The sequence below is a fragment of the Phacochoerus africanus genome, chromosome 9, assembly GCF_016906955.1.
Source record: "Phacochoerus africanus isolate WHEZ1 chromosome 9, ROS_Pafr_v1, whole genome shotgun sequence".
NCBI lineage: Eukaryota > Metazoa > Chordata > Mammalia > Artiodactyla > Suidae > Phacochoerus > Phacochoerus africanus.
This window is the reverse complement of record NC_062552.1, coordinates 5,623,618-5,695,706: the sequence shown is the minus strand read 5'-3', so window position 1 is coordinate 5,695,706 and position 72,089 is coordinate 5,623,618. Positions and strand designations below refer to the sequence as shown.

Genomic DNA, 72,089 nt, shown 5'->3' with positions numbered 1-72,089 from the left:
GGACATAGTTCCCTGGCTGTATTGCTTATCCATTCTAAACGTAATAGTTTGCAACGACCAACCCTAAAACCCCCGTTCATCCCACTTTCTCCCCATCCCCCCCATGGCAACCACAAGTCTGCTCTCCACGTCCATGATCGGTTTCTGTTCTATGCATAGGTTCATTTGTGCCACATTTTAGATTCCACATATAAGTGATATCATATGGTATTTGTCTTTCTCTTTCTGACTGACTTCACCTAGTATGAGAATCTCTAGTTGCATCCATGTTGAAGCAAATGCCATTATTTTGTCCATTTTTATGGCTGAGTAGTATTCCATTGTATATACATGTACCCTCTTAATCATTCATCTGCCAATGAACATTTAGGTTGTTTACATGTCTTGGCTATTTTGAATAGGGTGCAATGAACATACAGGTGCATGTATCTTTCAAATTGTAGTTTCGTCCAGATACATGCCCAGGAGTGGGATTTCTGGATCATATGGTAGTTCTATATTTAGTTTTCTGAGGAACCTCTATACTGTTTTCCTAGGGGTTGGACCAATTTACATTGCCATCAAAAGTATAGGAGGTTTCCCTTTTTTCCACACCCACTCCAGCATTTGTTATTTGTTGACCTGTTAATCATGGCCATTCTGACTGGTGCAAGGTAACTTTGATTTGCATTTCTCTAACAAGTACAGATATTGAGCATTTTTTCCTGTGCCTGCAGGCCAACCATATGTCTTCTTTGGAGAAATGTCTATTTAGGTCTTCAGCCCATTTTTAATTGGGTTGACATTTCTTGATATTCAAATTATATTTTGAAGCTCCATTTCTGTTTTAGGCTACATATTCAGTTTAACGTGAGTTAAGATAAAAAGACTCCGAAAAACAACGTAGAAATCTGTTTAACAGGGGTTGTGAAGTACTTGGGTAAATGGGAAAAATTTCAGGAAAAGTGTACAAATGTACTCTTATAAGAGGAAAAAGGTCTGAGAATCAAATGTCTAACATGGGAGGATAGCTGACACCACACAGTTGCTCAAATCATTAATTTGTGAGCAAAATAAATGCTTTTTATTTTGTTTTGTTTTAAGCCAAAGACTTTAGGGTAGTTTGTTGTATAGAAATACATAATTCTTTATACATCATCTATTTTCAAAGAAATTTGTTTATAATAAATGATATAAAGTGGACAATCTGGTCTTTGGAAGCTTTTCATACTGTTAGGAGGAAACAGAAGCAATGTAGGATTGTAAGCAGCATTAGGGCTAAGAGTTAATAGCTGCTAAATTTTACAATCTATAATCTACAAAGGCACTTCAGACTAGAGTTTGACTGTTTCACTGCTCCCGGACAGGGTCAGTAAATGCAGACTTTGTATAATGTACCAAGTTTGTAATTGTGTCATGACGTCATTTGCGTACTGTTTTCCACTTACGTGGGCAATAGTGTTGGAGCAGATTTTAGAAACAGTAATTAAGACAAATATTACTGCATAATTATATTCCAGGTTTGTTCACAATAAATTTAATTAGCATACTACAACTAAAGCAAAGAGCCATGAAAGTTTAAAAAATACTTTTTTCTTTTCTGTTTGAAAGGAGTCTGCAGACTAAAACTAGAATATTTAAAGGAATCTTTTTTGATTCTTTAAAAGGCACATTCTCATTTTCACACTGATTTATTTCTATAAAACAATGCTCTTGAGGGAGCAAATTATATGTTTCTCCTTAACACAGTATTTCTACTACTTTAGCAGGCATCAAAATAATCTGGAAGGCTTTTGCTAAAACATAGTCTATAGGTACCCAGCCACAGAGTTTCTAGGTCTTTAGGTCTGAGGAAAGGCCAGGTCTTGGGAGAGACAGCTTATTCTGCTCCATCCAAGGAGAGCTTAGGCAGCTGGACTGGGGTTGGAGAACACACCTCCAGGGGGCTCCAGCAAATCGGTGCTGCTGCCAGCTAGTTCAGCCAGAGGCCTTGATTTCTTTCCAGATGGGTCCCTCCGCAGGGCTTCTTGGGCCTCCACACAGCATGGCAGTTTGAGTCCAAGAGGAAGGATTTCAAGAGATAGGAAGAAAAAGCTGCTAGTCCCCTAAAGCCTTGGTCAGAAATCCCACTCCACCTGATTTCCACTGGTCAAAGTAACTATGGAGCCTGCCTGGTTTCGGGAAGAGACCAAAGACCCTACTTCTTGATGAGGGGAATATCAAAGTCTGGGGCCATCTTTAATGCACTCCAAATTGTTCATTCACTTAAAATTAGTGTAGCTTTTAAGCAAATTATATATTTTTAAATTTTCTTTTTCTTTTTATGGCCACAGCTGCAGCATATGGAAGTTCCTGGAGCTAGGGGTCAAATTGGAGCTGCAGCTTCTGGCCTACACCACAACCATGCCAACACCAGATCCCAGCCATATCCACGAAGTCTGCACCCATGCTGGTTCCTTAACCCACTAAGTGAGGCCAGGGATCAAACCCGAATCCTTATGGAGACTAAGTCAGGTTCTTAACCTGCTGGGCTACAATAGGAACTCCAAGTTAAGGGTATTTTGAGCCTTCTTAGGGTATACATTTTTCTTTTAGGCTCTTTATAAAAGTGTTCCAAATTTGGAAGTTAAATCAGAGTGAAAAGAAGAAAAAAATTAGAAAATCATATATACCCAAGAATTAAAAATACAGTTACAGCATCACCCTACTAAAACCATGAACAACAAATTCATGCTGGGTTACCTGGCAAACCTATATTTGCAAAAAGGCCTAACTGAAAAAAAAAAATGTATCATGGATCAAATTCTTGGCATTTTGCTGTCATAGTTAAAGTGTGGGATGTATAAACAGCTAATATCAGCTCAAAAAAAGGAAAATGTGTGTAATAATCAATACAGAAATACCTAAATTCCTATGTTTACTTAATTATGGGTGCTTATTTTGTTTTTGTTTTTTAACTGAATCACCCAGAAAAAAATGTCCTCAATTCTCTACTCCACCTGACCTTTGGTGTATAAACTAATTCAGGGAAATATATTAAAGGAATTCTAAGTGTTACCAAATAACTAGATATAGAGAAAGAATGGGACAGTAAGCAAGATCAATTTAAGGGAGTGATTCCTTCTTTAGTAGCATGTTGTTAAGTCTCCACGTGTTTGTGTTTTTTGCAGGTTTTTTCTTGTTGTTGATTTCCAGTGGTACTGTATTGTGGTCAGAAAAGATGCTTGATATGATTTCAATTTTCTTAAAGTTATCAAGGTTGGATTTGTAGCCCAGGATGTGGTCAATCTTAGAGAATGTTCCATGTGCACTTGAGAAGAATGTGTATTCTGTTGCTTTTGGGGGGAATGTCCGATAAATATCTATTAAGTCCATCTGGTCTAATGCTTCATTCAGGGCCTGTGTTTCCTTATTGATTTTCTGTCTGGATGATCTGTCCATTGCTGTAAGTGGGGTGTTAAAGTCCCCCACTATTATTGTATTATTGTTGATTTGTCCTTTTAAGGTTGTTAGCGGTTGCCTTATATATTGTGGTGAACCTATGTTGGGTGCATAGATATTTAAAATTGTTGTATCTTCTTCTTGGACTGATCCTTTGATCGTTAGGTAGTGACCTTCCTTGTCCCTTAAAATATTCTTCATTTTAAAGTCTATTTTGTCTGATATGAGTATTGCTACTCCAGCTTTCTTTCGATCCCCGTTTGCGTGAAATATTTTCTTCCATCCTCTCACTTTCAATTTGTATGTGTCCCTAGAAGTGAAGTGGGTCTCTTGAAGACAGCATATATATGGGTCTTGGTTTTGTATCCACTCAGCCAGTCTTTTGGTTGGGGTGTTCAGTCCTTTAACATTTAAGGTAATTATTGATATGTATGTTCTTATTGCCATTTTATTAATTACTTTGGATTTGTTTTTGTTGCTCTTTTTTCTTCCCTTCTCTTGTTCTCTCCTCTTGTGGTTTGATGACTATCTTTAGTGTTGTATTTGAGTTGATTTTTCTTATTTGTTTGTGTATCAATTGGAGATTTTTGGTTTGCAGTTATTCTGAAATTTTGTTTTGTTTTGTTTTGTTTTTGCTATTTCTTTGGGCTACTCCCGCGGCATATGGAGGTTCCCAGGCTAGGGGTCGAATCGGAGCTGTAGCCACAGGCCTACGCCAGAACCACAGCAACGCGGGATCCGAGCTGCCTCTGCAACCTACACCATAGCTCATGGCAACGCCAGATCTTTAACCCACTGAGCAAGGGCAGGGATCAAACCCGCAACCTCATGGTTCCTAGTAGGATTCGTTAACCACTGCACCACGACGGGAACTCCTATTCTGAAGTTTTGATATGAGTCTATATATATATATGAGATTGTTTTAAGTTGTTGGTCTCTTAATTGCAAGTGCATATCCAGTGTCCTGCATTTGTACCCTCCGCTTCTCACAATTTCTGATTTTGGTGGCATAATTGTGTGTGGATGATTTCATATCTTTACTGTATATATACCTTTACTGGTGAGCTTTGTCTTTTGTGGTATCTTATTTTCTGGTTGTGGCCTTTCCTTTTCTGTCTAGAGAAGTTCCTTCAGTATTTGTTGTAAAGCTGGTTTAGTGTTGCTGAATTCTCTTTTGCTTATCTGTGAAGCTTTTGATTTCTCCTTAAAATGTGAATGAGAGCCTGGCTGGGTAAGGTAATCTTGATAGGAGGTTTTTTCCTTTCATCACGTTAAATATATCATGCCACTCCCTTCTGGCCTACAGGGTTTCTGCTGAAAAATCTGCTGATAACCTTATCAGGGTTCCCTTGTATGTAATTTCTTTTCCCTAGCTGCTTTCAATATTTTCTCTTCATCTTTAATTTTGATTGGTTTGATTAATATGTGTCTCAGGGTATTCCTCCTTAGGTTTATTTTATATGGTACTTGTTGTGCTTCCTGGATTTGAGTGAGTGGTTCCTTTCCCATGTTAGGGAAATTTTCAGCCATTATGTCTTCAAATATTTTTTCTGTCCCCTTCTCTCTCTCTTCTCCTTCTAGCACCCCTATAATACAGATGTTGGTGCGTTTAATGTTGTCCCAGAGTTTTCCAAGACTCTCTTCATTTGTTTTCAATCTTTTTTCTCTTTTCTGTTCTGCATCTGTAATTTCCACTAATTTGTCCTCCACCTCACTTATTTGCTGTATTCTGCTGTTAGCTGCTTCTGTATTCTGCTGTTAGCTGCTTCTAATGAATTTTTTATTTCAGTTATTATATTTTGCATCTTGTTTAAGTTTTATATCTTGTATATCTTTGCTCAGTGTTTGCTGTAAATTATCAGTTTATTTCCAATGTCTTGCATCATCTTCAGCATCATCAGTCTAAAGTCTTTTTCCTGGAAGCTGAGGATCTCCTGACCATTTAGCTGATTTTCTGGGTTTTTTTCTTTCTCCCTCATCAGAGTTATAGTTCTCTGTCTTTTCATTTGTATAGGTTTTTGGTGTGGTGTCTTTTTTACAGGTAATAGAGTTGTAGCCTCTCTTACTTCTGATGTCTGCCCCCCTTGTGGCTGACGTCGGTATGGGGGCTTGCTGGAGGCTTCCTGATGGAAGGGATTGATGCCTGCCCATTGGTAGGTGGAGCTGATTCCTCTCCCTCTGGTGGGTGGGGCTTTGTCTCTGGGTGAGATTAGAGGGGGCTGTGTGCCTGGAGGGTCTTTAAGCTGCCACCCTGGATTGATCCCACCTGGACTGTTGTCTGGCCTGGGGCTTCTCAGAGCTGATGGGTGGGGCCAGATTTTTCCAAAATGGCCACCCCCAGAGACAGGCAGCTGATGAATATTCCCAAGAGCTTTGCTTCCAATGTCCCTCCCCCACAACAAGCCATATTCACCCTTGTTTTCCCAGGAGGTCCTCCAAGAACTGCAGTCAGGTTTGACCCAGTTTCCTATAGAGACTTAGTTTTGCACTGGAAAGTCTGTGTGTACCTTTTAAGAATGGGGTCTCTATTTCCCCAAGTTCTGTGGGGCTCCTGCACACAGCCCCACTGGCCTTCAATGCCAGATGCTCCAGGGGCTCTTCCTCCCAGTGCCAGATCCCCACATGTGGGAGTTTGATATGGGACTCAGAACTCTCACTCCTGTAGGTGAGTCTCTGCAAAACAGTTACTTTCTAGTCTGTGGGGCTTCCCACCCAAGAGGTATGGGGTTGCTTATATCACGTAATCACCCCTCCTACCTCTTGATGTGGCCTCCTCTTTGTCTTCTGGAGTAGGATATCTTTTTGAAAGTTTCTGGTCCATTTGGTTGAATATTGCTCAGTATTTGGTTGTAAATTTTGTTGCTTTTAGGAGAGAAGCTGAAGAGAAGTTCTAAGACAGTGATTCCTTCTTAATTTAAAAGAGACTTAAAAAAAACTCATATTAATAAAAGCAGTATCTAAGGTAAAATTAGAAGGGATTAAAAACATATATTAATATAAATAATCTTTGAGGTAAAAATATCATCCTCTGTTGCCATAGGCTTGCATTTAATTGTGTAGACCAATTAAGGAATAACACCCTTATATCAGAGGCAAAAGTTTACATCCTAGACAATAAGGAGAATCTTTTGGTTGTTTTGTTATTGATTTGCAAATCCATTGGTAAAACTCTGACTTCCAGCAGAGATTGACCATGAATTGGAAAGGAGTCATTAAATTTCACAAACTCACAGAGTCTAAGAGAAACCAATAATTTTAAGGAGTAAATGAATGAAGAGAAGACGCATTACTGGTAATTTTACTAGGTGGCATTTAAAAGATATGCATCATTTTAACCATTGCATTGTTGAGTGGTAATTAACTTAAAGTAAAAAGCTGATTTGAATTATCACAATATGCTTCAGATACAGTCAGCTGCTTCCCTCTTCTGGCCAAATGTAGAGGGAAATTTGATTTTTACTCTTGAATCTGAATAGAACTGTCTTCAAAATCAGCTCTAAGATTGGGTCTTACCCAATGACAATTTACTGTACTTCCTACTAGCATGATAAAAAGCAGTATAATGCAGAAACTATAGGTTAAAATATCTGGGAATTATTTTGTAGGAGAGGCCACTGAGCTTTTCATTTGTAAGATTTTTTGTGGTGTATAAGTAATTTAAATGTGTTTTCCAAACACCCTTCAGAATAAGAAACAATGGGTTTCATTGCTCTGAGGTCACTCGGGGTTAATATAGTTTGATTGTCAACTAAAATTATTCATAGACAGTGGAATGAGCATTGCTGGTTCTTACAAAGAAGAATGAGAAATTACAAAGATAAACTCTAGAGATTTCTACCACAGGTTCTAGAATGAAATGCTAATTCTCTTCATGATCTTGTTAAGCCTTGCAAGTATTATGAAGGGCAACTCCAAGATTAAATCATCAGATGTATAAACTCAACAATTTATTTTCCTTAATTGGGATAATTTAAATAATTTAAGTCTCCCTGTAGTCCTTATATTCTGGACCAAAAAAAAGCAAGAAAAAAATTTATTAATGAACATTTTAAGGGAAAATAAATTCTCAGAAAAAGGTATTCATAAAACATTCTCTGTCTAATCAATGAAATTATGTGGGCACATAATAACCACCTTATAAATAAATATATTGTATTCAAAATAATAAAGCCTAAAATAATTCTAGTAAAATTAAGATTTGTAGACATACATGCTTTGAAATATTGATAAGAAATATAAAGCAATTAAAGGAACAGAACAACCTGATTTGAGAATATATGAAGGCAAACAATAACTGAAATTCAAATACTTCTATTTCACATTTACTTTTTAAAATTAAAAAGCTCTCATAATAAGCAAATGAATGATTATAAAACAAAAAGGAAGCTGCACTGGTGTTCAAGGGAACATAATGAGAAATTAAATATATCTGTTACCCTCATTACATTTTATAAATTTTAATACTCAAGTTTTTTAAATACTCCTAAAAATGCGGGATGTCTCCATTTTTCTGAAGACTTAAGACGACTCGTGACAAAATAAGTGGCCACTAGATGAGAAGAGGATTTTGTGCAATTAGGAAAAAGGCAATGTTTTCTTTACCGTAATTGTACAAGACGCATTTAGAAAGATCATCATGAAAAATCACCACCATCACTGGGTACATCCCAGTGACCAGGACGTGAACGGTGGCCCCTGGGGTTCTGCAGCGTACGGCTTGCCTGATGGTATGCGGAAGCCCTGTGCCAACCATGCCCACATCCCCAAATGCATTAGCAAATCCTCTGTGCAGAATTTGCAAAGTCATGGTTGGAAACTTAGTTAAGTCTAAAACATTCCGGAACTGGGTTAAATTTGAACTGAGAGAGAGAGAGAGAGAGACATGTTTTCTTGGAAAAACCTGTGCCCTGTCCTTGCCCAAAGGAGAGAAATGAAGTTTGTTAGCTCTGCACTGGGGACCTGGGGAAAAAGCCCATCAGCAGGGCCATTTGAAGATTAGAAGGCATAGCAGGCTCATGTCTGAGGTAAATCTGAGAAATCTATTTTTATTTTTTTGCTTTTTAGGGCTGTACCCACACATATGGAAGTTCCCAGGCTAAGGGTCGAATCAGAGCTGCAGCTGCCAGCCTATACCATAGCCACAGCAACTCGGGATCTGAGCCACATCTGTCACCGACACCACAGCTCATGGCAACGCTGGATCCTTAACGCTCTGAACAAGGCCAAGAATTGAACCCGTGTCCTAGTATACCAGTTGGGTTCTTAACTTGCTGAGCCACAATGGGAACTCCCTAAACCTGAGAAATCTAAAGAGTGAGAATCAATGATGGGTTAACTACTCTGATGGAAGACAAAAGAAATTTTGTTCCCCTAGGAATAGTCTGGTCTCCCAGGATGTGTCTGGTCAAAGCATGCATTAAGATTTTTCCCATGGGAGTTCCCGTCGTGGCGCAGTGGTTAACGAATCCAACTAGGAACCATGAGGTTGCAGGTTCGATCCCTGCCCTTGCTCAGTGGGTTGACGATCCGGCGTTGCCATGAGCTGTGGTGTAGGCTGCAGACGCGGCTCGGATCCCGAGTTGCTGTGGCTCTGGCGTAGGCCAGTAGCTACAGCTCCGATTGGACCCCTAGCCTGGGAACCTCCATATGCTGTGGGAGCGGCCCAAAAAATAGCAAAAAGACAAAAAAAAAAAAAAGATTTTTCCCACGGACCAGATGAGGTCCACTCAAGATACACAGCCAGGCTAGGGGTGTCTTAGGTTCTTGCCTGAGTGAATCCTCCTGGAGGGGAGAAACCACAGCAGAAAGATCCTGGAGGTTCATATGGCCATTAAACAGAGACCAGCAATTTCACCCAAGACACTCAGACGAAAGGTAGCCAACCTCGGTGGTCACTGGATCAGAAAAGGACTTTGTGGAGGAAATAAAGGAGCTGCAGGTTAGAGATTTCCCACGAGGCAGGGGATGGAAAAAGGTCTCCTGTACAAAAGTCCCAAAAGAAAGAAGCAGTCAGCTTACACCTCTCCAGGCCCTACCACTAACTCATGAAAGGAATGGGAGGGAGCCCTTAAATTTAAAATGAGCTGGGACATCTGGATTTCAACACCGAACATGTTGAAAACTGGATGGATGCTTTTTTAAAAAGACTAGAATTGTGTTTTATTAAAGGAACACAACTTTTTTCCCCAGTGACTTAACAAAGGAACATTTATTTCTAGCCTGTACAAAGGTTGATACAGGTCACATGATGCTGGGTATTCTGCCTTCAGTGGAGATTATGGAATCCAAACTCCTTCCATCATGTGGCTCCATCATCTCTGGAGACCTTTGCTCTAGCCATGCAGCTGGAGAACAAATAGCATGAATAGTGGCAGAGTTTACTATTTAGGGCTCTCCAGAGAAAGAGAATCAAAGAGGATGTGTATAGATGTGTGGGATGGATAGACAGGTAAGTAGATAGATAGATAGATAGATAGATAGAGAGAGAGAGAGAGAAAAAAATATTCACTCAAGGAACTGGCTAACACAATGATTGAGGCTAGAAAAATAAAACTTTAAGGGTCCTTGTAAGACTCAAAATAAGGTCCAGAGACCAGCAACATTAGCAATTTTGTCATACAGACTATCCCAGACCTGCTACGTCTTAATCTTCATTTTAACAAAATCTCCCAGGTGATCTGTGTGACACTGAAGTTTAAGAAGTGCTATCAAAGCTGATTGTTAAATGATTCAGTTGCAGTTGCCAGTGGAATTAAATCTTTGCTACTAATTTCCATTTTTACTCTTATGACAAAACATTTATTCTTGGGGGAATTTATTAAGATCTTGCTTTCTGGCCTCATAAATTGTCAATTTTTATGAATGCCCAAATGACACAGAAACAGGCACATTTCCTTTTGTTGGTGACAAAGTTCCATATGTATTATCTTGTCAATAATATTTCCCTGATCCTCTATATATTTATTTGACTATATAGACTGGGAGAGGTAGTTAAAATCTCCAACTAAAATGTTTTTATCATTTCTTCCTTGTATTTCAATAGTTTGCTTTGTATCTTTTGATGACAGATTATTCAGCACATAAGCATTAATGTCACATTTATCATCAATGAATTGTTCGCTTTGGCAATATGTATGGGTTCTCTTTATTCCATGTAATTATCTGGCCTTTGTCTGATTTTAATGTTTCAAGCCCTAATTTCTTTTTTGTTTTGTTCCTTTTCATTGCCTGACTCAATTTGAGTCTTTGTGTTTTTAATGCATTCATTTTTGTTGTAGTAAATATCATATTTGGTCTTTTGTCTTCTTGTTCTTTTTTCTGATTTTCTGCTTCTTTGGCTATCTACTTGTTATTTTGTTTTCTACATGGACAGTACTTGTCTCCTTTTTTATTTGCTATTTCTTTTGAAAGGTTAGTCATTATTTTTAAGATTTTTCAAAGCATTTTAATTTATGCTTGTCTAATTATCTGAGTAACAAATGATGTATAAATCTGTTTGAATCCCCCATTTGAAAATTCTTCTCTCCACCTGTTTCAGTCTTTATAAATATTATGTCAGATTTTTAAGTCCAAGTTATCACTATAAAAATACTATGTTTTATGTTTACATTTATCTCTTAAAGACAAATTTTTACATTTTTATATTATCTTACATTTTTACAATCTTACACTATCTTAAATAGTTCTAAAATACATGAACTGGGTTTTCATACCATGATCACTCTGCTGATCTCTTAATTTTCATCACCTTTGGTTGGCAATTATATGTCTTCTAAGTCATGAATTACTTCGATATTTGAAATACGGTGGACCTGTGTAAAACATTCTAAGTTCACATGACAGCAGACATCTCATTAGCAACAATTAACGCTAAAATATCATGGAATAAAATGATATAAAGTGCTAAGGTTAAAAATAAAAACTGAAGCTCTAAAATTTACATTCACCTAAAACATCATTCAAGAGTGGTAGCCTACTTATCAGACACAACTTAGAATAGATTTACAAGGAGATCCTGCTGAATAGCATTGAGAACTTTGTCTAGATACTCATGTTGCAACAGAAGAAAGGGTGGGGGGAAAATATAATTGTAATGTATACATGTAAGGATAACCTGACCCCCTTGCTGTACAGTGGGAAAATAAAAATAAAAATAAAAATAAAGAGTGGTAGCCTAAAAAAGATATTTTAAAATATATCAAACTTTTAGACTCTGTCACTGTGGCAAAACACAGACAAAAAACACACAAAGATAGATAGATAATACATAGACAGATTTAAATAAAAGCACTAGTAATTGAAAGGTACTTGAAAAATAAAAGTTAACAGAAGAAAATTTAAACAGAAAGGGAAAAAGTGATGGTGCCAGAAGCAAGGAAGGGCTTCCACTTCTAATCTGGTTGACTAAAAAGAGGATCATTTACCTTCTGCCTTAAACTGCTAGAAAACCAGACAAAATGTGTGATAGTTTTTAAACACTGTATGACAGGGAAACACAGGAGGTAAATCTTAAAATTTTCCCAGCTTACTGCCTGAGGAAAATTTCCAAGCTGCAGCAAGGGGACGGTCTCCTTGCTGAGTTAAGGAGATTGTGCAAAGTTTAGGAAGAATAAGGCGGCTAGGATTGGGGATCTACTAGACAGATAAAGAGCTCCCTCTAGAGATCTGCAGAAGGATCCTTTAAAGATTTTGTCAGAGGATGCTATGCAAGACCAGAGAAAGGTTCACCTGAAAGACTATCCCCTGAAGCTCAAAGAGGGCTTGGACGAATTAATTTTCTCAGTAGCCAATGAGAGAGACATACTAATAGACAAGACATTAGGTAAAGTCCTAAAGAAGGTATTGCTTTAGGAGGTGGGCAAATTAACTCTAGACCAAAGATTTATCTAGACCAACCCTAAAAAACCTTGAGGGTAGGTTTGCTTAGAAATAGTAAAACTCTTCCAAAGTCACTTGATTTTATCCCAGAACAAATCCCAGTGATATTTTAATATGGAAGATTTTAAAAGATCAACATCAATGAACACAAAATTCTTATTGTCCAATATCCAATAAAAAATTATCAAGCATGCTTTCTGGTTCTGGAATCAAATATAATCAACACTTGTCCCTATTCTTCCAACTGGGTACAGCTCAAAGTAAAAACCTAAACATTATTTATAAAGCAAGCATAAGAAGATTCTGAAACAGAGAGAGAAGAAGGCAGACAAGCTTGGGACCTAAGGAACAACACACCAGAGAGTTCCCTAGGTTTTCCTTTTGCTTAATGTATTCATTAAGAAGCCAGCAAACCAAAGATGTCAAAAAAAAAAATGCAAACAAACAACAATAAAAGCTCCAAGAAAACCCTGCTCTTTTTCTCTAACCAAAGGATCAAGAAAGTTACAGCCTGGCAAAAATACCTTTGTATGACCACTACTCTATTCTAGCCAAACACAACAGGAAAAAAAAAAAATCAGTTTCATACCTACACCCAGCAAATGCTGGGTGCAAGCCAAGTCTTCCGTCTTCATTTGACTGCTATGAGGCTAGGTTGCTGTTAGACTTTCTGATTGAGAAGCCAAAATTTTCATCACTGGCCAGCTATAATAGGTCCTATTTCCCCATGATATCAGTAGAGGCCACCTGAAGAGTGCAATTATTTGAGAAAAATTATTTATATTCATTTCCTTCTTTAAAATGTTGTGAGTAAAAAAGAATGAGAGAAAAATATAAATGAGGTATTTCAATATGAATCTAACATTTTAATATCAATTATGGTCTAGGTCCATGATATCTACCTTTTCAGAGTTAGAAAATTCAACAAATATTCTTTATTTTTTAGGAGTTTCATGATTTTTAAAAATTAAATTCTATAAAAACCAATCTGTTTTAATTTTTAAGATGATAATGCATGTAATAAACAGGAAAATGTGACTCATAAACAAAAGAAGTAAAATCAATAAAATAAGACACAGAAATGACACAGATGACAGAATAGCATAAAATGAATTTAAAAGAGATACCACAAATATGCTCTATATGTAAAAGACGATAGAGTAATCCACAACATGAAAAAGAGAGAAATGAGGGAATATAAAAAAGACCCAAGTAGAACTTCTGGAGATGAGAAATACAGTAGCTAAAATGGAAAATTCTCCGAATGGGGTTAACAGCAGATAACACACTGGAGAAAAAATTTTACTGAATCTGAATACATAACAATAGCAACTATCCAAAGTAAAACATGGAGGGAAAAAGAATTAAATAAAATTACAAAAAAAAAAAAAAGGGAGTTCCCGTCGTGGCGCAGTGGTTAACGAATCCGACTAGGAACCACGAGGTTGTGGGTTCGGTCCCTGCCCTTGCTCAGTGAGTTAACGATCCGGCGTTGCCGTGAGCTGTGGTGTAGGTTGCAGACGCGGCTCGGATCTCACGTTGCTGTGGCTCTGGCATAGGCTGGCAGCTACAGCTCTGATTAGACCCCTAGCCTGGGAACCTCCGTATGCCACGGGAGCAGCCTAAGAAATGGCAAACAGACAAAAAAAAAAAAAAAAGAATTAAATAAAATTAACAGGGCATCAGTGATCTGTGGAACAATATCCAACAGTGTTACATTTGTGAAAATGGAATCCCAGAAGAGACAGGAAAGTAGACATTTTTGGAGAAAAAAATGAACAAAAAATTGCCAAATGTGATTAAAACTAAAAACCAACATATAGAGCACAAAGAGAAGAAAAGTGAAAAACAGTATGCCAAGATACATATATTCAAATTTCTGAAAACCAGTGACAAATTTTTTCTTAAGTTGGAGAAGTTACAGAAATACATACGTAGGTACATATTACATACATAGGAACTACTGAAAGAATGAAAATAAATTTCTTGTCAGAAATTATGCAAGAAAAAAGACAATGGAGAGCTATCTTTCAAAGTATTAAGAGAAAAACTATCCAGAATTCTATACATATTAAAAACAGTTTTCAAAATAAAGAAGAAACAAATAATTTTTAGACAAACAGAAGGTGTGTGAAATCATCACCAGCAGTACCATATTACAAGAAATGCTAAAGGAATTTCTTCAGGCAGATATATAATGAAACCACATGGAAATTTAGATCTAAACAAAGTGGTGAACAGTGGAAATGATAAATATGTGGCAAATACAAAAGACATTTTCTTATTTCTTTTAAATCTCCTTAAAATATAATTTATGGTTTAATGGAAAAAATAAAAATGAATTGTGAGATTTCTAATATGTAGAAATAATAATATAACAATAGTACAAAGGCCTATAGAGTATAAATGGAAGTGGAATTGCTGTAAGATACTTAGACTATATATAAAGTGATGTAATATATTTAAAGGTAGAATGGGATATATTAAAATGTGTACTGTAAACTCAAGGGCACACACACAGAGAAAAAAACAGGGTAATAAATCAATATTAGTGAGAAATGTAATCATAAAAATATACATATACTAATTCGAAAGAAGGCAAGTAAGAGAGGGAAATGAGCAAAAATACAGATCTATCAAATAGAAAGGATGCATTTTTACACCTAACAGAAACAATGATCAAAATAAATGTAAATGGTCTAAATATTCCATGTAAAAGATAGAGATTATCAGATTAGATTTTAAAACAAGCTCTATGCATATGATGTCTACAGGAAAGCCGCTTTAAATATAAAGAAATAGGTAACCAAAAACAAAACCAAAAGCTCAGGTTAACGTCCCTGACTGTCAATATCCATGTGACCTGTGTCAGAGGCTGACATCAGAAGAGTAATATCCCAAAGGAAATGGAAGCTTTGCATTTGTAATCCTCCCAGACCTTGCCTTCTGCATCTCTTCTCTCAGCTGATTTAATGTCTCCTTTCCCTTTAATAAACCATAACTGTGATAGCTTTCGGGGGCTATGTGAGTTCTAGCGATTATAAAACATTTCATTTACTTTGGGAACCCCCTCGAACTTGAAGTTGTGTTAGACTCAGCGGTATAGAGGACCGTACTCTCAAACCTCACAATTTAGCAACTCTAGGTAACAACTGAAAATAAAAATACAGACCAATATTCCTGATGAATATATATATACAAAAATGTTAGCAAATAGTCTAAACATACAGAGTCAATTGATTTCTCAGTAAAGGCACCAATGCAATTCAATGAGAAGAGAGGTTTCTTTTTTCAACATAAAGTGCTAGAATGATTGAAGACATTTGCATAAACAAATAAATGAATGCAGCATTAATCTCTTATAAGTTTACTCAAATTCTGCCATACAATCTAAATATAAAAGCTAAAACTATAGAAAATCTAAAGGAACACATGGGAGAAAATATTTGTGAGCTTAAACAAAACACTCATAGAATCAAAGAAAGCATAAACCTATAAAACTGATATATTAAACTTTATCAAAATTAAAGTCATCTGCTCTTCTAGAGACAATAAATGAAAAAACAAGCAAAGACTGGGAAAAAATACTTATAAACCGTATATTGACAGAGGACTTGTATCCAGAATATTTTAAAAAAAAAGTAATGCAACAATAAGAAAATGAACAATCCATTTCAAAATATAGGCAAAAAAAAAAAAAAGAACCTACATTCAGTGATATTTCACCAAAGCAAACATATGGATGGCAAATAAGCACAGAACAATGCTACTAATAATTACAGAAATGAAAATTGAATCAAAATTTAACACTACTACACATATACTAGAAAAGATAAAATTGAAAGTCTGACAATGCCAAGCATTATTGAGAACATTGAGCATCTGGAATTCTATTCATAATATTGTGTGAATGCAAAATGGTACAAATATTTCAGCAAGTTGTAATCTTTTTGCAGTGGTGACACCAAAGACAAGTGATCATGGATCACCATAACAAATGTAATAATAATGAAACAATTTGAAATCATGTGAGAATTACCAAAATATGACACAGAGACACAACATGTGGGAGAAAAATGATGCAAGTAGACTTGCTCAACACAGAATTGCCACAAAACTTCCATTTATAAAAAACACAATATCTGGGAAGGGCAATAAAGCAAACTGCCATAAAATGAGGTATTCCAGTATTCATACAGTGGAATATTACATAGCTGTGAAAATAAATTAGTGACACCTACTTACTTCAACATAGATGAATCTCAGAAACTTAACACTGAACAAAATAAACAAGTTGGGGATAATTATATGCAATCCATTTCCATTATATAATTGTCATAAACAGGTAAAACACTACATATTATTGAGGCGGACAGAAAAACTATAAAGACAAGCAAGGGAAAGATGAACACCCAAACTTTGATCCTGTTACCACTGGGAGGGAAAAGGTTGGGAGGAGAATGAAATCAAGGAGGATTATAACAAGAAGAATATCAAAGCAATATTTTATTTCTACCTGGATAATAGATTCATGAATGGCTGTTTTTATTTTTATTCTTTACATTGGACATAAATTTTCATGTATGCTTCTGTGTGCATAAGAAATTTCACAATAAAAATGTATTTTTTAAAACAGTAAGGAACCAAGAATAGCAAACACATTTTGAATAAGAAAAAGGAGAGACTTACCCAATTAGACATTTCAAATGTGATAAAATTATAGCAATTAAAACAGTGTAGGAATAGGATGGGAACAGAAAAAATGAAGGAATAGCACAGATTATCTAGGAATAAAACAGATCTAGATCTATCTTGTACATGTGTGGGAACTTTTTACATGATGGACGGGCATTGTAAATTTCTGGGGAAAGGACTTAATAATCAGAAGGTCAGCAATAAATAGACAAAAAGAATGGCTGGTTCTTATTCTAAATCACCCGAGTCTCATTCTACAGAAGTGGGAGAGGGAGTGGTGGCTCATTCCAACCCCACCCCCAGGTATACTGGAAGTAAGGACCTGGGCAGGGGCCCGACCTCTTGGTAACTCACCCCGCTCCTCAATAAAGTGGGGGTGATACATGACAGGACCTGTCACATAGCCCTGTGAAGACTAAGCAAAAGAATCGATTTCAAGGGCTAATGAAGTGCCTGTGCTGGCGTGAAAGCTGAGTAAAAGACTAGCTTCCAAAACCATTCAAGTTCCTGAAATTAAAGACTTTGTGTGATGAGGGGGAAACAAGGGCTTAAAAAATCATTATTTGTTACTTTTCTGTCCCCGTCAGCAGGCTTTGACTTTGAACTGCTCAAGAGTAGCCATTATGCCAATTCAAGCCCATACACTCGGCACCTGACACAGAACTCGCCACAGAATGGAGGCTGAATAAATACATATTGTCTTGCATTGATCTGAATTAAGAAGGGAAGGGAAGGTAGCACTGTTATAAAACCGGAGTCAATGTGGGTGCTGGAAAATGCCACAGCTTTTCACGACGGTGTGGAGTAAAATAAAGCAGTGTTTTAAAGGCCAAATTTAATAGATTCCCAAGGTTATGCTTCTGTGAAATTATACTACTGTGAAACAGGCATTAGAATCAGTCAATCCAAAATGTAAAATACCATGGAAGATAAGGTCATAAAACATAGTATACTTTAAATGAACAGTCCAATTAGCCAAACACTAAGGAGAGCTTAAATCACAATGAAACTTTATATGAGCAGAACAAGGAGCAACAGTTAAACCAATGAGTAAAAAGGATCAAAAAAAAAAAAAAAAGAGGAGTTCCCGTCGTGGTGCAGTGGTTAACGAATCCGACTAGGAACCATGAGGTTGCGGGTTCAGTCCCTGCCCTTGCTCAGTGGATCAAGGTTCCGGTGTTGCCGTGAGCTGTGGTGTAGGTCGCAAACGCGGCTCGGATCCCGTGTTGCTGTGGCTCTGGTGTAGGCCAATGGCTACAGCTCTGATTCGACCCCTAGCCTGGGAACCTCCATATGCCGCAGGAGCGGCCCAAGAAATGACAAAAAGACAAAAAAAAAAAGAGAGAGAGAGAGAGAAAGAAGAGTAGTACAGCAATTATGTGGAAATATGTCATCTCATAACAAACCTAACCACTAACAAAACAAGCTAATGCATCCACATAATTCTTATTAGATACTTAAATATATAGAGACATCCATAGCTAATCCATAATGATAATCCAATCAGTAGAAATCAAACCTAATTACAAAACTATTTTTGTCCATATTCAAAGAATAATATCTGGGCCAAATTAACAAAAGTTACAGCAGAATAAGGTTCAGGACTGCTTAATTTTTAATATATTGGTACTCACTGGTTTGCGGTTGCATCAAAATAAGATAGAGATGAAAGAAATACATGACTTAATTGGTATTACTGTCACTGAAAATACTGAGAAAAAATACACCTTATTTTGAAATCTACATCAGACACAGTTTCAGGTGACATGAAAAAAGTTTCCTCATTATTCACTTTTCAAATATGTGATATAAATAGATTATATATAAAAATGTACAGCAAAATTTTCGAAATACTTTGTCTTCTTTCAGAAATATACAGCCAAGAGGTTTAAATGTCCGGAGAATCATGATGAGATCCTTCTTAATCCTCTCAAAAAGTATGTTTTCCACTGCCTGACCAAAAAGCGAATCTAAAAAGCTCCAATCCTTTTTGCTTTTCCATGATCATTTCAGAAGTGATGGACTATATATCAAAACTGGATCTTCCAAGCTATTACCCTTCACCATCTGGTCAACCTTATCAGCAAAGCACTAGAAAACAAACCTCGCGTGTTAGAATTTCACCCACTCTGCGGAGTTATCCTGATCATAACAAGTCGCCCGAAACCGTGGTAAATTATGGTGGAGACCAGAAGTGGGTTACACTAACATGATTGACCTCAACTAAAACAGCACGTACAGCAAACCCTAAGGTATAATGTTGCTGGTGCCAGTACATGTGCAGAAGAGAACAGATGCAGCTCATGCTCACCCCAACTGCATCATGTATGGAGATCCAGGGACATTCCAAGTTTCTGAGTTTCTGACAATAATTACCGCTCGGCCCACAGGGACACCTCAGTGTTTTCTAACGCCTTTCATTTCCTTCTCCAATGTTTCTGGATTAAATCAGATTTGATGCAAAAATTATCATGACCCTAGCATTATGATGAAATTACTGCCCCACAAATAAGAGCCGAAACTCACGAAAATTGTAGACGTGAATTTGGATTTAGGGCAAGAACCCCCCCCCCAAACTATGCAAACTACCATCACAGGAAACACACAATTCAGACTGAGAATTTATAAAATGGTTTTACAGGAATTAAAGGGAAGTTTTTACCGGAAGAAGATTTTACCGGAATTAAATGGAATTAGTAGCAACTGTTCCTATGCCCCTTTCATCTTTGCCTGTATCACGTGCAGGAAAGAAGTGGTCTTACCAGTGAAAGGTGGCACAAAGAAATTCTTTGGGATCTAACATATTCTGGGGATAAAAACAAGCATGAGGAGACGCAAACATGATGACCAGCACTCATGCTGTGTACTTCGGAGATGGTAAATACCGTGGCTGCGGTGTCAACTTCTGTGGACCAGAAACTACCCTATCATTTCACAACACGATATGAAATTAACTCTGGGGTTTCGCCTACGAGAATATTCCATGTCACTCGGAACACCGCTTTGCCTTTCGTTCCCACAGAGTGCCAAGAACGTCCAACACGCATTACCATGCAAATGTCTGGGGTGACTTTACTCCCCATTTATATTGCAAGGTAATCAATAAATTATTATTTCAATATTTATTGGAATCTCAGAATAAGAAAGAAGACAGATTACACAAATTCATCTTCTGTGATTAATGGATGCTCCAGCAGAAGGCACACACTGATGGAGCGGGTCAGTATGCAGACTATATTACTGAATATTTCAACCCGGGTTGTAAATATAGTATCTGTTTCTCTTAGGGACTGTCACACTGAGTGCAGTATAAAAGGCAATAAATTTCAACAGATTAATTAACTCTTTGGTTACTGGGGCTGTGTGTCACCTATCCTGGCACCTAATAAAAATTCCTTTAATGCCAAGACATAAAGAAGGGCCTCTTTGGAAATGAGTTATTAACAGCATTTCGTGAATAGATGGAGAAATTGTAGCCGAGCCATTTAAGTGTCATAAAGCGCGGCAAAGGCTGCTGGAGGCCTCTGAGGGACGCCAGGCAATACCATAACAATCAAATCTGAGATGGAAGAGGGATTGAGCTGTCCACTCAGAATTTTTATATTGTCAAAGAGCAGCGAGGAAATAATGTGATCAAGAAGTGAATTAACCTTGTGTGTGAAAGAAAGGGGATGATCTGATGGAAAAGGCAGTAAAGTAACAATCACTCCGTAATGCCCACATTGCAGGCGAGTCAGAAGGGGCTCCTAATGTCTGCAGGCTGTCAGAGAGCCGATCCCGACCTCTAAGCACCATAAACCCATTCCCGGCATTAGCCTGTAATTGGAATACATTTATTCATGTGTTTTTAGTTCTTCAGGGTCTCCGTGTTGCATATACCCAGCGAGCATTAATTCCTATCAGGGTTCTATCTTTGCAGACTCCTGCAAGCAGCCAGCCAGTCTGGGGTGGGAATTAGCGTCCAGGGAGGGAGGGAGGAAGTGCTGTGCTTGGGGCACCAGATTTGAACCCACCCCCTGTTTCGTACTGTATTGTTTAATTCAGTACCTTGACGGCCTCCCCCCCGCCCCAAAGGGTTTTTGGACGCTTTCTGATGAACGTTTAGTGATCACCTTTTTTAAATCTTTATAATTCAAGGCAAGAGTTCCTACAAGAAAGAAATAATAGGAGTTCCCGTCGTGGCGCAGTGGTTAGCGAATCCGACTAGGAACCATGAGGTTGCGGGTTCGGTCCCTGCCCTTGCTCAGTGGGTTAAGGATCCGGCGTTGCCGTGAGCTGTGGTGTAGGTTGCAGATGCGGCTCGGATCCCGCGTTGCTGTGGCTCTGGCGTAGGCGGGTGGCTCCGATTTGACCCCTAGCCTGGGAACCTCCATATGCCGCGGGAGTGGCCCAAGAAATAGCAACAACAACAACAACAAAAAAAAAAGAAATAATAAAGAGCAAAGACTAAACAATTGATTTTAAGAATGCCAAGATAACTGTCTTTCAAAAGGTAAATTTCGCTTTTTTTATTTGAGGTTGCATCTCAGGATTTGACTCTTTTCTACACATAACCCCCAAATCATGTAAAATAAAGAATAAAATTTAAATCAATTTTTTTTTCCTGAAGACAGTGCTTTTTGACTAAATCACTCAGTCAACTGGACCCAGCAAGTACTAGCGACGAAGTGCCTGGGACACAGAGCATGCCCCATGAGATGAGGCACTGCTCTAAAGGCTTTATGAGCATCAACCAGGGTCACCTTGAAGACAACTCTGTGAGGTGGGTACTTTTATTACTTTCTCCGTTTTCTAACTATTAGGGAGGTAGAGCACAGAGAGGTTAAGTCATTTCCTCAAGGTCACAAAGCCAGCTTGAAACCCCAGCCATCTGTCTCTAGGACTCTGGATTCTTGGCCACTTGGCAAAATTCTCTCACCAAAAAAAATAGTTCATAGATCCAAATCACCACTTAAATTACTCTCCCTAAACAAGGGATGGTCTACAGTTCATTTTCAGGTTACACGGGAACCTGCATAAATGCGTGTGTGCCTGTTGTTCGCGGGGATTTCAGACCCGAGGCTGTCCCTCATTTCACCTGCCTTGTCGACCACGTTCTTCTACGAGGGGACGCTCCCACCAGCATGCAGATGTGCTCTGGTGTCTCCGGACTTTGGCCTCCCTCTTCTTGGTCCTACATCCCCTGACAGCCCCCCTCATCTGCTCAGGCCAAACTCCTCCAAGCAGCTGTATTCACACGCTCTCTCTACGGCGTCATGCCCCATGGATGCTCCCACCTCTTATGAGTCTGCCTCCTTCCCAGCATCCTATGCTGTATTTCTTCTTTATGACTGATGGAGTAGAATTAGAGTGAATGGGTAGAAATGATGGGAAAATAGAGGTTAAGGTCAATAAAAGGAAGGCCTTTCTAATGATTAGAGTTATCTGAAAAAGTGAACCCCCCCCAAAAAAAACAATAAAAAATAGAAAAGTGAAACCCATTGATCTATAAGAGAGTCATCTTCCGATTGTTCAAACACATGCCTTAAATGGCAGAGAAGAAATTTAGATACTGGTGACTGATTGGACCGGATGACTCCCTTTGCACATTCTAGGACTCTATCATAAAAGCCTTAACAAAACATACATTAAAAGCTTTCCTGGGAGTTCCCGTCCTGGCGCAGCAGAAACGAATCCGGCTAGGAACCATGGGGTTTCAGGTTCGATCCCTGGCCTCGCTCAGTGGGTTAAGGATCCGGCATTGCTGTGAGCTGTGGGGTAGGTTGCAGACGCAGCTCGGATCTGGCATTGCTGTGGTTGTGGTGTAGGCTGGAGGCTACAGCTCTGATTAGACCCCTAGCCTGGGAACCTCCATATGCCGTGGGAGTGGCCCTCAAAAAAAAAAAAAAAAGACAAAAAAATAAAAGCTTTCCTACTAAAATTTTTGTGTGAGGTAATAATGAGATAAATATCCATAAGAAGATTTCTCTCTACACTCTCATGCTTTTGGAGATCTTGATTATGCAGAAAATAAAAATGTTAAACATTTTTTTTATGATTAGAAAAAGTGTCTATTCCAAAAATCTAAATTCTGTCATATATTAATGAAATAATATTGATCTCAGAGTGAAAGAGACTTTCATCAAATGCTTCACTATGAGGCATATTTTCTAATATCATTGGTTTCTAGAATAATAAACTACATTAGCTATGGTTTTTACTCCTGCATTTAATTAATCTTTTAAACACACCATAAAGGAGAAAAAATTACTCTTTAGAACATAACAGAAATGGCCTTCAAAATGTGAAAGGCTAAACAAACTGTGGTACATTCATGCACTAGAATATGACTCAGCAATAAAAAGAAATGAGCTATCAAGCCATGAAAAGACACGAAGGAACCTTAAATGCATATTGCTAAATGAAATAAGTCAATCTGAAAAGGTTACATACTGTATGATTCCAACTATATGATTCCTGGAAAAAGCAAAACAATGAAGGTAGCAGAAGATCAGTGGTTGCCAGCAGTTCATGGGGGAGAAAGGGAGAGATGGACAGATGGAGCAGAGGGGATTTTTAGGGCAGTGAAGCTACTCTGTGTGATACTTAAATGGTGGATATATTCGTACAAGTCCATAGACACCAAGAGTGAATCCTAATGCAAGTGATGGCTTTAGTTAATGATAACGTATCTATAAGGGCTCATCAACTGTAATTAATGTATCACCCTGAGGCGAGATGTTAAGAACAGGGGAAACTGGTGAGGGTGGGGTGTGTGGGAACTTTTTCTTTTTAATTCCTTTGGCCACGCCCATGGCATGTAGATGTTCCCAAGCCAAGGATTGAACCCAAGTCATAGCAGTGACAATGCCAAATCCTTAACCACTAGGCTACCAGGCAACTCTGTGGGAATTCTTTCCACATCTGCAAAAGTGAATAATAAGAGATTGTGACAATTTGATATAAACCATATGGTATTAAGCATCTAACGACATAGAAGGGGGATGAGAAAGAGACAATAATGAGTTCAAAAAAAAAAAAAAAAAGCAGATCCAAAATCTGAAGGATTCTAGAATTGGGGGAAAAAAAACTGATGAAAAGGATACAATCAGGCTAGTGAAACAAAATGACTGAAGGCTCAATAGGAGAAACACTATTAGGGCATGTGCATAGTGAACATTATAAATATTCCTTAAAGTACAGTGAAGAAGTTGACCTTGGCTGAGCTTAAGACTTACTGAAACATTCAACAAATATTTGTTTGGGCAACACACTGTGATATGATGATTGAGAATTTCCAGGTGTATTAGACAGCAACCCTGCTCTCCAGAAGGTTGCTGGAAGCTGAGAATTCCATGATCTCATAAAATAAAAGACAGACCGAAATCAGTCAGCCCTGGAAAAGGCTTTCTTGTTGTCCTACTCACTACACATGTGCTAAGACTGAAATGTGCAGCCACATGTTCTGAATGGGGATTATCGTGTCCACGCTCACTGTTTCTTTCGGCACAGAAATGGTGCTGTTTAGACCTGAGATGTTTCTTCCCTGTCTCTATTATTTTTCACATAAAGAAAATCCCTTTGCTTTCTATTACACTTATCTGTTGGTATGTAAGAATTGCGTAATAATTCACCTCTGCCTACAAGCATGAGGGGCTGTCAAACTGATCTTTCAGGTCTGCTGCTCTCACAGGGCACTGCAGGACCAAGAAGGAGCAGTTTTCACCATCAAGCAGCCCCAAGGCTTGGCCATGTCAGGAGCACTGGCTGGAAGAAAGCAGGCGGGGGCTGGAACCCTAAGAGGTTACTAGGTCGTGCCTACCGTACCGGGACCCCTTGGAAAAAAACCATTCCAGAAAAAAAGGCCATTCTAGTCTCAGCTGGGCACTTCATGAGACAGCTCACATCAACCTGGAAAGTTCTGATGCTTAACGTCAGGGGAACAAGAAACGATGAGACTGCATATCTCAGTTTAGTTCTAATTCTGTGCTCTAATTCGCACAAAAATCTAACTCCTTTTTATATAACAGATATTTGCCTATTTGAGGACAATAACTGAGTGCTGATTTATTTCAGTGACTCTTCATTATATCATAGTTAACGCACCCGTGAGTGACAAGAGTCCCTCTGTTCCACGTAAAAACTTGCGTTGGAAGCCCCAAGGTTAAACTTACACCCTCCTGCAAACACTTGTCCTTTGCTTCTCTCCCCCATCATCAACCTGAAAGGAACTTGGTCATACTGAACACACCATGATTAAATGCATGACGACTGCCCAGACCAAAAATTACACATAATATAAATATACATGAATACAATATAAATGTAAGAATAAAAGCTGTAAGTAAAATATAAATATACACGGACAGACTAAGAAAGAAGTTGTACATTTTACATAGCCTGAGCCCTGTTTTGGCTGAACCTAGTTTTTTCCAACTATTTCTTAGGAGAAATCTCTAAGATGTATCATTAGATGAAAGAAGCTACAAGCAGAAAATTATGTATTATACTATCACCCCAAGTCTTAAAAACGCAGATCTCTACATCTCCAGGCAGTATTCATTTTGCTACATTGTTTCCTCACCAAGTGATCAAAGAGCATCAATGCTGCCTCTACAGCACAAAGCCCAAGACTGAGTAATCTAAGCAAGATTTAAAGCCATGCCTTGCTGATAATCACTCACTTCTCAGAATAAAAAAAATCTTTAAATAACTTTAACTTTGTACCCAGAGCATTTAACACTCATACCCATGCATGCTGTGATAAAGACGTAATTTCACATCAAAGTTGATAGGTAGGCACTGCTAATGATAAGGGTTATTTCAAAACCGCAAGTCCGATTCCATTTATTTACAATCACTTTGGTCCTGCAAGTGTATTAGCTGATCAACTCTCAGACCGTATTGCTTCAAAACTCTTAGTCCAGCAGGATGCTGAAATCAGAAGCAAGGATGAGTCTTTCCATCATCGTCATCTCTCTGATTCAACAGAGTGTGTTTCCGGGGGATTACCTGGCTTACGGCAGCTAATGCAATTCAAAACTGAGTTGGCTGCTTAGATGGTCCACACACCCCATCCTCCTCAAATGTGTGCCAAGCTATTAAAACGTCCACTGGTATGTCTGATAAGAAGTAAAGTAGCCCAGGACGCCAAACTTCTACTCCCAAGGTGCCAAAAGATCAAGTCTGGCAATGCCACAAATAATGCTCTCTCTCTCAGAGTAACTGAAAATGCTGTGTCAATGTGATCCACTGGCTTTTAAGGAATACTAACACTACTCCTGTCTCGGAACCTATAGGAACAAATAATCATCAGTGGGTATCGCCCCCCAAAACATTTTAAGGAGAAGATGCAGCTTGTGCACAACTCTTGCTGTTCTCAACGTTCTCACAAATAATGACCTTTGGTAGGAGATGAGAATGCCACTTTATTTTTTTAAAATGGCTTTAACATAATCTGAGTCTTATTTCTTTTTTTTCTTTTTTTTTTTTTTTATCTTTTGTCTTTGTTGTTGTTGTTGTTGTTGTTGCTATTTCTTGGGCCGCTCCCGAGGCATATGGAGGTTCCCAGGCCAGGGGTTGAATCGGAGCTGTAGCCACCGGCCTACGCCAGAGCCACAGCAACGCGGGATCCGAGCCGCGTCTGCAACCTACACCACAGCTCACGGCAACGCCGGATCCTTAACCCACTGAGCAAGGGCAGGGACCGGACCCGCAACCTCATGGTTCCTAGTCGGATTCGTTAACCATTGCGCCACGACGGGAACTCCCTGAGTCTTATTTCTTAGAGTGCTGTGCACTCTGTCTCCCCAGAATCTGGTGTTTTTCACCAAGGTTATACTCAGCAGCATGTCCTTGGAAATGAAGCCCAAGTCTCAAGTTTAAGTGTGTCCTTTGGTCAGCCGTACTCACTCCCCAGTCCCTCAGCGCTTTATGCTGTCACACATGTGAAGGGAACTTCTCTGACCTCATAAGCCTGAAGAATACACTGTTTTCATTCCATCATTTCCAACAAACTTAAGACCAAAAAATTAGGGGCGGGGAGGCAGGAAAGGAAAAAGGCTATCTTCTACATCGTAGCATGCTGAAGAGGAATAAATTCAAACGCTATCATTTTTCTCCGAGCTGTTAGTCCCCAGCCTTTTTTTCCCCAGTGAACCCAACAGACTATTGTGACAAGATGAAAATTGTAACAAATATTACAAGTAATATTTCTCTTTCCGTGTTAGCCCTATTGCAGATAGTTTAAATGTCTAAGTGAATGAAAGCTAATCATTCTATTTCTAAAAGAATCTACATTGCTATTAAGAGCCAATCACATTAAAATAATCTCACACAGTATAAACAGAATAACAGAGCCTTTATTCGAATTGGATAGATGGATAGATAGATAGATAGATAGATAGACAGACAGATAGCCAAATAAATGGATATATGTACATATCTATATATCTATATCGATATAGATATCCAAATAAATAAGCTTATTTTATGAAAGGCTGTTGTGATGAAATTAAACTAAAGGCAACTGAATCATGGTCCCAGATTACATGGTTGTAATGGAAAGTGATTAAAAGAATTTCAGAGATAGGGAGGGGATCTGCTAAGAGGTTTTTGGGGAAAAAGACTTCAGCTAGTTGCTGAAAATTCAACAGTTCTATTAGCAATTTATGGACTTGATTATACCTTCAAAATGAACAATAACACAGTAGAAAGATATGAAATTTTTATGATATGGAATAATTGGATTGGCAACCGCAGGTATAACAGACCTGTGAACAGGTATTCAAAGAAACAATTCATGGTGAACATAGATGAGTAACAAATTTCTTACAAGAGAAGATAATATCTCATGTTTAAGGCTAATTCAAAGAACTGAGAAGAGGCTTCACTGCATTAAACCTCATCCTTGATTTACTCGTCATTGATTATAATATTTGTTTAAGGGCTTAGCATTTAAGCTGAAGGAAGCAATTATTTTCTTAAAACTTATACACAATATCTTAAAAGATTCTAGAAAATTGACACAGCATAAACCTCTCCAGACTTGATTTATTTATTCAACTGTAGAAACTTCTCCAGAGTACAGAGGAAAGAGAAATAGGTAAAAATCTATCTTTGTCATGAATTAGTCCAACATTAGCTATAAAGAGAAACAGAATAAAACAGAACAAATTTTCTCCTAATTCTTTGAATCTTTGTTTCTTTGGAATGCAAAACTACAGTGTACTTATAAAGCAGTTTCTATGTCAATTAATGGATATTATTTTACATATCACATTATATTTTTTCATCTTTTTAGGGCCACACCTGTGGCACATGGAGGTTCCCAGGCTAGGGATCAAACCACAGGCGCTGCCGCTAGCCTACACCACAGCCACAGCAACACAGGATCTGAGCTGTGTCTGAGACCTAGACCACAGCTCATGGCAGTGCCGGATCCTTAACCCACTGAGCAAGGCCAGGATCAAAATGTGTCCTCATGGATGCTAGTCAGATTCATTTCCACTGAGCCACTACGGAAACTACAACATTATTATACTATTAACTTCTTGGCAGAACTTCATTACGCATTCTGCAAGCTGATTTGAGATGCTTTACCTACTTTCTAGTATTAAATATAACAAATTGTCTCTAGCTGCAATTATAACTAAGCAAATATTATTGAGACTGTATAAATCAGGCTAGTATTGTAATAAAAAAATCTTCCACTTTATTTCAGAAGTCAGCTAAAAAATCTAAATAACACGCAATAATACATTTTATAGTCAAATGAAATCTCTGATACTAACCATAAATTTTTTTCTTTCTTTTTTCTTAACGGCTGCACCTGCAGCATGTGGAGTTTCCCAGGCCAGAGGTCAAATTGGAGCTGCAGTGCAGGCCTACCCCACGGCCACAGCAACACCAGATCCGAGCCCTATCTATAACCTACCCCACAGCTTACAGCGAGGGCAGATCCTTAACCCACTGAGCGAGGCCCGGGATCAAACCCGCAACCTCATGGATACTGGTTGTGTGCTTAACCTGCTGAGCCACAAGGGGAACTCCCTAACCATAAATTTTGACTTTATTCAATGGTATCAATCCATAAGAACTTGTCATCATTTACACGGAAACATCTTGGGCAAAACTTGCTGACAGATTTCTCTTCTTGGAACCAGTACAAGGCTGACTTGTGTGACACTAGGTTTTGCTAAGCAATCACTGTTTTATTCCAAAGTTCAGAGTAGACATCTAATCTGTGCTGCCATGTTGTTTCCTAAGACACCAACAGGAAAGGCCCTCAAGATGTGGAGTGTGGCGCCCTGGCTAAGGACATGCCCCAAACTCAAAGTCCTCTATGTCTATGGAGGACTATTTCTACCGCGATCTTTGAAAATATAAGGCAACCAATTTCAGACAGAAATCTAAGTTTAACCTGCTTTAAAATAATGTTGTAGCAGATCTCTCATTGGAACGACTGCAGAAACAGCTTTAAAGTGTTGAAAGGAAAACATCTGTCATCCTAAAATTCAAAATCTAACAAAAATAACAAAGGTGAACTAAAGACTTCCTTACGTAAGCAAAGTAACTCAAAACGGACTCACAGACCTAGACGTAGAACCTAAACCATAAAACTTCGCCAGGAAAACAGAAGAATAATCTTCCTGACTTTGGGTTACGTAAAGATTAATTAGATACGATACACAAAGCGCAGTCCACAAAAAATTATAAATTATAAATTGAGACACATTAAAATTAGGAACTTCTACTCTGCGAAAAACACCGTAGAGAATGATAAAGGAAACCTCAACGTGGAGGGAAATATTTTAAAATCTCCTTTTTTTTTCTTGCTTTTTAGGGCTGCACCTGCAGCACATGGAAGTTCCCAGGCTAGGGGTCCAACTGGAGCTACAGCTGCCGGCCTACACCACAGCCACAGCAATGCCAGATCCAAGCTGCGTCTGCGACCTACACCACAGTCACGGCAATGCTGGAAGCTTAACCCACTGAGCAAGGCCAGGGATTGAACCCACAACCTCATGGTTCCTAGTCGGATTCGTTAACCACTGAGCCACGACGGGAACTCCAAGCAAACTAATTTTTAATGAGCAAAATATTGAAGCAGACACTTCACCAAGATACACAGAATGTCAATAAGCATGTGAAAAGATGCTCAGTATCACTAGTCATTAGGAAACTGCAAATGAAAACCACAGTAAAATACTACTACACACCTATTAAAATGGCTAAAATTCAAAACACTGACCACACCAAGTGTTAGCAAGGATGGGGAGAGACTGGAATTCTTGCTTGATGCTGGTGGGACCATGAAATGATATAACCATTTTGGAACAGTTTAGTCATTTCTTTAAAAAGTTAAATAAACACCTACTCTATGACCCAACCATTCCACTTCTAGATAGCTACCCAAGAGAAATGAAAACCTCTATCCCCCAAAGACTGGTATATGAATACTCAATAGCAGCTCAAAGCATAACAGCCAAGCCTGGAGACAACCCAAATAAATGTCCATGAACGAAGGGAATGATAAAGTGTACAAAGCAATTGAATATTACTTAGCAATAAAAAAGAATCCACTGTTGATAAACACAACATGAACGAAACGCAAAATAATCTGTGTGAGGAAAGGCAGACCGAACAAAGGTAGATAACACAGGTTTCCACTGATTTGAAATTCAAAAACTTCTAAGTAACTGACAGTGATATAAAGTAAATTAACGGTTGCCTACTGATTAGAGGAGCTTTCCAGCTCCCATGGGGAGCCCTGAGTTGATAGCTGGCATGAAAGTTTAAAAAAAAAAAAAAAGCCAGAAAAACATTTCCCATCCTTATTAAGTACCATTACCTCTTTCTGAATAGGAGCCAGAATGACCATGAAGACAAAGGGTTCATCTCCACCTTCAGCCCGCCCACCTGAGGCAGGAAGTGCCGTAGCAGCCCTGACACCACAGCACACCAGGAGCTGTCCCTTTTTCCCTCTGACTGGGGACTGACCCACTTCCAGAGGACGGAGAGGCTGCATTGGAGACCTTCTTCTTACACCAACTTTCCTAGCTTGGCTGCCCTCCTGAGAGATAATCTAAGACAACTACTTGTGTGCGGCCAGGTCCTTTGGCTGGTGACCCTAGCGAGGAGCAGTAAAGGGATGGAGAGAAAGACACAGAATATGATATGAGCGTGTTATTGAAATTGCTGCCTTGGGCAAGCAGGACCTCTTGAAAAGCGCAGAGAATGGTCTTCACAAAACTGTCTCGTGAAAGGCTAAGAGACAAGAACCTTTTATTCATGGGCTCTTGTCGCCTGTGGTTGAAGGCTGACCCAGGAGGGTTAACTTACCAAGGCTTCAAAGCCGTGCAGGGGTGAGCTGAGAGGGCTATGGCCTCGGGGTCCGGCCTCTGTGTCCGCACAGTCAGATGAGCCTCGGGGTAGGAGGCAGAGCCACCTGGCAAAGGCAGAGAAGAGAAGCTGTCAGGGAGAAGAGCGGATGCTCGGGTGGAACTGCCCCCCGCCCCCCTGTGGGTCAGAAGCTGGAAGGGATGCTGAGAATGTGAGTCAGGATGCCAAAGTCTTTTGACACAGCAGGACTACTAATTTCTTAGACATGATAACCAATTCACAGCTGCACATCCTTAATTCTGTTTGACCACAAGGGTTATCACAGGGGCAAATGGGCAGCAATGTCCTGGAGTCAGTACTGGTGAAATACCTACTCTTTAACAAGTACTCTCATCCAGTCACATCTGACCAGGAAAATTATGTCACTGACTGCATTACTTTGCCAGGACTGCGCTAACAAAACACCACAGATCAGGGGGCTTAAACAACAGAATTTACTTCCTCACGGTTCCAGAGGCTAGAGGTTCGAGATCAAGGTACTGGCTGTGTCTTTACCTGGTCTTCCCTCTGTACGTGTCTGGATCCACAGCTCCTCTTTTTAGGAGCTCGCCAGTCAGAATGGGTTAGGGCCCAACCTTGGTACTTAATTTTAACTTAATTTCCCCTTATAACCACCCTATGTGACTGTTCAAATACAGTCACATCCTAGGGTCCTAGAGGCTAAGACTTCAACATGTGAATTTTGTGGGAGATACAACATTGCCCATGACATCAACTTTTACGTCAAAAAATACCTGTAATATTTAATTAAAGTACTTATTTGATTTAATATAAAAGTCACCCTGGATTCCTAAAGACCAAGTCCCATGATAAACGCTTTGATTACCAAGTCTGGCTGACCTTTATGATTAGATTTATGAAAACCACTGATGACTGGTATCCACTTATATAATAAGTAATAAATTATGTACATGGACATACATATATATACATAATTTGTCGTATTTACACCTAGTGGTTTAAAACCTTACGGCAAAGAATTAAACATACTCCATAATGAACAGTAGCTGACAGATACAATCTAAGAAGGATGGGATTTGCTGCTAAAGAGAGAAAGATAAACTAGCCTAGATGAGACAAAGCGAATTTTCACGGACGGGCCACTAGCACTTTCCTACTTGGGTCATACTTTTACAGGTCAGCATTTAGCATTACTGGGGAATCTGATGACTGCTTTGTCTAGGGTCTCCGTTTATTCTGGTGGACTCTGCTTAGATGGCCTTTCCTTCCCCTCTCCCCCTTTCTAAATGCTGCCCCCCCCCCATGCAGGCTGAATCCTCCTCATCATTTAGACTCTGCCTTCGAAAGGAAACCTGTGCAAACCACTCAGGCCAATATCTTACTTCTGAATTTCCATATTACAGTCTTAACATTTATTGGGCACTTAATCGTCTTCATTCACCACGTATTTACTGAGTGCAGACCATGTACCGAGGAGCGCTCTGTTCTAGATGATGGTGATACCAGCTGGGAATAAAGGAGACAAAACACCTGCTCTCACAGAACATTCCAGTAGGTGAGGTGAGGGAGACTAAACAGTAAACACGCGGGACGTGATCGCAACTACTAGGAAAGCAAGTAGAGCAGAGGGAGGACACGGGCCTCCCAAATGAGCAGTCAGGGAAGACCTGTCAGACGGAGTCACCTCTGAGCAAGATGGCACCGTCTGTGGGCACCTGGGCCTGGGGGTGGGTGGCGATGGGGGGCAGTGTTCTGTGCAGAGGGCACAGTAAGTCCAGAGTGGTGCTTGTCCTGCTTAGAGAGGGTTAGATGGGTTCGGAAGAGCAGCTGTGGGTGTGCTTTATCCAGATCAAATTTTTTCTTCGAAGCCACATGAAGGCTTTTGAATTGTAATGTGAGTAAAAGAGTAAACTATTAAAGGGATCTGAGCAGAGGAACAGGTATATTCCTTCCCAGGTTCTGAAAGGATCATTCTGGCTGCTGAATGGAAGTGGAATCTAGGTAGAGAAATAAAGGAGAAGTAGAAAACCTTCGAAAGATGACTAATTGTTCGGGTACAAGGACATGATACCTTATAAGCCTTTCATGTTGTCACGTTGTTGTCATGTTTCCCGTGTACCTGTTACTCCCTGAGGGCAGAGAGCTTACACCTGTAATTTGTGGATGAGGTACAAAACCTATGTTCTGCGAATGCCTAACAGTAGCATTAAACACCCATGATTCGAGGAACAGCATGGCACCATCGAAAGGCTGTCGGTTTCTATTTCTTTAGGAAGTTTCAATTCTCTAAGCCATAGTCAACATTGGTAAACTGCTGAAAACCCCGTCGTAACAAGGATTAAATGAAAACATTTAGCCTGAGCCACCATTTACCGTGGTGCTTCGGGATAAACCTTCATTCCCCCCATTCCAAACACAAATGCCACCCTCTCTGTATAACGCCTGGGAAATTCTGAAAGCTGTACAGAACTGGATGGAGTTTGATATATACAAATTGAATTCATTCCTCTCCTGGGTCTCCAAAGCATGCTCTCAAAAACGCTCCTTCCATATGGGAGTCGTTGCCTTATCATTTTAGCGTCACCCCAAAACAATTCAGCACCGACCCCACCTTGGTTTTTGCATCCCCACATCTCAGTGGCTGTAGGTGTGACCCTAACTGCAGGGTAAATGTTTAGCTTGAGGGCTGGCAGAGCTGTGGAATCTGCATTCTGAGCAGGAAGGGGCCTGGTCAAAACAAGGGAAAGGACGGTGCTGCCGTGGCCACACGTTGAATTATTACGTCGATTCGCCTTCCCCCCGAAGCAGGTAGAAGACGGAAGCAGAGAAAGATACCGTGTGACTTTACCCCATCTCACTGGGATCAAGCAGAGGGAAGAGGGAACCCCAAGGCTCCTCTCTCCATGCGGGTTCAACTTTCTTCACTTGGCTTCCTTGTCACATTCCAGCGCAGGTGCCACCTGCGTGGGCGCCCACGGAGCGCTTGCAAGCTGGGGGGCTGCCCAGGCTCAGAGGCCCGGAGACTGGAAATACGAGGAGCACGCGTCGGAGGATAAGAACACGCCACCCGACAGGCCATCGCCGCCCAGACGCCGTGTTTAGCCGGCAAAGAAGAACAACACTCTTGGAACCGAAGGGCCACCTCAGCAGCGCTCGGGCCCCGGGCCCCGGGGAGGAGAGCGCCTGCGCGAGACCTGAGCGCGCCCCCGCCGCCGGAGGACCGAGGGGAGCGGGGGGCGGGGCCACCCAGCTGCGCACGCGCAGCTGGACACATAGGCGGAAGTGGTCCGCAGGCGCCGGGGATGCGAGCACCTGCCGAGGAGGCAGCGGCCGTGGTGGACGGTGCCGGAGTGGGTGAGGAGGAGAAGCAGGAGGTGATAGCGACGGACCTGGGGAGGGGGAGACGCTCCGTCTGGCTGAGGCGCCTCCCGGGCTGGGGTCACCCTTCTGGGTGACACGCTGGCTCGGGAGTGGACCTGCCCCGCGGGCCTTTCGCCGTGTTTGGGACCCAGGGAACCTTGACGCCGCCCATCTTCATCCTGAGGAGCGAGCGGGAGAGGATGAGTCGGGAGGCTGGGCGGGTGACTCCCGTTTTTAAGGAACGGAAACCTGCTGGCGGGGTTTCCAGGGAGGAGCATGTGCTGCACCTCGCCTTTCCGCCCGCCGGCTGGCGAGAGCTCGCTCCGGCCAGTGTGTGGACTGTCAGACCGAGGCCACCTCCGGAGGGGCCTTGAGGCTATTCGCAGGGCCTCTGGACGACTGTCAGTCGCCCGGGCTCCCCCAGAACAGCGTGTTCAGATGAGGACTACTTCCGGGTTCTCCGTTCAGCAGGGTGCTGTGTGGTACCCTGCTGTCCACTTGCAATGCAACGAGATTATTCTCATCGGGCTCTTAGATTCATGTCATAAACTTCCCCGAGTCGTTCTCAGATACCTCCAGATTTTGCAGCTTAATTCTCTCTCCCACCTTTTTATTAATTTATTTTTAAAGAAATACTGAAAGAAGGCAGAAGGATTTGGTGTGCTTTGTTTTTTTGATGTTGAGCGTATGCATTTCTTTTACAGCAAGATACACTAGAGTTAGTTTTTGGATAAACGTTTTTCTAAATGAATTGGGATAGTTTGAGCCTTGGAAGACAGAGATACAGTGTTTGAAAATAATTTAGATAGGTGTTACCTGTACCCAACCTCTTCATATGTCTGTTAAATCCTAATTTTAGTTTTCTCCCGTGGAAAAAAGAGTAACCTTCAAAAATTAGCACACAGTTTATTGAACTTTGTGCAGTGAAGTGTGTTCAAAGAAATGGGACAGGATGTTGTTTTTCTCTGTTTTATAGTGTTACTCCACAGGCCATGATAAGTATTCAGAGTCCAGTTAATCTTGATATAACAGCAAGATTCGTTTAATTGCAACACAGCATGTGGGAAAATACGGAATCAAGTTTTTTCAGGCTACTAACACCATAATGACCTATTTTCCTCCTATTCTACCTTTTTGTAGTGGGAGACTTTTCATGTAAAGGTTGGGAAAGAGTAGATTAAGAAATTAACTGACAAGTTGCAACAGTAGTCATTTTAAATCAACGTTGTCACCACTCATTTATTTTTAAATTGCAATATGTGCTAGAAATGCTACCATCTTATTCCATTTTAGCAGTTCTCTGCAACTTCAGGTAACTAAAGTTAAATGTCTGTGTTGACTTTAGGAAGAGACCTCAGCCAGTGATTCAGACCTGTGTGTTTGTTTGTTTGTTTGTTTTTGTACATTAGCTTCAAGTGTTACATGAACTTATAAATTAAAGCAAAATGTTAATTATTGCTGAAAGCGGATTTTAATTCTGTGCTTGATTTTTTTTTTTTTCCTGCACCACAAGGACATTAGACCAAATTCTTTTTTTTTTTTTAAGATCAATTTCCTTAGATGGTGGTTAGAATCCATCCTTAATGCCTGAAGTGGAAGGGAGATAGCAGACATTCAGGATGACCGTCCCAGGGTGTCACAGTGTCATCCTTCCTCCGTCACACCTCCGGAGGGGTCACACCTGGCCAGCGATGTTCTGGTCAATAAAACGGCATTCTCAAGGCAAAGCTTTTTGTAAGGGCAGGTCTTCGGGTGCTGGTGCCTCAAGTAAGCAGAGGAAATTAATTTATTTCCGTCTTCATTTCAGATGCTTTGTGGGAAATTTCAGTAGAGATGTCAGTACTTTGGTACAGATGTTCAAGAAGAGACCATGCCGGAGGGGTGTGACTGCATGTCTGGCGCAGATCTGCAGCTTCTAGGATCGTGAATAGGTGTGTTAGAAATAGCAGAGTGTTGGAAAGGAGCACAACACTAATGGTGATGAAACAGTGTTTAGTAAAGTGCAGTAGAGGCCTTCATGTAATATCCTAACTTTTGTTGGGTGCTAGAGCAGCCCACGAAGGTAACATCCTCTCTTCCCTTAAGGATTTCATAAACTTGGAGTTCCCGTCGTGGCGCAGTGGTTAACGAATCCGACTAGGAACCATGAGGTTGCGGGTTCGTCCCTGCCCTTGCTCAGTGGGTTAACGATCCGGTGTTGCCGTGAGCTGTGGTGTAGGTTGCAGACGCCGCTCGGATCCCGGGTTGCTGTGGCTCTGGCGTAGGCTGGCGTCTACAGCTCCGATTCAACCCCTAGCCTGGGAACCTCCATATGCCGCAGGAGCGGCCCAAAGAAACAGCAAAAAAAAAAAAAGGATTTCATAAACTTGTAGGAGAGGCAGACATAAAAGCAAAGAAGTTACATCATTATGATTTAGATGTTTGTGAAAAATAGCAAGTGCCCCATGAGTCCAGGGATGAACCAGTTTGTCATTTACAGGCCTTTAATCAGTGTAGCATTATGAATTATTATAGAATTCGTGTTGAGCAATGTGAGAGAGGGAACAGGGGGAAAGGAGATTTTATACAGGCTAATCTAGGGATCTCAGCAGAGAAGGTGGTGGCTTAGTGGTAGGGTTAGAAACAGATTTTAGATATATGTATGGATATAGTAGCGTCCACAGGAAACTTGGCCAAATAGAGAATGTGAGGAAAGGGAGAATCTCAGCTTCCAGCTTCTTTAGCTTGTGTTTCGCAGTAGTTACTGTTAAGTGAGGTTGGGCACACAGGAAGAAGAGCAGGTTTCTTTTGAGGGAAAGTAATAGAGGTGTCACAGAAGCATTGGAAAATACGGTCAAGCTCTCAGGAGAGAGGTCTGGGTCGAAAACCCAGGTTCATATTTCCAGCCACACATCAGAGAGGCGACTCCACTTCAGCAGACCATGTCACCCATAGTTCTAAAAACTGCAATAATGACAGCTACTATTTATGGACCGACCTAATTGTGTGACAGCCACTTTTACATTTATTTCATATAGTCTTAAAGATCCTATGGTAAGCACACATTATGACCCCCCCTTTAAAGATGCACATCTGATGTTCAGAAAAGTTAAATAGGAATTCCCGTGGTGGTGAAGAGGAAATTAATCCGACTAATATCCATGACAATGCAGCTTCGACCCCTGGCCTTGCTCAGTGGGTTGCAGGGAGCTGTGGTGTAGGTCGCAGATGTGGCTCCGATCTGGTGTTGCTGTGGCTGTGGTGTAGGCCAGCAGCTGTAGCTCTGATTCGACCCCTAGCCTGGGAACTTCCCTATGCCAGGGGTGTGGCCCTAAAAGACAAAAAGACAAAAAAAAAAGTCTTAGCAGAGATAACATTAATTAAATGTAGTGTGGGAAGCCAGAACGTTGTACAGAAGAAGAGGAAACAGGCAAAGGAAAAGAAATACAGTAAAATTTCTTAAAAATCACACCTTTTCTGTTTAGAAATATGGCAGGTATCCTGTACAGCAAATGTTCCTTGATGCCTGTGTGTGATTGTTAGTTACCGGTTGTATCCAGAGCCTTGAGTCCAAGTTTAAATTACTGAAGGGGGCCCACTTAATCCCTTTAAGTCAGCAAACGAGAAGGGATGGTGAAGCAACGATTCTGAATTCTTTTCCAGAGGAGAGGTCACTGTCAAGATCATTTTTATCCATCCTCTTTCCTCAACTAGAATCTACATTTTAGTTCCCACTGGGACTGAGGCAGACAATGGTCTTTTCTAAGAAGTTTTCTTAATAAGTTTATGCTGTTCTTTAATAGTTATAATTTGTCACTCTTTCTTCAGCTCTCACACAGCAATTATCTTTCAGTTTATATAAATCCAAGAAAAATCGATGGCCTTCCATGGAGCCTTCATGATTTTTTTTCCACAAATAACAAAAACTGATGTGTTTTTAAGCTTTTTGCAAACCCAAGGACTTTTTTCTTTAAAAAAAAAAACAGCTTTATTGGGAAATAATTGATACAAAAAATGCACATGACCAGTAGATGCAGTCTGATGAGTTTGGGATGATTTGGGCATATGCATGCACCGAAGATCCCATCTCCATAATCAAGCAATAAACCTATCTATTGCTTCCAGAAGGTTCCTTGTGATCCCTTTGTGTGCATAGGTAGGCGTGTTTAACCTGAGATCTACCCTCTTAAAAGTTTACGTGTGCACGATACCACGTTGCTGACCAGAAATACTGTGTAGTGGTGCTTCTGCGAGAGAGCTCTAGAACTTAATCATCTGATGTAACTGAAACTTTACCCATTGAACAACTGCCAGGGGCAATAATTTTCTCTAAAGAAAATGTTTTCTTTTAACCTCAGAGATGCTATTGCTAAAGCATAGTATCCTTCCTGTAATCTCTGATAAATTTAGCTTTTTACATAACTTGTAGTTGTCTGACTTCATTTTAAAATGTCATTAGCAAATAAATGTTACCGTTATCTTAGAAGCTAAAGGAGTTTAGATTGTTGTTTACTCTTCTCTGCAATGAAAGATTGATTTTAATGTTGAAGACATTATGCCTAACACCCATACTGTGGGCTTTAAAACTGCTATCCTCGGTACAAATAAAAATATAATAAAAGCACGTTTACCTGTTTGATGAAATAAACACAAGGTTAGCTTTTGGTTTGTTGCTATGGAAGTAAGAATGGTGTATATTGGAGCTCCCATCATGGCTCAGCAGAAATGAATCTGACTAGCATCCACGAGGATGCAGGTTCATTCCCTACCCTCAGTCAGTGGGTTAAGGATCTGGTGTTGCTGTGAGCAGTGGTATAGGTTGCAGACTCGGCTTGGATCTGGCATTGCTGTGACATAGGCCAACAGCTACAGCTCCGATTGGACCCCTAGCCTGGGAACGTCTATATGCCATAGGTGCGGCCCTAAAAGACAAAAAAATTTTTAAAAAGAGAGAACAGTGTATATTTAATTTAGTGGTATATTGGTCTTTATCAGGCGAAGATAAATTGTTTGGTTGATTTAAGCTTGAATAAGAGCATTAATATATTAATATCCAGGGAGAATGACTTGTATAATTTTCAAAACATGATTTGAAATATTGTCTGGGGTAGGGTATTTACTTTATGGTCTATATATTTTGCTCAAATTACTTATTTCCTGCTGCAGGACTTGGCTCAGCAGACAAAAGAAAAACTGAACAAAGGAGAGGAAACCAACAAACATCACGCTGGAAATACTGAATGCGGCAGAATAAGAACAATGGATCTCAAGTTCAACAACTCCAGGAAATATGTTTCTATCACTGTCCCGTCCAAAACCCAAGCAATGTCACCACACATCAAGTCAATAGATGACATTGTGGTGCTTGGCATAAATCTCAGCAGATTTAACAAACTTACTCAGTTTTTCATATGTGTTGCTGGAGTTTTTGTATTTTACCTAATTTATGGATATTTACAGGTGAGCAAATTAATTATTTCCTTTTACTGTGTTTATATATTATAAACTTTTACCAATTGAAGTCACTGTGGGCGCTGCTAATAGTTTGGTCCAATGTATTTTCCTTTGTGGGATAGCAAGTTTATTCACACATTTGAGGGTTTGAGTAAAGCAGTAGAAAAGGGTAAAGAGTAATTCAACCCCTAGCCTGGGAACTTCCATATGTCGTGGGATCAGGATATTAGAATTAAATGTTTTACATGGGGGGAGGGGAACAGGAGACAATCTTTAAAAATTAAAATTCCAAAAAAAAAAAGCACTGTTATGTTTTGTAAAAGGTAGGTAATAATTGCAGCTGTATGTTAGTTTTTAAAAGAAAATGACTCAGGAGTTCCCGTTGTGGCTCAGCGAAAATGAATCTGACTTTTATCCGTGAGGACACAGGTTCGATCCCTGGCCTCGCTCTGTGGGTTAAGGATCAGGCATTGCCATGAGCTGTGGTGTAGGTCGAAGACACGGCTCAGATCCCATGTGGCTGTGGCTGTGGTGTAGACCGGCAGCTGCAGCTCCAATTCAACCCCTAGCCTGGGAACTTCCATATGTCGTGGGCACAGCTCTAAAAAGACAAAAAAAAAAAAAAAGATTCAAGTATTAATTGGTGTTTTGGAGCATAATTCCCACATAGAATTGCGTGATAGCACAAAAGTCATATTCCAGCTCACTCTTGATTCCTCAAGCTCAATGAGAGGTCATTTTGCGAAAAAGATCAGGCTGTTGTCTCTTTTTCCAAGGGTGTCTCTCAGTCACTCGTGTTCTGAAGCACCTGCTGTGTTCTCAGTCTCCTCATTCTTGTTGGTTTCCTCTTCTGTTCCAGCTTTGCCGGAGCTTTATTTCTCTGTGGTTTTTGCCCATGCAAAACCTTTCTGATGTTTCCACAGTTTGTCTCAGAGTTACATTGTGTTGTGGGATAGTTGTATGTATTTGACCAGCAGTAAACCCCTTGACCTTCCAAGACATGAGCTGGATGGGTGAGGATCCAGGCTAGTATCTACAGACTGTTTGAATGGGGACTGATATTATCAACCATCAGCTCATTAGTGCATATTTTTAGCCATTACCATCTTTCCTTTTCTCTGCAACTTCCTAACACGAGAGCATCTTTTGTAATTCAGGAAAAGGAAAGTGGTGTGTTTTCTTAAAACACAGACAACGTTACCAATATTATTTAATGAGTTAGAGTGATCTTAAAAATTACTGTACTCTTTTCCATTATCTTATAGAGATGAATTATAAGAGTATAAAGGAGAAAATAGAATTGTAACTACTCCTTAACTTTTTTTGTTGTTGTTGTTCTTTTTAGGGCTGCAACCGCAGCATATAGAGGTCCCCAAGCTAGGGGTCGGATTGGAACTGTAGCTGCCGGCCTACACCACAGCCAGAGCAACAAGGGATCTGAGCTGCATCTGCAATGTAAACCACAACTCAGGGCAATGCCGGATCCTTAACCCACTGAGCAAGACCAGGGATCAAACCACAACCTCATGGATGCCAGTCAGATTCATTTCTGCTGAGCCACGATGGGAACGCCTCCTTAGCTTTTAAGAATGCTATAGGGGGAGTTGCCATCGTGGCTCAGCAGTTAAGGAACCTGGCTGGCATCTGTGAAGAACGCATGTTCGATCCCTGACCTCACTCAGTGGGTTAAGGATGCGGCATTGCCATGAACTGTGGTGTAGGTCGCAGACATGGCTTGGATCCCACATTTCTGTGGTCCTGGGGTAGCCTGGCGGCTACAGCTCCCATTGGACCCCTAGACTGGGAACCTTCATATGCTGCGAGTATGGCCCTAAAAAGACAGAAAGACAAAGAAAAGAAAAAAAAAGAATGCTATAGGGAGTGTTGGCGTGAAACAACATGAATTTTAAAATCTTAATACTTATGATAGTAACTGAGTTTCCCACTAGAAGATGAATAAAAATTCACGTATCACAGTGAAGAACAATACAAGATAGTAAATTTTGTCAAATGTTGGAATTTCTTGTTGAGAAACATCTTTTTTCTTTCGAAATACCATCGTTACCAAATGGCTTGGGAGCAAAGTTAGCTATTTTAATGGAAAATGAATTAGAAATTTACAAATTTCATTAATTTCTTTCTATTTGATAAATCAGATTTTAATTTACAATAATATGAGTGTGCAAAGTTTCTTTTAAAATTGATAAACATTATAATTACAACATGATCACTTTTGTGAGACCTGGCATTGCTCCTACAGCTTATATGTAGTTACATATTAAAATAGTTTAAGGAAAATGTTGGGGTTTTGTAATAAATTTATCGATATAGAAAGTGAAATATTTATCTGAACACCAAGATATTAATAAAGCTATTTTTATGTTTTATTGTTCATAAACCAGAAAAGAAGATAACTTAAATACTTACTTGAACATGAAATCTAAATTTGGAGAATTAAACAGCATCCTAAATATACAAAATCAATTCAGGGTCTTTTTAGAGGTTATGTTTAATTTTTCTTCGAAAATAAATGTATCCATCAATTTAATCTTAAATTTATTTCAAATACAGCTGAAATACACACACACACACACACACAGATAGTGGCTAGATTGAGTTGTTCAGTTAAGCCAGGTTTTATTCGAATATTTCCTAATATTTCTTAATATGGAATTTCCATATGCCGCAGGAGCAGCCCTAACGAAAAGCAAAAAAAAAAAAAAAAGTTTATTAACAATATAAATGTTATTTCTTGACATAATATTATGTTTAGGAAGAGTAACTATTCCCTCTATAAGAAGTTTTATATAATCTATGGCACAAGAAATTCCAAAAATTAACTAATTATCAGTTCGAACTGATTATATTACTAGAGGAAAACAGGCCTGAGATAACAGACTTCTAAGGAAATATGCTTTTTATGCAGTCCATGAGTTCTGGAATGAGCTCCCTCCCTCCTTATTTTGGGTGACTCTTACATTTGGTCTTTAAAAAAAAAGAAAACAGCGTGAGATGGGGTTCCCGGCTCACTCCCCCCCTTCCTGTCCTAGTGATGGTCATGCCTGAGTGTCTGCTGTCACTTGGTGACGAGGCCCCCTCACTTCTCTCATTGGACCTCTTAGAGAGAGGCCTTGTGATTTGGACGGGTTTTTTGCTTTGTGGCGGGGGTGAGGCTTGGTTTCTTTTAAAATGCTGTGCTTATAGGAAGTCATTGTGAGGAAACTGGTCTGCCCCTTGAACTTACCAGTGTTCGCCTATCTCCTGACAGGAATTAATATTTTCAATGGAAGGTTTTAAGCCCTATGGCTGGTACCTGACCTTAGTGCAGTTTGCGTTTTACTCCATATTCGGCCTAATAGAACTTCAGCTCATTCAAGATAAAAGGAGAAGGTATGTGGTTTGTTTTATCTTTTGGGCATAAGGAGTATATTATATGTAAAATACGTTTTGTATGAATAAAACATTTAATACCCACGCATTTTTACTAGTATAATGAACTTATTAAAAATATTAAATATGGTATTTCCATTATACAGCAGAAAAAGTGGTATCCCTTTAAGTGTAATGTCATCAAATGAGAAAATGTTGCTTACGCTCAACTTGAGGTAGATATTCTTAAAACAGGAGAATGTATTTAGATGTGCGTATATGTCTTTATAATGGAAACAGGTGTGATTAACCCAAGACCCGTGGTGTGAAGCATCAATACCTATTTTTACAGTGATTTTTAAAATGCGTAGTTAATGCTTTGTGAGATGTATTCCATTTAACGCCATCATGTCTATAGTCGCCAACAGTAGATGTCGCATCCTTAGACATGAGAGAAATTTCGTAATGTGCTTTTTCATCAAGACGAAAAGAGTTTATATGACAGTACCTTTTAAATCAATGACCACCTAGGTCTGAGAAATACCTTAAAATATTTTTTTATGGCATATCGAACCCCATGCAATAAAAACCTAATCTCTTAATGTATCAGAAGGTGGTTGGGAATTTGAATATAACATTTTCTTGGTAAATGGAAGTGTGGTTATCCTGTCATGTCAGACCCGAATATGTGACTATTTCGTGTATATATTAGACACTTTAAATGTAATAAGGAGCTATAATATTAACATTCTGTCTTCACTGATAGAAATGTTTAATCCTTCAAAGAAAATAAAAAATTTTCCCAGCTACTTTTTTTCATAAATGTTTTTGATGTTTCTATGAAAGTAACATTTTAAGTATTTAAATCAGTCACCAGTGTTTCTTCATGGGTCTAATTTTACCTCTCAGCCTCTCTATTGCCAATAACTTACTGTAGCAGTGGTATCAAAAATGTTTGAATCTGAGGATGTCTTCTTCGTTAGTTTCATGTCCTGAAACCTTAAGACGTAGCCATAGGTGACAGAATAGAAAGTAATTAAATGTTTCTGTCAAGACTAATACATATGGAAGCCTAACAGTTCATTATGTTTTGCAAACTGCTGGATCTCCGATTGCTTCTAAAGTAGGAGAACCTAATGCAGTGCTTATTAAATTAAAAAACACAAAGAAGATGTGTCTTCCGTTAACTTTAAAAAAGATACAACTCCCTCTCAGCTTCCAAAAAGAGGTGGGGAGTGAGCCTCTAGCCCTGTTTCTCCCCCCCCTTAAAACACGTGACTGTAACGTATTTAAAGTCATTTGTGTTTGATTTAAACGTAAGTGAAGGAATTAGGTAGGAGAATTTATGGATCTAGGATAATGAAATTCTAAATTGGATACTTCATTCCAAGGCGCATGACAAGCTTTTTTTTTTGGTTTTTAGGGCCGTACCTGTGGCATATGGAGGTTCCCAGCCTAGGGGTTGAATTGGAACTGCAGCTGCCGGCCTGCACCACAGCCACAGCAACGCAGGATCCAAACCACATCTGCAATCTACACCACAATTCAAGGCATCACCAGATCCCTGACCCACTGAGCAAGGCCAGGGATCGAACCCGTGTCTTCATGGAGGGTAGCTGATTCCACTGTGCCATGACGGGAACTCCCTACAAGCTTTTTTAGAGAAAGTCTTTAAAGATGTATTTCAATGAAAATGTGCCCAATCACATATTTCTGAATTTATTTCTGAGTAAACATCCGTCTCTCAGTTTCTTTATGTGGCACTACTCTTTATACCTTTAATTAGTCAAATTCTTTGCTTAGTTTTTCTTTTTTCTTCCTATATTGTATGAGTACTTGTGTACTTGAAAGATTTAAAGCCAGAAAACATGGGTTTGAGTCTTGTTACTGCCTCTTATTAGTTCTGTCCATACCAAATTCTCTCTGACTCAGCCTGGGGATCAAAGGTAGTGACGTGGCATGGAGCACATTCTAGAGCGGGATACCCTAAATCTACTCCTTGTTTTTCGCCAAAGATTATCTTGTAACCCAAGTGCTAATTACTCTGTGTGAGTTTTTAACAAAGGAGATTATCTGTCAGATTGGTTTCGAAGGGGTTTTTAACGTTACAACTTTCCCACCGTATCTAAAGTAGGAAGCAGTTGGGATATTAAATTACAAAGCAGAAACGGTGAGAAACCTGGAGGCAAGATGGTGAAAGCTAGCTCCCCTTCACCAGTGAGAAAGCAGAGCTGGAGGAGAGCTGGGATTTCCAGGACTCATGCCCCAGGTTGCTGTCAGAGTTGGCGCCTTCAGCATTTAGGTTTTCTGAGTTCCAGGCTGCTTTTCTTTCTTCCTGTGCTATGTGCTGCTTTTCTAACCGAGATTTTCTGCTCTTGGGAGTCTTCTGACGTGGGTTTTTATTTTCCGGCCCCTGTTTGCACCTTACGGATGAGGAAAGTTGCTTCCTGTGACTGAGAAGCCTCCACTGCGGTCCCACCGAGTGTCCTCCCCCACGGGGAGGGGAGAAGCCAGCAGCGTCTGTGCACTGATGCCTGTGGGCGGGCCCAGACCTTTCCACTGGATCCTAAATGTTGACCTCTGCCTTAGTAGTTAGGTAGAAGCAAAGGTCTCAACATTGAAATGCTAAGTGGAAGTGCTGCATTTTAATTGAATTTTTCTAGTGCATTATTTCGCTTTGCACCTAGCCATCTAAAAAAGGTGGAGGAATTTTGTTGCCTTGATTTGAACATGAACACAGGTCCCCAGATGGAAACTAGGTCTGAGAATGCCACCTCGTCTAATCAGAAGAACAGTACTTTCACGTGTCAGCCACGTCGACGTACGGGAGTATTATTTTAAACCACGTTAACTGTCTACTCTGGTTAAGCATGTGTCCACAGTCAGAGCTCCAAATGCTGAAGCTACCAAAGCAGGAATCTCCTTTAGGAAATCCAGGTAGCACCCAAAGGAGACAGTTTGGGATCATGAAGAGAGAGTCAGATTCCTCAGCCGAAAGTTGATTCTTTCAACATTTTATCCAGTACAACATTAGAGAGGAATCATAAGATATCGTGGTAATAAAAATCATGTCGAGAGTTTTAAACCACCCTGTACGTTTTCTAGAGAAATTCTGCTCAGATGATTAGGATGTATTTTTCCTAATGCTAGATGGAAACATTAGGAAACAGTCAACAATTTAGAAGTTAAAAATTAGCTAAGGTGCCCTTTACCATTATAGAGGCCAATGTTTTTTTTTAAATCAGTTTTTTTTTTTTAATTTGGTCAAGATGGGTTTTGTAAGTAGCTAGAACTACTGTTAAAAAATCTTTTACCAGCCTTTATACTTTCAGTAAGAATCTCAGTAGCTCTAAAATAGTGATTTTTCACACAGTTGAGAGTTCTCATTTATGATTGATAAAATAAGGGTACACTATTTTTTACCTACATTCCTTTATACAAGTCAAGAGTGTTGTAGCTTTAAGAATAGCGATATTTTAGCAATATTTCTAGAAGTACTAAACAGAAATTAGAAGAGTAATTGGACATTTACACATTGTAAACACATTCTCTTACCATAGTATGAGTCGGGTCCCAAAATGAAGATTTTAAAAATTGTCTTTTACAGAATACCAGGAAAAACCTACATGATAATAGCTTTTCTAACTGTGGGTACTATGGGGTTATCAAACACTTCCTTGGGCTACCTGAATTATCCTACCCAAGTCATCTTCAAGTGCTGCAAATTGATTCCTGTTATGCTAGGAGGAGTTTTTATTCAAGGTATAGTAATGATATATTTTCATACTGTTTGAAACTAATAGGGTATGTTATGGCATCTGGCATTAGGAAAAACATTAGAATTTTTAATGAACATTCTAGGTACTGTTAACAATTCTGAGTGAGATCGCATAAAAATCAGGCATTGTAAACACACTGATACGTCTCTGGTATACCTTAGCATCTGAAATCAGTAATTCGGACTCAGGGAAAAATAAAATTAATGTTGTTTTATTCTTTTAATCTGGAATCGACTACATTTCCAGAAATGCCATATGCACATATTTAAGGCTTAGCTCAGAAGGACCTGGAAAGGCCTTTTTTTGTTTTTTTCAATTCTTCCTTTTTTTTGTTTTTTTTTCCCCCACTCTCCGGGGCTCTGCTGTCTATCCCCGTTGTACAAATGGACGATTCTCATGTTGAAGTAAGCTTCCGCTAAAGCCAAGTATTTTTTTACCCAACTCTGCGGATGTGGACTTCCTAGAGCCCCAACTAAATTCCAAGCCCTGTGAGAGCAGGAGTGAAAGAGGAAGCCATCCGGTGGAATAAGCTGCGGAACAAGTTTTTGTTTTGTTCACACGACTGCCACGAGGAATATTCATGTTTTGATAATCATTAAAGTTCTTATAGCCTGACTTCACTTCATGCAGTATAAGCCTTCCCCAGAGAAGTTTTTCAAATGAAAATGTGCATGTCGACTACTTCACGTATAATTTCTGGGTAACTGTTCACACAGGAAAGACTAATGATCTCAATCCCTATTAAAAATCACATTTAACATCGTAACTGACTTGGCCCGTATATTTCTTTACAATCCTTCCGAAAAGTCATACAACGTGATTTTATTATTTAACTTTGGATGTACTAATGTAAATTAATACTCACCAACCTAGAAGTTATCTGATTATATGGTATTTGCAAACTCAGTAATTACCCTGGTTGCTTTAAAAACTTATGACCTGTTAGAAAATGCATGGCCTTGTGTTTCACATAAAGTAAAAGGGGCGCTCGTTGCCACAAACTTTTTAAATGTCGCATTTACTTAGCATCATGGCAGATGAAGAAGGCTCTCGTATCTAACTTCTAAGGAAGGACAAGCTGGTGCTCTCACTAGTAATTTAATTGTCAAAAGCCCTCCTGGGACTGTCCCATGCCTGGACCTACGTGCTCCGCATCATTTTTGACACTGGATGTGAAAAGCCATCCTGCCTCTCCTTGTTTAAACACGTAGATCTAAAACTGCTGACTGGACATCTGCCTCATGAGGTTGACTTAACAATTATCCTACACAGGAAAGCGTTATAATGTTGCCGACGTGTCTGCTGCCTTGTGTATGAGCCTGGGCCTGATATGGTTCACCCTGGCTGACAGCACGGTTGCACCGAATTTCAACCTCACAGGTAAGGCATGGAATTGGTTCTTCCTAGATGGTGTAGGCATTTTGGTTTAAAGTGAGAATTTTTACAAATTGTACGAATTTTAGATGATGGTGTAGCATCTGTGATTCTCACATCTTACATAAAGCTTTGGGACTGTGCACATGAAATAGAGTAAAAATATCAACTCTGGAACAATCACAGGCGGTTCTCGTACTCTTCTTGTGTTTTAACATGACAAGAGGCTGCTTGCCTGGTCAGAGTCTTCGTTATCAAGTATGTGATAGATTAATTTCTTATAGGCTGAATTGGAAAAATACACATGAATTAAGGAGAATCACAGCAGTAATTGTTAGTCTCATTTTCTTTAAAAAAGTGAAACTTTCCATTGTTTTTGCTTAAAAAAGGCAACTGTGCTGTTCCTTAATATTGAACCACGTAATATAAATGTAGCCATAACCTCAAAGTGCAGCAAGTTTCCACCATAAACGCTTCCCTCATGCTGTGCCATGCGGAATTTTACAAATTAAATTTAGAGCTTTTATGAGCAAAAGAGGTGTTAAAGAATGTTTAAAGATAAGAATAAAGAATATGTGTTGGAATCTTGTTTTTATTCGAAAGATCTTACAGAGAAATTGTTTATTCTGTGTACAGTATTATCGTTCTTAATCTGTTAATTTCACTTACACGATTATTTTAGTATTGTCCCATTTTCTAGCCTGACATCTGACAAAAATAATTCCTTGAAAGGAACTCTGAGAGAATTGGGGGGGGGGGGCGGGGAATAAAGCAAAACAAAACAACAGAAACAACAGGAGAACATACCGATACTTTATAATTAAAAAGAATCCATGAGCACTTATCACAGTCCCTGATCTGTAGAGTGTATTAAATAAAGGAGATTAAATTAGCTAGGATTTAAGCTGGTTATTTAAGATAGACATAAATAAAACTTGGGATGTATGGATTGCATATTGCAGAATTTAGTTACTCAAATAAATGTCCTCCTTTAAAAGAGTCCCCTTAGGATGCAAGTCGTATATTTCCATGCCCTTGCCACTGTGCAGCACAGTCTCGGGAAGCCTCTGAATAGCCTCTGAATAGCCTTTCAGGAGCAAAGATGTTGTTTTCTGGGTCTCCAATAATAGCATGTCTTTATCTCTCAAGGAAAGATTTGTATTTGAAACAAGGAAAAGAGCATATCAAAATCAAGTATTGTTTATGAAAAATGTATATTTATATAATAAGTGCCAAAGTTAGATGACAAGCTAAGCTGAAGAATATGTATGAAAACTTGAAAATTCTCAATTAGGCGAACACATATATGCATTTATTTTTCTGCTACCTTTTATTGCTTCTATATTTTTAAAAAAATAGAAAGAAGAAACTCCCTTAAATCTCATCAGACTCACAGGTGTAACCCAGGCAGCCCTTTGTTCGGTCTGTAAAGCACCATGCCTGGTGGCCGGTGTCTCATGAACACCGGCTTCTCAGGTACACATGTGTGTTTTTTGTGTGGATCTTGGAAATCATAGGGTCTGCCTGTTCTGAGAGCAAAAGAGGAAGTGCAGAATTTTAGTTCAGACCCATACTCAAAGAAGAAGCCTTGGCAACTGTATCATGTTTATGTTTTAACAATATAGGTAGTTTTTTTATGCTTTCCCTCTTCATCTGATTGTTTGAATTAACTGACTACTACTCATCCCATTAGATCTTCTAAGAATCTCTTCTGTGTTTGTTTAATGCAGTGTTTCTTTCAAGCATATAATCTCCTTTAAAAGCAGAACAATTGTTTGACGTGATAGTAAAACCCAAGGTGACAGTGTTAATGCAATTTACTGGTGTTAGTTATTGTTTTAATAACATCACCTTCATGACCGTTACAGATGGGTGTAGATAAAAATACTAAGCTCACGGAGCACATGTGCTATAAGGTCTGCTTTTGTTTTTGTTTTTGTTTTTTTTTTAGCCCAATTAACTTTCTGGTCAGTCTTGATTATCACTCACATGTTTAAATAAGGAGGTTATTTTTTGTCTTATGCCTTCCTGAAGGTGTGATCCTTATTTCCCTGGCACTGTGTGCAGATGCCGTCATTGGAAATGTCCAAGAGAAAGCTATGAAACTACATAATGCTTCTAATTCAGAAATGGTAAATACTCAGTGCTTTTTCTTCACATCAGACAGACTAAAAAATGATGATATACTTACTTGCATGAAATAATTATGGTGTTCCGTACTTGCGTTGCATTTTTAAACTGGTGTATCATTATTGTTTTCCTAAAAGTAAATAATTTAAATATTATAAGAAGGTAAAAAGTGAAAACCTATTACCACCGCTAATACCTTATTGCAAGTATGTGATAAATTTTTCCATCTTTGATTTATGGAATTTTTGGCATTTTAAAAAAAAGTCCAGAGTTCCCATTGTGGCTCAGCGGTAACAAACCCCACTAGTATCCATGAGGACGTGGGTTTGATCCCTGGCCCCACTCTGTGGGTTCAGGACCTGGCATTGCCATGAGCTGTGGTATAGGTCACAGACGTGGCTCAGATCTGGCATTGGCTGTGGCTGTGGGTATAGGCCGGCAGCTGCAGCTTTGAGTCAACTGCTAGCCTGGGAACCTCCATATGCCACAGGTGCGACCCTAAAAAGACCACCCCCCCCAAAAAAAAATCCTTTGTTCTTTGTCGTTATATCATTTTTCTCCTCTCTTTGTATTTGGTTCATTTAGAAGTTTGTGATTTGTATGTGGTGTAGTTTATTTTTTCCTTCATGGGTTCTGGCTGTATATTATGATTGAGAAGGGCTTTTCCAGCTCTTAAGATTTAAGAGTATTATGCACATTGCCTACTAGCTTTATAATTTGTTTTTTTTTATTATTATTAAATCTTTGATCCAACCAAAACTAAAAACTTCTTTCATATGGCTACCCATTTGTCTCAGTATCATTTGTTGAATAATCCACTCTTCCAACTCTTATTTTAAATGCTCTCTTTTATCCTGTCCTACCCTAATGTAAGGGTCGGAATTGTATTCTTTCAAGTTCATTTCTGCCCCAGAACCATATGATGACAGCAGCTTTATCACCATACATTTACCATCTGTTAGGACTAGCCACCCTTGTTCCTTTTGTTTTTCAGAATATTACCACCCGTAGTTATTCTTGGGTGTTCAAATCCCCAAATAAACTAGAAATCCCATTGATACTGTGATTGGTATGGCTTTGAATTATAAGTTAATTTAGGGAGAATGGCATCTATGCACTTGATTCTTTCAGTCGAAGAATAAGGTATGACTTTCCTTTTATTCAAGTGTTTCCTTTAAATGTCCCTTATATTTTAAAGTTCCTTCTTATAAATCCAGTTGTTTTTTTTTATTGGCGTTATTGTTAGGTTTTTTATCTTTTTGCTGTTACTACTGCAAATAATGCTTTTTTTCAATATACATTCTAACTGGTTGGTATTTTTACATAGGAAAGGTGTTATATGCATGTGTTTGTATTAATTTTCTAGCCAACCACCTTGCTAGACAGCATACAAGACTGGTCTTTCCTAGCAGACGAGGGCATCTTTGCGGAGTCCCTAGGAACATGGGAACTTTAATCTTGGTCCGGAGTTTTCCTGGTCATCATCACCTTTTTAGATAAGGAACAGAGCAGAGAATCAAGGAAGTGTAGTTAGAAGGTGTATTACAGTAGGCTCTGAACTAAGATAGCCTTAGTGCTGTGGTAGCTTTATTAGCTCTCCCATGGGGAAGATGACTTAATCTCTTTAAGTTTTCGTTTCTTAGTTTCTCCATCCACACATTGGAGAGCGGTGCTTACGAGTGCCTGTCGCTTGTATTGGCTGTGAGCAACGGAGTAATCCATAGATAGAGCGTGATTAGCACGGGACCTGACATGCAGCAGGTGCCTAAGGTTGAGGATGATGCGAACTCTGCTTATAAGCAATACAGAACACTAACGAGCCAGGATAGAAAGCTTGGTGGGAAAATTGGGAAATTAAGCAATGGATGTGCCATATGCTGCTTATTTTATTTTCTTTGTGTTATAATGCCTTTGCAAACTTCATGTTTGGGTTTTTTCATGTTTAACAAGTAGTTTTGGAGTGTCTTTGTTTTGTGTATGTTTTTGGGGCCTCTACATCACAATCCAGTTTGAGTCAGTAATTAAGCTCTAGGCAAAAAAATGAAGAATTAGGCAACCATGTGTGATGCGATTGGTACTGCTGTGTTCATTGTGCATCAAATAATGTGCAGTGTTATAAACAAGATCAACCATCGCTTCCAGAAAATTGGGCCATATTGAAAGAGTAGTATTACTTTTAAAATTATTTCTTCTACCAAATTTAACTGACTAGATTACTTGAGCCAAATATTGAAAATCCATCATTTCCCACCTTTGGTTTCATAGCGGTTTTCTTCCCCTTTACTTTCACCTACTCCAGGTCTTGTATTCCTACTCCATTGGTTTTGTGTACATTTTATTGGGATTGACATGCACTAGTGGATTAGGCCCTGCGGTAACATTTTGTTCAAAGGTAAACACTAATTACATTTTTTAAAATAAACATCTTCCATTAAATAGTTTCTTCTGTATTTCTAATTCCCCTTGTTCAGAAAGGCTGTATTTTATGTAATTTGATCATTCCTTTTAACACAACATACGTAGATCAGAAGTTATTTCAGAAATGCAATGATTTATATTTAAATTTATTTTATCCTTGCCCTATCCTCTAAGTTTATTTTTAATCTACTCATAATGTAGAAGTTGGGGGGTTTTAATCTCTTCCTTATTTTTCCATTAAATCAGAACTAAATAAGAATCTTTGCTTGACTGAATCGTTGAATGACTTATTGTTGCTCAAGAAGTTGATTAAAATTTGCAGTTTTATTTCATTTGTAATACCTCAGGGTTTGTTTTGCATTTTTCTAACAGGCTTTTTTATATGTTTCAGAATCCAGTTCGGACCTACGGTTACGCTTTCCTTTTTTCCCTCACTGGGTATTTTGGAATCTCCTTTGTTCTGGCCTTGATTAAAATTTTTGGTGCACTGCTTGCTGTAACAGGTAGGAATGAAGTACTTGCTTCGATTCTGAAATAAGCATTTAAATTTGCTCTGATACTCTTTTCCAAAAGATAAGGGCAGCATCTACTCCTCGGTAAAAGGAAAATTGTCATATTTCACCAATTTATTCCTTGGCTTATGGTATTTCTTTAAAATTCTAAAGAAAACGATGTTTGATCTTAATTTCTTAAAGGTTGAATTTTAAAATCAAATATATGCATTTTCTAAATAGTAACTTAAAGACATTAAAAGACCTTTTAGGAGTTCCCATTGGGGCGCAGCAGTGACAAACCTGACTAGTATCTGTCAGGATATGGGTTCGATCCCTGGCCTCACTCAGTGGGTTAAGGGTCTGGCGTTGCCGTGAGCTGTGGTGTAAGTCGCAGATGTGGCTCGGATCCTGAGTTGCTATGTCTGTGGGGTAGGCTGGCGGCTGCCACTCCTCTTCAGCCCCTAGCCTGGGAACTTCCGTATGCTGCAGGTGCAGCCATCGCGGGGGGGGGGGGCGGGGGGGGGATAAAGACCTTTTAAAAAGTGTGACCAGATGAATACCTTCAAGGAAAAATATTGTGGCTAGTCATGTTTAATTTATAACTGAAAATTACAGTTTTGTTACACTCATAATAGGACGGGTATTTTGAAGTAAAGCTCTTTGGACCTTCCACGTGTACACTTTCTGGGGCCTCGACCAGATCTGCTTCCCTTTTCGCTAAGGATGGTCATGCACCTGCTCTGCAGGGCCTTTGCCTGACGTGTTTGTCTTGCTCTGGAGGCGTGAAGAGTGCATGTGGGGGCTGCAGGGGAGGCCCAGTGAAGAGGGCAGCTGACCCCACGTGCTGCCTGGTATAGTTTTGCTGAAAGAGCAGCCCCCTGACACATACTCTCAGCATCTCCCCGCTGGAGAGGCCCCTCCGTGGAGCCCAGGACTGGAAGCTGTAATGCAGAGCACGGTGTTGGGGTGTCCGAGAAGGCGGGGCCCGGGCCCAGCGCTGACCTTTGGTGACCTGGAGGGACCTGAGTCCCTCCGCTGCTCTCGGTTTCTCTTTTGTGAAGTGACTGGGGTTGGACAAGATCGTGCCCCTCAGAGCTCTGCGGAGCTGGATCCAGAAGGCACACACGCATTGTAATTTCTCACGGTGTTCGAGGAACATGGGCCTGAAAACCAAAGAATAGATTAAACAAATGAATAAACAGCCCTCTCTTTGTAAAAGTGCATTTGCTCCCTAACTGTTCTAGTTGCCTACACATGAGGCTTCTTTTTGACGTTTGCACCCCTAGTGGTAGATAGAGGGAGCTTATCTGGAGATCAGGCCTGGTCAGTAACCTCCTGAATCCTCTCAGGCTGTTACAGACTTTGCTCGGGTTTCAGCGTCGCTTGCAGGATACTCACTGTTCCAGAAGGGTCTGATGTCCATCTGTGCGAGCCCTGTGGTTGGTATAAGGAAATGTGAGATGCCATCCTTTGTCCGGAAGGCGCGGGCAGGTTCTCTTTCTCTCTCGTGTGAAGAAAATCCAGAGATGCTGAGAACACCAGCTAACGTGTTCTCAGCACACACCCTTAGTATGTGCTGGGTGCCATGGCAGGGGTTCTACTTAGATTCATGCTAACCTCACAGCGGTCCCACAGACGAGGCACCACCCTCGTCCCAAGTTACAGATGGATCAGCTGAAGAAGCCCGGGGAGGTTAAGTGACTGGCCAGTAAGTAAGTTGCAGATTCAAGATTCCCCCTGAGGCATCTGGCTCCAGACCCACCTTTTAACCCTGAGCTGGTGTGGTGGCTGCAGCTCACTAGGAGCTTTATCCGGCTCTGTCCCTCTGCCGTCTGCGTCCTCATTCTGGGCAGGGCGCGGGGAGAAGATAGGGACACACCCTTCTCTTCCCAAGGCCTTCCCAGAAATCACCCTCCTGCCACAGCGCTTCTGCTCACGTTTTGTTGACCAGGCATAGTCCTGTGACCACCCCTGGCTGGAGGAGAGGCCTGAAAGGTATCCCAGCTCAAAACAGGGGTCCTTTTATCTTTTTCCTTTGTAGAAGGAGAAGCAGATTTGGGGAATCGGGCTCCAGAACAGTTTCCTCGTTTGTGTTCGCTCCTTCATGCTTTGAACATCCAGTGCGGGAAGCCCTGGCGTCTGGGCTGTGAGGATGCCTGGGACAGGGAACCAGGCAGGGCACGCGGTCTCGTGGGGGACGGTACCCAGAGCTCCGGCTGGGGCGAGGGCGGAAGGTTTCAGGCCTGTCATCCCTGCCTTGGGACAGCCAAGGGGACTGTGGAGGTTACTCTCGGTCCTGTGCCCTCCAGTAGCATAGCAGGACGTCCTTTAGTGCGTGTGCCGCTGTCAGAGACTAACCCCAGCCCTGCCTATAGCTCATCTCATCTCCCTTGGAAAGCCTTTCTTCCTGCCAGGCCGGGCGCCACGGCTCTCTGCAGGATGACGTGCCACTGTGCAGCACGGCCGCCTTCTGGTACCACCGCAGTTAAAACCTCACGTCTGCAGCCCTGCTAGCTGTCCCCTCCATGCAGCGGGAGCCGTGACTTTCTGTTTGTTTGTGTTCGCCTCTGTTTCTTTGGCACCTCACAGGAGGCTCTGTAAATACTTGTTAAGTAAATGATTTCCAAAATGTTGCCAAGACAGTAGGCACAGTCTCAAACCAACCTTTTTCTCCCTACAGTGACGACGGGAAGAAAAGCAATGACCATTGTACTGTCATTTATATTCTTTGCCAAACCCTTCACATTTCAGTAAGTGCTTTTTTAATTCAGTAAGTTTCTCCAATTTTAGCTCCTTTGTTTCCCATTTTCTCTTCAGTAGTTGTAGTTTCTTCATAAAGAGTCTTTTTCCTCTTGACCCAAATTTATCGATAGGTCTTCTGCTAGTTCATTATTTCGAAGAAACCGTTTTGTACCCTTAAGTTGCCTAACAAGTCCCAATGCACATGCGACCCTGTTTCCAAATAAACGAATGTGAGTGCTGTGTTGAGATTAAGGGGTTCCCCTTGCCCTGGTGTAGACATGCGAGTTAGATGTCTAAGTATATATGTAAGCATGTGTGTGTGTGTGTGCGCTCGTGTGTGTATTTTTATTGTGTATTTGCTGCCTTTTCCTGTAGAAGATTTGAGGTAGACATGTATTCTGGAACTTGCACCCTAATGATTTTCTTACCTTGTGGCTTTTTGTGGAAGCTTTCACTTTTAATTACTGTCTAGTATGTTTTTAAAGTTAGCATCATTTAAACTTACATTGGTTGGTATTTGAGAAGATTCAGACTTAGAAATTATCAGCGTACACTTGTCCCTTAGAATCCACAGAGTTCTGGCTCTAGGACCCCAGTGGGTCCTGAAGTCCAAGGATGCTCAGGCCCCGTAGAGTCAGCCCTCGGTGTCTGCAGGTTCCGCATCTGCACGGACAGAGGGATGACTGTGTATTTATTGAAAAGATTTGCATATAAATGGATTTGTGCAGTTCAAATGTACATTGTTCCGGGGTCAGCTGCATAAGCTTAAAGGTAACCACAAAAATAAATTTCTGTCAGTGAACATTCGGTCTGTCTACGGGTTCTGTAGCTGCAGCTTCCACCCTCTGCAGGTCAAAAGTATTCACGGAAAAAAAATTCCAGGAAGTTCCGAAAAGTAAAAATTGAATTTACCATGCACTAGCAACTATTTACGCAGTGTTAGTCATTATAGTAATCTTCATAGATTATAAGCAAATGCTCTGCCATTTTATTTAAGAGACTTGAGCATCCACAGGTTTTATTATCTGCTGGGGCGGGCGTGGGGGCCATAGAACCAGTCCCCTGCTGACACTGACAGCTGTGGTGTTTGTTGTCTATAAGTTGGTGTCTTCTTCTGCATGTGCTGGCTGTTCATTGCAGTAATCTAGGCCAATTCTCTCACTTTCTCAGGACGAGCCCCTTCTTATCTCTTTATATTCAACTAGGATAATCAGTTGAACTGCTGAATTGAATTCCCAAGACGGTCACTGGCAGATTTCCGTGCCCAGCACTCTAAGTACACTCTTGAGGCTTTGGTAGAAGTGGGACTTCAAATTTGCCATTATCCTCAAAACTCAAACTACATTTAGTATTTTGTAAAATACTTTTTGTAAAAAAAAAAAATATATATATATATGTATGTATGTATTTATCATAAAAAACATGTAATTCTGTCTAACCTAAATATTATTTGTAAAATAAAATACTATTTTATTGAAGAATTACTGTGAACTCATCATCAGATTCTGCAGTTGATAATTGTTCCTCTGATATTGCTCTTTTTTTCCTTATTTCATTTTCTTAGGTATGTATGGTCTGGTTTGTTAGTTGTCCTTGGCATATTTCTCAATGTCTATGGCAAAAACATGGGTAAAATAAGACTGCCATCCCTCTGTGGTCTGACGAGCAAAACCATGGACGCGAGAGAGTCAAGAACATTGGCACAAACTGTATAGGCAGTGATGCGTCCTGTTTGTGAAACAGAATTCTAAGGGGACAGTCGTCAGTTCATGAACTTTCCAAAAGGATTGCTGTGCGAACCGAAGGATCTAAAGGCACATGCTCCGTCTGTGGATGGATTTTACACATGGCGTTGGCCTTTCTTCAGACCCTTGTGTGTTTGACTCCTGAAGCGCTCAAGAGCTCCACACCTGACACACCTTGGAATAAAGCATGAATATGAAGGACCGATTCTTACAGCCTGTTGAAAATTTCACTGGAAATGGACCATGTTGCAAGACTACATAATTATGACATATCAAAGAAATTGATATGTAAAAGCAGACTTTTTTTCATTCCATTTCGGTGGTGTTATTTAAATCGATTCTCTGTTGTAAGAGTGAACTGATGATTTAAAATCCAGAGAGCATAACTTCATTATAAATAAAATGATTCTGTGATTTTTTTTTAAGAATGTATTTGATAGAATTTTGTTATGAACAGGGGGCGTGAAGGTTGAATGTTGCTACGAAGAGAGGAAGTAAATTTTACATACACTTTAAAACGTAGGCTTTTCTCTGCTCATTTAAAAGTATTCTTTGGAGAAAACATGCTGTGACTTTCCTGCGGGATGTAGGCCCTGGAGTAAAAAGCAGTCGGCCTCCTGAATCCTGGAAGTCTTTCTCACAAGACAGATTTCCTACCCTTCATCAGAGGTGCTACAAGATCTAATGGTTTTCCGTTTTTGAATTGAAGGGAAAAGAACTGGTGTCTTAAATGATTATGAAATAATAAAGCTGTAGGTTTTCCTAAAAGTAAAATTTAATTTAGCAACGAAGATGAAATAGGATAAATTCAAGAAACACGAGTAGATTTAGCAAATTTGCACAGTGTGTCGCAGGGTTTTGAGTCGAAACTCAGAAAGATTTTGGCCTTGATTTTTTAGCAGTGAGTTTTAGAATTGCTTCTACTGTATCAAAAGTCATATTAATTTCCATTTTCAATGTAAGTACTGTTAGCTGAAGCAGCTCAGTGTCTATGCTCTTGGTGATACCACTTATATTTGGTGAGTATGGTGTGTTTAGTATATTTAATCATAGTCTTAAAATTCCAGTGTATTCTGATGGCAACCTTATACCTGTTATGTGCACTTGTGGGTATCACGGAGCCCATGAAAACGTAAGGATTTAGCCCAAGAAATTCTGATTTTCATTAGCCATATTAAATAAAATACTGTGGGGCATATTTTGAAGTGGAAGGAATGTTAATTTGTGCTTCATTCTGTTGCCTTAAACTCTTAAGACCATGAGGATTAGTTCTTTAAAAAAAAAAAAAAGTTAATTTCCTAATAGTATAATTTTAACTTATCAAGACAACCTTTTATGAAGCCCATACTTACCTTCCTAGTTTTTTTACTTCCTACCCATTACCAACTCCTCATCCCATTCACCCCACCCCCCTTTTAAAAAGTTTAGCACTTGCTTCAAAATCAGTTTGCCAGGCTAACCATTTATATACACCATTTCCTTGTTTTACCTGCTGTCAGAAAGAGTTAAACTTCATCTCACTTACTTGCATCCGTGGAGTAGTAGCAGTCATCTAAAATACAGATTTCTGTAGTAAAGGAAGTCTACATTTGAATGTATACTTTGTGCCAGATTTAAAATACGATCTTTTGTGAATTTTATCTCATGTCATCCCAACAACCAAAAAAGTGATAATAAGGGAATTTAAAATATTCATTGCAGGAGTTCCCATTGTGGCTCAGCAAGTTAAGAACCTGGCTAGTATCCATGAGGATGCAGGTTCAATCCCTGGCCTCACTCAGTGGGTTAAGGATCTGGTGTTGCTGCAGCGTAGGTCATAGACGTGGCTCGGATCCCGAGTTGCTGTGGTGTAGGCTGACAGCTGTAGCTCCAATTTGACCCCTAGCCTGGGAACGTCCATATGCCACAAGTGCAGCCTTAAAAAAGAAAAAAAAAGTCACTGAATTGCAGTATTTAAGTGCTTGTTAGGTACCTGACCCTGTTGTAAGTGCTTTATATGCAATAACTTATTTATATCCTCCCATCTCTCTGAGGGTCAGTATTGTTATCCTCATTGCTCAGATGAAGAAGCTGTGTGGGATTGTGCCTTCGTGACCTGACTTAGCTGGAAAGAGCCAGAGCCCCTTAAGCCGTCTGGCTCCAGCGTCACACTCCTACCCACTGTGCCTTCTTTCGAAAAAGAATGCGATTGTTCATGTTTACATTTTTGCAAACGGTGAGGACCAGGGTGAGGACTGACTGGCTCACAATTACAGAACACGATGGCCCAGGATCCGGAGTCAAACCCCATCACGCCCACGCGTGTTTTCTGTTCATTGCGCTGCCCTGTGACCATTTAAATAACCTGATGAGTGGTGAAGTGTTCTCAGTAGACTTCGTGGACTGCAGGTCGATGTCTTTGTTTTAAGCTGTGTGTGGAAATAAATTGTTTCTTCATCTCTGTCCACCTTAGATGCCTATCATACACACTGAGTGGGCGCTCCGTCGATATCTGCGCCAGACGAGACCAGTTAATACCGTTACAATTCTGATAGTCTGAATCCTGCCATATTATGTCCCCTTTCTGACATAATATTCAGGGTCACAAAATAACAATAGCAGGAAAATGCGGCCAACATTTGTGGGTCACTGTATTAAGTTCGGACCTAGAGGGAAGCCAGCCTCGCTAGAATCCCCACCGAGGCCATGTTGTATGTCTGGCCGATGCTTGTCCTTAGCTTCTGGGAAGGAGCTTCTAGGCTCTGGAATTTCCCAGGTGATAAGAGTTGTGGGTTGTGGTGGGTGCAGGGTGGGCTTCCCGCCATCCTGGAAAGACTAATCATGTGACTATAGAATTAGGGTTTTGAACTCCCCACATTAGCCCACCCACTGCAGGGGAGGAAGGGGTTTGGAGAGTGAGTTCAGTTTGCATGGTCAGCAATTCAACCAATCATGGCCACATTGGGAGACCCAGTAATAACCCAGGCTTGGGTTTGCTCCCCTGGTGGGAGAGCCACGTGGATGTGCCAGGAGGGAGGCGCATCCTCAAGACACGGAAGTTTAGTGTTTGTGATCCTCTGGACCTTACCCCTCGGGTGTCGTCTTCTGTCCATGCCTGATTTGTATCCTTTACGATACAATGGTAGAGGAATGTATAGTGCTCCCCTGAATTCTGTGAGATATCTAGCAAATTAAGGAAACGGAGGGGAAAATCCCCAAATTTGTAACCACCTGGTGGTCAGGGATCCTCAGAGCTTGCAGCTGGTTTTGAAGTGAGGGCAGTCCTGTGGAGACTGTGCCCATAACCTTGACACTTGACCTACCTCCAGGCTTTGGGCTTAACAAATGCTATTAAGTAACATTCAAACAACCCAGATGTCCATCGACAGGGAGTGGATCAAGATGATGTCCATACACACAATGGAATATTACTCAGCCATGAAAAGGAACGAAATACCGGCATTTTTAGCAACATGGATGGACCTAGAAATTACCATGCTAAGTGAATTCAGTCAGACAATGAGACAGCAACATCAAATGCTATCACTGACATGTGGAATCTGGAAAAAGGACACAAGGAACTTCTTTGCAGAACAGATACTGACTCACACACTTTGAAAAATTACAGTTTCCAAAGGAGACAGGTTGGGAGATGGGGGGAATGCGCTGGGGTTGTGGGATGGAAATCCTATAAAATCAGATGGTGATGATCATGGTACAACTATACATGTAATAAATTCATTGAGTAATAAAAATATATAATTTTAAAAAGGAAAAAATTTTTAAAAATTAAAAAAAAAATTTAATTAAGTAACATTTAGCATCCTCTGAACTGTTATCTAAGTTTCTTAATTTTCTGAAGTGATTGTTATCTGAAACCTGCTTTCCATGCTAGATTCTTCCTTGGTCAAGGAGCACAGAATTCTAGTAAAATTTAGAGTTCCTGTCATGGCGCAGCAGAAACGAATTAGACTAGGAACCATGAGGTTGCAGGTTCAGTCCCTGGCCTCGCTCAGTGGGTTAAGGATCTGGTGTTGCTGTGAGCTGTGGTGTAGGTCACAGATGAGCCTTGGATCCTGCGTTGCTGTGGCGTAGGCTGGCAGCTACAGCTCCGATTTGACTCCTGGCCTGGGAACTTCCATATGCTGCAGGTGTGGCCCTAAAAAAAAAAAAAAAAAAAGAATTCTAGTAAAATTTGACCAGGATAATGGACCAACAATATGGCTTAGCAGTGTGAACTGGACTTTGGCCCCTGCCATCAGCCTTCACAAGGATTAAATCATTATCCACTGCAGCTGCGGACCCACAGCACCCCCTGAGCAGAGCTCAGGGTGGAGACCAGGAGAGGCCCTCTGCGCTCCGGGAAAACTACAAGAACAGGTCTTCAGATGGTTAGATGTTTTTAGGAGATTTTATGAGCCCAATTCGTGCATCTCCTCATAGCTAGAAAAACACTAAAATCCTTCCATGATGACTGCTGTCTGTGACTAGCAGTCCCCTGCAAGAGACCAGCAGCAAACTTCTGCAAAACGTGTGCCTGGCTGCAGGCACCTGCCCCTTCACCTTTATCACTTATATCTGGGTATTCCCCCTTTCCTCTTTGGGGTGCTCTTTCAGAGCTGGGCTGTAGTAAAGTGGACAAAACCAAAAATGTCCTGGTCATCTGTGAGTGCAGTCACTGGCGAGCCCTGAGGGCATTCGAGAAAGAAACAAAGAAGGCTGGCCCACAGCTCAGGTACAGATCAAAGGAGTGACTCCAGGAAGCCCAGACCTTTACATCTTCCCATAGAAAATGGTTTTCTGTAAGTCCGATTATCTGCAAATCTTTTGTTCCCACTACCTTCCCTTTATTGCAAAAACTCTTATATCCTAGCTCCCCCCCCCGCCCCCCACCTCTCAGGACTACCTGAGATGCTGTCTCACCAGCTTCAATCCTAATATTGAGGTAGAATATTAATTCAGGGAGTCAGCGGAGGAGCCTGGGCTTCCATGCATTCGTTGATGTGGCCATTGATGAACATTTGTGGCTTAAGGGCTCCAGAGAGTAACATCCCCACAAGCCTTGTGTACTGTCGGAAATGTACGTACGCCCAGATGGACTTTAATCTTTAATCCCCTGTGACTCAGTTTAGAGGGAGAAAAGGACAAAGAAACGATGAGACTTACGGGACACTTCCACCCCTAAGACCCTATTGGACAAGGACTGATTTGGGTAACTGAACAAGGCCAATGGGAGAAGACCACATCTTTCTGGACCCCACATTGGTACCTGCCCCCCAGCTTTAAGGAATAAAAACCCCTATAGGACACTAGAGAAAGGGAGCTCTTCTCCCCACTCCCGGCAACCCTGGGAGCTGCTTTGCTTGCTTGCTGCCTGTGTGTTGACAGAATTCATTCTTCAACTGCCATGAACAAGAACCCGGATTCCGGTATCATCCTTTCTGGTATCAATTTCACCCCAAATAAAACTGAACTCTCAACTTTCAGGTTGTGCATTGTTCTTTAAGTTGACAGCAGGATGAAAATCTATGCATCCCAGTATCCCATTTGCTCTTTAAACTGCACAGTTATCAAATTACCAGGTTAAGCATTGCGGTGCTCAAAACCTTTCTGTGCATCCTTCCTGATTAAGCAAATGACAGTTGGTTTCTATGATGTGTTTGAGCAAAAGTGTGTCTCAATTTCACCTATTCTGCTTTTCACGTGTGCCCTTTGAATGTCCTGCTACTTGCCCCTTGACCCAACCCTCTTAATCATTTAACAGATACTGTGACATCACTGGCTTTGTAACCAACCGAGTGCCCTGTGGGACTCCTGGGCACACAAGCTCTTCTGGGTCCTCCATTGCTTGTTTTCAGGGAATAAGCTGCAGCCTCCATGACCTTCACTGAGTTCCAAAAGGAAGTTGCTAATCAAGACCTGGGAGAAGCAGTGCGGCCCTGGGGCAGGGTCCAGGTTCCTCCTCAAGGAATATACATAATAATATCTTCTTGAGCTTTTCTGTACAACTAAAACCCCCAACAAACGGAGGAACTGCTTGATGAAGCATTCTTCATTCAGGAAGGAAGAGGACCCCCAGAACCAGTCCTGGGGCCACTAAACACCAGTTTTGAGAAACAAGGCAGGCTTGCCTCTATCCCGATCCTTGTCTATGGCCCGGATCCTTCTTCTACTCCCCAAACTATTAAACCACCTCCTAACCCCTTCCAAAGGGGGCACAGTCTTTAAGGCCTGAGCCTGCTGTGGTTCCCTTTGCCTGGCAGAGCAATAAAGCTTTCTTTTTCTCCTTCACCCAAAACTCTGTCTCTGTGTTTCGGTTCTGCACTGGCAGAGGCCAAATTTCGGCAACAACTTGACTGCTCTGTTTTTATTTTAATGTCATTTGTTCAACCACTCTCACTGAACCAACTGGTTGTGAGCTAAGCCTTATACTAGATGCTGAGGATGCGAAAAAGAATCAAGTACAACCCTAACTCTTAAGGAACACCCGTTCTAAACAAGATTTGCTTGGATCCCTACAGGAAAATACACAAACTATGTGGCTCTTCCAGTCATAGAATATCTTCTTAGCCTCAAGTTTTCAAAACTAATAATTGCCCACAGTGGTAGTGCTTCAGAAACATTACTGTGTTCATGAATCATCTGAAGATCTTTTTAAAAAACAGGATTTTAATTCAGCTGGATTGGCTTGAGGCCTGAGATTTGGCACCAACAAGAAGCAGATGCTGTGATCCATGGACCACACGACAGGATGGACGTCTTAGCTACAAACTCTGAATGTTTTCAGTATCAGGACATCTTAAATTGTTGGAATAATTTTCACTTGATTTCCTTCCATTTGCTTTTCTTATTTTTTTCTTTTCTTTTTACGGCTGCACCTAAGGTACATGGAAGTTCCCAGGCTAGGGGTCGAATCAGAGCTGCAGCGGCTTGCCTACACCACAGCCACAGCAACACAGGATCCAAGCCTCGTCTGCGACCTACCGCACAGCTCAGTGCAATGCTGGATCCTTAACCCACTGAGCGAGGCCAGGGACCAAACCTGCATCCACTTGGATATTAGTGGGATTCTGTTTCTGCTGAGCCACCACAGTAACTCCTGGGGGGATTTTTTTTTTTTTTTTTTTTTTTTTGGCACCAACAGGGCTCTTTATTGTCTGCAAGACCTCCGGACAGGTCCCAGGGACACCCCGCCAGGATGCTCAGGGGCAGAGGGGAAAGGGGGCTCCAGCCCTCAGAATGGTCTTTGGCTCCCACAGCACTGTGTGCAAAGACAACTACAAACCACCTGAATGTTTCTGGCTGGAAACCAGTCCACCCAACATGTTCCACAACGGAGCAGAAATCTTACTGTGTTGCAGAGTGGCTGGCATAAGTGCAAAGAGTTTTTTAATCATTGCAGGTGTGTGAAAGATTTAATATTCATTACTTTCTCCATAAATGTTACTTTAAAAAAAAATCTTCACGAAAGTAAGATAAACCCATAATTTCCTACTAGTCATGGTCTATTGTTTTAATTTCATGGCATGTAGTTAGAAGACTTTTATGCTATTTTTGTAGTGACATTATGAAGAAAATGTTCACTTCAGTGACTTACCACGGCTTCAGAATCAACTGTGGATTACAGGGGGTTCGGGAAGTAGGGCTTAACACTTAAGGGATTCTTCTGAGACTTTAATCACAAAATGTGTTTTATTAAATATCTTAATCCTATGATAGCCCCCCAAATTTCTAAAACATAATTAATTAGACCAGTTTAATCAGTTTGACACGATTGATAAGATTCAAGTAGAGGAAATAAGTAAAACATGGATAATTATTCACAATAGATAATGATGGCATGAGATCTTGGAGTCCGATGGCTACAGATTTCCTTGCAGGTCTCATGGTCCCTTTTTTTCTCCTAATGCCACTTACAGTGAAAGAATAGATCCATCCAAGTGTATATTGTCTTTCGTTTCTGACTCAACAGAATATGAACATTTGGGGGATCAGGTTTTTTGTATGTTATGAAAATGCCCATTAACATATCTTAATTGCGTAGGATATATTTTTGTCTGTGTACCTGGAGAAGATTCATAAAACCATGAAATCATTTTTCTCAGGTTCAACCACATCTTACCTGATAGAATAGTTCTCTGCCATGTCTCTGCTGAGTAGCACAAAATCATAAAGTCTCAGGACTTTTCTTTTTTTGTCTCATCTTTTTGAGGGCTTCACCCGTAGCATACGGAGGTTCCCAGGCTAGGGGTCGAATCGGAGCTGTAGCCACCAGCCAACACCACAGCTACAGCAATGCCAGATCCAAGCCGCGTCTGTGACCTACAACCACAGCTCATGGCAACACCAGATCCTTAACCCACTGAGCAAGGCCAGGGATCGAACCCGCAACCTCATGGTTCCTTGTCGGATTCGTTAACCACTGTGCCACGGGGGAACTCCTCCAGAAGGTGCTTATTTTTAAACAGCTTTAAGTGTTTGCAGGGTTCAAAAAAAATTGAGGAACCAGAAGAGTGCCAGCCACAGCCAGCAGTGACGGACCCGCACAAATGAAAAATATGCAGGCTCATAATCACACACTGAGTAAAGAGATTTATCCTTTCAAATGTTCCAGTTATTTCCTAAACTGTCAAAGTCAATCTAATGGGCATACATTTAATTATTTGTTCACTCAATTCTTAGCATCTGGCCATTCTGTTAAAACTGACACACAAGTAGTGACTTTTTTTCTTAATTCAGAGGGCTTGTCTCTACAAAGTTTCTAAGACGGTCTAATGGTTCAATTTTTTTTCTTCCTTTTCTGGGACTCCCCTGAATGTTGGCGCTTCTTTTAGCTCAGATACCCCCAAGCTCTTCATTCACGGTTTCCGTCTCTTTACTGTTTCTGGGAGGGTTTCTCAGTGTGATCTTTCAGTCTTCATCTATTCAGCCCGGTATTTTAAAATATATTTTAAAATACATTTCAACTATTCTATTTCCTACTAAATATTGACAACCTTGGGAGAAGGAGAAATTCTTATACACCACTGGTAGAAATGTAAGGTGATACAACCACTTCAAAAAGATATCTGGCATTACCAAAACTTTATATATGCCTACCCGAGGACCAGAAATTCCACGCAGAGGCACATATTACAGAAATATGTGCACATGTATATAAAAGACACAAGAGAATTCAGAGCAGCATCCCTCATAAAAGAAAAGGCGAAAAGCCATCCAGGTGCAGTAGCCACCTACAGGCGAATGGGTAGAAAAAATTGTGGTATGTGCATATAAGAGAATGGATATGAAAGACTACTATTCATAGCGACAAGAATAAATCCCGTATTTGAAATGTTGCATGAAAGAACATAGATACAAAACAACACAAACTGTATGATTCCATTTCTTCAAAGTTCAAAAATAAAAGGGTAATGCAAAACTGTAACATCTAGGGATGCAGGATTTGATGGTAAAATTGTCAAGAAACGCTAAAGATATGATAATGTGGAGGTCCCCTTGTGGCTCGGTGGAAACAAATCCGACTTGTATCCATGAGAACGCGGGTTCGATCCCTGGCCTTGCTTAGTGGGTTAAGGATCCGGCATTGCTGTGAGCTGTGGTGCAGGTCACAGACTTGGCTCGAATCTGGCATTGCCATGGCTGTGGCATAGGCCAGCAGCTCCAGCTCCGATTCTACCCCTAGCCTGGGAACCTCCATATGCTGTGGGTGTGACCCCAAAAAGACAAAAAGAAAGAAACATACAAAGAAAGAAACAAGCCAACAAAGAAACAAGGAAAGGAAGGAATGATAACGTGAAAGACAATTTGGAGATCCCATTATAGTTACTGCCATGGCTTGGGTCACCACTGTGGCATGAATTCCATTCCTTGTCCAGGGACCTTCTGCATGCTGTGGGTGTGGCCCCCAAAAATTAAAAGACACTTACATAGGAGGGGCAAGGGAGGGATGAAGGATGGCAGGATAGGCTTGCATGGTGCTTGTCGAGGTTCTAGTGCCCTGTGTGGTGATTCCATTGGTGGCCCTCTGAGATACATCACTGAGCTGCACATTTTTAGTTGATGTGGTTTTCTGTATGAGTGGTACATTGCAGAAGGAAAGAGTTTTCTAAAAGAGGAAATGGAAGGGGAGGACAGAAACGATCTTTGGAAGATGACTTGACAGCTCTCTAAAGATGTGGACTCTTGGACCAGCCTGTGCTTGCTGTTTCCTCTTCAGTCTTGTTTTCTTCTTCCAGCAAAAGATCCATCCCTTCGTTTTGAACTGCATCCAACACTTTTGTTTGCTTGTTTTTTGTCTTTCTCTCTTTTTCAGCCCGCACCCGTTGCATATGGAGGTTCCCAGGCTGGGGGTCCAGTCGGAGCTGTAGCCACCAGCCCATGCCAGGGCCACGCAATGTGGGATCCCAGCCACGTCTGCCGCCTACACCACAGCTCATGGTAATGCTGGATCCTTAACCCACTGAGCCAGGGATCGAACCTGCATCCTCATGAATACCAGTCAGGTTTGTTAACCGTTGAGCTACAATGGGCACTCCTGCATCAGGCACTTTTAACGTGAGATTTTTTTCTAACAGTGCCTTCTCTTTATTGGAGTATCTTTAGCAAGCTAAAGGTGCATGGAGAAAAAGTCGTTCTTTCCTTAGTGACAATAGCAACTGTTTAAATGGATGTAACTTACACATGCTTATGTAGGTATATCTGTTTATTTGTTTCAACTCTTCTTCAAAGGCAGTGTATCCGATTATAGGGATGTAGTCCATCATTAGATACTTTTCATCACATGCTGCATTAAGTGTTTTCCATTTCAAAGACAGATCTAAAACACCAGTCTTATCATTCTTCAGTTTGCGATTTAAGTATAAAATCCTGCCAGTATTGCATTCATTAAAATAAAACCGTCTTGGAAATTAAGCACTAATTTCCCCCTCAAATGGCCATTGCTGGTTTATTCTTTCTTACTTTCTTTCTAATTACCATTGTAATGAAGTAGCCAGTGTTAGGGTAAAAAGTGATTTCAAAGGCAGCAATTTCTTATTATGAGTCAAATACTTTTCCCACCACCCCCACCCCTGGGAGTCGGCCCTAGTTATAGAAAATGTATGTGCAAACTCTGTCTCTGCTGAGACTAAAATAGTTTTGAAATAGCAAATCACACATTCAGCACAAAGAGTAGGCTTTCAAGCATTTCACTAAAGCAAAGAGGAAGAGGAAACCCATTATATATCCACTATCAGATCATTTCTGATCCCTCTATTCTGCTGCTCTCAGAAACAGATTTTCAACTTCTTAAGGCACAGCTATAGGAGTTCCCATAGTGGCTCAGCAGGTAAAGAACCCCAAATTGTGTCCGTAAAGATGCAGGTTCAATCCCTGGCCTTGCTCAGTGGGTTAAGGATCCAGCATTGCTACAAGCTGTGGCATAGGTCACAGATGAGGCTCAGATCTGGTGTTGCCACGGCTGTGGTGTGGGCCAAAGCTGCAGCTTCAATTCAACCCCTAGCTTAGGAACTTCCGTACGCCACAGGTGTGACCGTTAAAAAAAAGATTAAAAACACAGCTATAATAATAACACATCTGCTGGGGATAACTAGTATCAAAGCAGATATGAGCACAGACACTTAGAAAACTATAAAGCAGTATAAAAGCATTAATGGTTCAAGCTCTCATCTGGCCACCCTCTTCCACACACTTGGTCACACAATTCACTCTGCTTCTAACACAGGATGCTCTTTTTGCTTCCTGTAAAAAATGAGTCTCGGCCAAAATATCTTGCTTTCATCAGTTAAGCAGAAATTTCTTTTAACTTTGATCTTATCCAATGTGGACGTCTGCTTTTTCTATGAAGGAAAATTATTTTTCATCAAACGTGGTCCAGCGACACTACTTCTGCTTGCACTTTGGTGCTGGACAAGAGAAATTAATGTCCCTCCTGGGCACTTTTGGGTCTATCTGCACCTCATTTGTCACCAAGGACCCTTCTTCCACCTGCAGCTTCAACTAACCAATAATGTATTCACTTTAAAATGATGGGAATAGCAAATGCAACCTGGTCCTTGGGGGAAAAAAAAATCTACAGCTAACTAAAGACATTCAATCTATTAACATGTCCTAATTATGCAAACTAAATATCATGGACATATTCTTTCTTCATTTGAAGAAAGCAAAGAGAAGTTCCCATCGTGGCTCAGCAGTAACGAACCCGACTAGTATTCATGAGGACTCGGGTTCGATCCCTGGCCTCACTCAGTGGGTTAAGGATCCGACATTGCTGTGTAGGTGGAAGATGAGGCTCAGAGTTGCTGGCAGCTACATCTCTGATTCAGTCGCTAGCCTGGGAACTTCCATATGCCACAGTTGTGGCACTAAAGAGACAAAAAACTATAATAATTTTTTTTAAAAGCCATCTGTCTAAAAAGGTAATGAAATGTTTGGTTCAAAATATAATGTTGGGGTAAAACAACAGTGACAGTAAAAAGATCAGTGGTTGCCAGAGGTTGAGGAACAGGGAGGGAGGGGAAGGAAGGGTGGAGAGATGAGCACGGATGAAATTATTCTGTTCGAAATTGTAGTGGTTGATGCAATACACACATTATGCTTTAGTCAACACCCTTCGCAGTTGCATCACAAAGAGTGAGCCTTAAAGTAAACCGTAGACTAGAGTTAATCACAGTGTATTCACAGTGGAGCATTAACTGCAATAAATACACCACATACTGAAAGATTTTGTATTGGGTTGTTTCCTTGTTATTGAGTTTTGGGAGTTCCTCATATATCCTGGATACACACATTCTTTTTTTTTTTTTTTAAATACCCATTTGTGGGTATAAATGATTTCCTAGCTAAGACAGACATGACAAGAACATTGATAGGTTCCCAGCAGGATGGAGCCAGACCCCCAACCCCCAAATGTGGCTCCCGCGGCATAAGGAGGTTCCTAGGCTAGGGGTCCATTTGGAGCTACAGCTGCCGGCCTACACCACAGCCACAGCAACGCAGGATCCAAGCCACATCTGCACCCTACACCACAGCTCATGGCAACGCCGGATCCTTAACCCACTGTGCAAGGCCAGGGATCAAACCTGCAACCTTATGGTTCCTCGTCGGATTCGTTAACCACTGCGCCACGACAGGAACTCCCTGGATACACATTCTTTATCAGACACATGTTTTGCAAATATGTTCTCCCAGTCTTCATTTTCTCAGCAATGTTCTTCAAAGAACAGAAGCTTTTACTTTTAACTAAAGTCTAATTTACCATTTTTCTTCTGTAGATTTTTTCTTAATCATTTCCCGTAAATCTTTGCCTTACCCCCACAATATTTCTTCCATGTTTTCTTCTAATTTTAATTCTACATTTAGATCTAGTTATCCTTTTTGCATTAATGTTTGTATAGAACATAAGACATGAGTAAAAGTTCATTGTCTTGAATATGGATATTCAATGGTTCCAGCTCACTTTATTAGAAGCAAATTCCCTTCTCCACTAAACTGTCTTTGAATTTTTTCCCCAAAAATCAATTGACTGTATAAGCATGAATCTAACTCTGTATTATATTCCATCCATTCATGTGTCTATCTTTTTTGCCAATGCTACACTCTCTTGATTATGTAACTTTAAAATAAGTCTTAAAATCAGATCGTGTGAGTCCTATTATTTTGTTCCGCTTTTCAAAAATTACTTAGGCCAATCTAGCTTCTTTGTATTTTCATGTACATTTTAGAAGCAACTTGTCAATTTCTTTTTTTGACACACAGATGCACACAGATGTTGAGTTATAATTCTGTATACCAGAAACTTACATAAGTAAAAAAATTGCCGCTAAATTTTGAGTGAGGTTGCATTGAAACTGTAGATCAATTTAGAAGAATTAACATCTTAACAATATTAAATTTTCCAATCCATGAATATTGTTATTGATCTCCACTTA

The 72,089-nt window shown here is 40.4% G+C and overlaps 1 protein-coding gene across 5 annotated transcripts; it reads left to right on the top strand.

The window, feature by feature from the left end:
- Window positions 1-34,569: 34,569 nt before the first annotated feature.
- SLC35B3 (solute carrier family 35 member B3) lies at window positions 34,570-59,390 on the top strand. 5 transcript variants are annotated; one of them, XM_047795302.1, is made up of 11 exons: window positions 34,570-34,709; window positions 36,503-36,626; window positions 39,841-40,134; window positions 43,397-43,518; window positions 47,105-47,259; window positions 48,549-48,656; window positions 50,685-50,782; window positions 53,080-53,172; window positions 53,590-53,701; window positions 56,373-56,442; window positions 57,999-59,390. In XM_047795302.1, the coding sequence occupies exons 3-11, from the start codon at window positions 39,934-39,936 to the stop codon at window positions 58,147-58,149; spliced, it is 1,110 nt and encodes a 369-aa protein (XP_047651258.1). In that variant the 5' UTR covers window positions 34,570-34,709; window positions 36,503-36,626; window positions 39,841-39,933; the 3' UTR covers window positions 58,150-59,390. The 5 variants fall into 5 exon arrangements, with proteins under 5 accessions (XP_047651258.1, XP_047651256.1, XP_047651257.1 ...); XM_047795303.1 differs by having other exon boundaries at window positions 34,600-34,689; XM_047795300.1 differs by lacking the exon at window positions 36,503-36,626 and having other exon boundaries at window positions 34,597-34,709.
- The last annotated feature ends 12,699 nt before the right edge of the window (window positions 59,391-72,089 follow it).

Coding starts and splice junctions, on each gene's coding strand:
- SLC35B3 (XM_047795300.1), top strand. CDS start 34,638: ATGCGAGCACCTGCCGAGGAGGCAGCGGCCGTGGTGGACGGTGCCGGA. Junction 40,135..43,396: donor TAATTTATGGATATTTACAG/GTGAGCAAATTA, acceptor ATCTCCTGACAG/GAATTAATATTTTCAATGGA. Junction 48,657..50,684: donor ACCGAATTTCAACCTCACAG/GTAAGGCATGGA, acceptor GCCTTCCTGAAG/GTGTGATCCTTATTTCCCTG.